The sequence below is a fragment of the Schistocerca americana genome, chromosome 1 (genome assembly GCF_021461395.2).
Source record: "Schistocerca americana isolate TAMUIC-IGC-003095 chromosome 1, iqSchAmer2.1, whole genome shotgun sequence".
NCBI lineage: Eukaryota > Metazoa > Arthropoda > Insecta > Orthoptera > Acrididae > Schistocerca > Schistocerca americana.
In genome coordinates, this window is record NC_060119.1 from 1024664295 (window position 1) to 1024736383 (window position 72089).

The following is a 72089-nucleotide window of genomic DNA, read 5'->3' on the forward strand; positions in this document are numbered from 1 at the left end:
AAAGTGACGTGAAATGATGAAGAGAGAGAAGATTTTCCGCAGAGCCAGGAAAGGAACATATGGATATTGCTGGCAAAAAGAATGGACAGGATGAGTAAACATCTGTTAAGACTTCAGACTGCAAGTGCATTTACACTCTAACTTCAAGACAACGTGCGGTCTTATTGCCATTAATACAACCACTAATTTTCACTAACAGAATTTAATGCAGTTAATCTTTAAATTGTAAGACTTTTTAGGGGCAAATGTGGACTCTAATCACAATCTGTTGATTATGAACTGTAGATTAAAACTGAAGAAACTGCAAAAAGGTGGGAATTTAAGGAGATGGACCTGGATAAACTGAAAGAACCAGAGGACGTCGAGAGTTTCAGGGAGAGCATTAGGGAACGACTGACAAGAATGGGAGAAAGAAATACAGTAGAGGAAGAATGGGTAGCTTTGAGAGATGAAATAGTGAAGGAAGCAGAGGATCAAGTAGGTAAAAAGACGAGGGCTAATACAAATCCTTGGGTAACAGAAGAGATACTGAATTTAATTGATGAAAGGAGAAAATACAAACACGCAGTAAATGAAGCAGGCAACAAGGAACACAAACGTCTCAAAAATGAGATCGACAGAGAGTTCAAAATGGCTAAGCAGGGATGGCTAGAGGACAGATGTAAGGATACATCTCTAGGGGTAAGATAGATATTGCCTACAGGAAAATTAAAGAGACCTTTGGAGAAAAGAGAATCGCTTGCAAGAATATCAAGAGCTCACATGGATACCCAGTTCTAACTAAAGATGGGAAGGCATAAAGGTGGAAGGAGTATATAGAGGGTCTATACAAGGGTGATGTACTTGCGGACAATATTATGTAAATGTAAGAAGATGTAGATGAAGAGGAAATAGGAGATATGATATTGCGTGGAGAGTTTGACAGAGCACTGAAAGACCTAAGTCGAAACAAGGCTCTGGGAGTAAACAACATTCCGTTAGAGCCACTGACAGCCTTGGGATAGCCAGACCTTACAAAACTCTACCATCTAGTGAGCAAGATGTATGAGACAGGCGAAATACCCTCAGACTTCAAGAAGAATATAATAATTACAATCCCAAAGAAAGCAGGTGTTGACAGATGTGAAAATTACCGAACTATCAGTTTAAAAAGCCACGGCTACAAAGTACTAACACCAATTCTTTACAGACGAAGAAAAACCGGTAGAATCCGACCTCGGGGAAGATCAGTTTGGGTTCAGTAGAAATATGGGAACACGTGAGGCAATACTGACCTTACGAATTATCTTAGAATGTAGATTAAGGAAAGGAAAACCTACGTTTCTAGCATTTGCAGACTTAGAGAAAGCTTTTGACAATGTTGACGGGAATACTCTCTTTCAAATTCGGAAGGTGGCAGGGATACAATACAGGGAGCGAAAGGCTATTTACAATTTGTACAGGAACCAGATGGCAGTTATAAGAGTCGAGGGGCATGAAAGGGAAGTAGTGGTTGGTAACGGAGTGAGAAAGGGTTGTAGCCTATCCGCGATGTTATTCAATCAGTATATTGAGCAAGCAATAAACGAAACAAAAGAAAAATTCGGAGTAGGAATTAAAATCCATGGAGAAGAAATAGAAACTCCGAGGTTCGCCGATGACATTTTAATTTTGTCAGAGACAGTAAATGACCTGGAAGAGCAGTTGAACGGAATGGACAGTGTTTTGAAAAGAGGATATAAGATGAACATCAACAAAAGCAAAACAAGGATAATGGAATGTATCTGAATTAAATCGGGTGATGCTGCGGAAATTAGATTAGGGAATGAGACGCGTAAAGTAGTAAATAAGTTTTGCTATTTGAGGAGCAAAATCACTGATGATCGTCGAAGTAGAGAGGATATAAAATGTAGACTGGCAATGGCAAGGATAGCGTTTCTGAAGAAGAGAAATTTGTTAACATCGAGTATAGACTTTAAGTGTCAGGAAGTTGTTTCTGAAAGTATTTGTTTGGAGTGTAGCCATGTATGGAAGTGAAACGTGAACGCTAAGTAGTTTAGACAAGAAGAGAATAGAAACTTCCGAAATGTGGTGCTACAGAAGAATGCTGAAGGTTAGATGGGTAGAACACACAACTAATGAGAAGGTAATGAATAGAAGTGGAGAGAAGAGAAATTTGTGGCACGACTTGACTAGAAGAAGGGATCGGTTGGTAGAGCATATTCTGAGGCATCAAGGGATCACCAGTTTAGTATTGTAGGACAGCGTGGCGGGTAATAATCGTGGAGGGAGACCAAAAGATAAATATTTTTTTTTAAAATTTGAACTGTTCTCTGGTATCCGACCGGGTAGCGTCGTAATTTCTCAACAATATTTCGGCAGACGTACAAGCTGCCATCTTCACGTGGTTCCTGATGAATGCTGTGCTGTTCCTCCCGGTGCCCTATATATAATAGCCGTTACCCCCTCCACCGTTTACTCTCCTGGTGTTTTCGGTGCGACTGGCGCGGCGGCTACTGGAGGTGATGGGGGAAGCGGCGGTCCTCAATCCCTGGGCCCTCATCTTTCTCTCCAGGCTGAGTGAAGGGTTCCAAGCCTGACTAAGTTGGAGGCCGCTGCATTTATTCGTCCTGTAGTCGGCTTTCGACTTTAGTAACGCAGTCCCAGCAGTAGGAGGATTGACAGAGTATTTTTGTTTTTTCATAGTCCATAGTACGGCCAGTCTTTATGCAATGGTCAGCCACGGCTGATTTAGTGGCCCGGCATAATTCGGTAGGGCGCTTGTGTTCGCGGCACCTCTCTCACATATGAATGATTTTCAGCACTGACAGGGAATTTGATAAACGCCTGGTTTTCGAAGGCCTAGGTCATCTTTCACTGAACCCAGTAAAGTTTTTGCAGGGGGTCGGAATACACATTTCACGTTGTGTTCCCCCGGGGTTCTACCGATTTTTCTTGAGGTGTTTCTGACAAACGGAATGCACGCCAATGACTTGTGTTCTTCTGTTTCTTTTTCTTGTTTTCTTGGCGCAGTCTGTCCGAGTGCGTGTCTTATTTGCTTCTGGTTGTACCCATATTTCCGAAATGTTGTCTCGAGGTGCTGCAGTTCTGCTGGAAGGCTCTCCTGATCGCAGATCGATCGTGCCCTGTGGACAAGTGTGCGCAAAACGCCTTCACGCTGGGCAACTGAAGTCATTTAGGTACAATTCGGTGTGTGTAGGTTTTCTGTATACACTGTGTCCCAGCTTGCCGTCAGGTGTGTCAAGCTGGGACACAGTGCCATGGACACTCCCCAACTGTGATCTGTGGTTGTATCCAATAGCATCCCACACCGTAAGGCCATGAGTTGGCACTGCATGTCTTGTACGAATGCAGTCACTATGATGACGCTTATCCCGCAGCGAACCAAAATGCGGCCATCATTTTCAAAGAAACGGAACCTGGTTTCGTACGAAAACACTATCTGAAGCCACTCCTGTCCACAATAGCGTTCATGTATACGGCATCGCCATCCGCACATTCGTCAAAGGTTGACGGAGAAGTGGGTGACTCGCAAGTAACCCATGTCGTAATAAATGGCGACGGACTGTCACTCGTGATAGTGTACGATGTGTTACACTGTTGCGACGCGGGGTAGCCGTGCGGTCTAGGGCGCCATGCCACAGTTCGCGCGGCTGCCTCCGTCGGAGGTTCGAGTCCTCCCCTCGGGCAAGAATGTGTGTGCTGTCCTTAGCATAAGTTAGGTTAAATTAGATTAAGCAGTAGTGTGTAAGCCTAGGGAATGATAACCTCAGCAGTTTGGTCTCATAAAACTTACCACAAATTTCACAATTTGTTACACTGGTCCACCGTTGCGCCACAACTGAGGAGGACGCAGACCTGTCCTGAAACGCCATTTGGATGAGGTGTCGATATGCTAAGGGGGTGGGGAGGGGTTGGTGGGGAGGGGGTGGGGTGAGGAAGGAGCGGTAAGACCTGACCCATCTCGTCACGTTCTACGGCCTTCCGCGAACCATTCGGCACACACCCGTGGCACTGCCGAAACACGTACCACACGAGCAGCAATTTCCCGGAGTGATACGTCACATTCTGTCATGCCAATAATGTGCCCCCTTTCAAGCTCACTGATTTGACGGTACGGTTCGTGCATACTTCTGTGAGGCATCCTGTACTCTGCTCAAGTCACGGTTATCTCTTACCTTCGATTTATAGTGACAACGACAGCCGCAGGCACACTTTACCGGTAGGTGACATCGATGTTGACATTGAACCAGCGAGACGACATCGTTCATATCCTAATACCTTCTGCAGCACATTCTAACGTACATGCCCGGTGAATATAAACGTCCTTCCCTAGCCGTTCAAGGTGTTCAGCTTTTTTCTGAACATGAGTGTATTATCAGTACTATCACGATCAGAGGAGAAAACAAAGTTAAAAATAAAATATTCTGTGATAAAAGAGTCATGGTAGTTGTAGAAAGCTTTAGCAGCAATGATATTTTACTATTTTTGTAGTTGTTGCTGTACTGAAGTACCCCCATGAGCCATGGACCTTGCCGTTGGTGGGGAGGCTTGCGTGCCTCAGCGATACAGATGACAGTACCGTAGGTGCAACCACAAGGGAGGGGTATCTGTTGAGAGGCCAGACAAACGTGTGGTTCCTAAAGAGGGGCAGCAGCCTTTTTCAGTAGTTGCAGGGGCAACAGTCTCGATGATTGACTGATCTGGCCTTGCAACACTAACCAAAACGGCCTTGCTGTGCTGGTACTGCGAACGGCTGAAAGCAAGGGGAAACTACAGCCGTAATTTTTCCCGAGGGCATGCAGCTTTACTGTATGGTTAAATGATGATGGCGTCCTCTTGGGTCAATTTATTCCGGAGGTAAAATAGTCCTCCATTCGGATCTCCGGGCGGGGACTACTCAAGAGGACGTCGTTATCAGGAGAAAGAAAACGGGCGTTCTACGGATCGGAGCGCGGAATGTCAGATCCCTTAATCCGGCAGATAGGTTAGAAAATTTAAAAAGGGAAATGGATAGGTTGAAGTTAGATATAGTGGGAATTAGTGAAGTTCGGTGGCAGGAGGAACAAGATTGTTGGTCAGGTGAATACAGGGTTATAAATACAAAATCAAATAGGGGTAAGCCAGAAGTAGGTTTAATAATGAATAAAAAAATGGGAGTGCGGGCAAGCTACTACCAACAACATAGTGAACGCATTATTGTGGCCACGATAGACACGAAGCCAATGCCTACTACAGCAGTACAAGTTTATATGCCAACTAGCTCTGCAGATGATGAAGAAATTGAAGAAATGTATGATGAGATAAAGGAAATTATTCAGGTAGTGAAGGGAGACGAAAGTTTAATAGTCATGGGTGACTGGAATTCGAGTGTAGGAAAAGGGAGAGAAGGAAACATAGTGGGTGAATATGGATTGGGGTAGAGAAATGAAAGAGGAAGCCGTCTGGTAGAATTTTGCACAGAGCATAATTTAATCGTAGCTAACACTTGGTTCAAGAATCATAAAAGAAGATTGTATACATGGAAGAATCCTGGAGATACTGGAAGGTATCAGATACATTATATAATGGTAAGACAGAGATTTAGGAACCAGGTTTTAAATTGTAAGACATTTCCAGGGGCAGATGTGGACTCTGACCACAATCTATTGGTTATGATCTGTAGATTAAAACTGAAAAAATTGCAAAAAGGAGGGAATTTAAGGAGATGGGACCTGGATAAACTGACTAAACCAGAGGCTGTACAGAGTTTCAGGGAGAGCATAAGGGAACAGTTGACAGGAATGGGGGAAATAAATACAGTAGAAGAAGAAAGGGTAGCTCTGAGGGATGAAGTAGTGAAGGCAGCAGAGGATCAAGTAGGTAAAAAGACGAGGGATCGTAGATATCCTTGGGTAACAGAAGAAATATTGAATTTAATTGATGAAAAGAGAAAATACAAAAATGAAGTAAATGAAGCAGGAAAAAAGGAATACAAACGTCTCAAAAATGAGATCGACAGGAAGTGCAAAATAGCTAAGCAGGGATGGCTAGAGGACAAATGTAAGGATGTAGAGGCTTATCTCACTAGGGGTAAGATAGATACTGCATACAGGTAAATTAGAGATACCCAGTTCTAAGCAAAGAAGAGAAAGCATAAAGGTGGAAGGAGTATATAGAGGGTCTATACAAGGGCGATGTACTTGAGGACAATATTTTGGAAATGGAAGAGGATGTAGATGAAGATGAAATGGGAGATACGATACTGCGTGAAGAGTTTGACAGAGCACTGAAAGACCTAAGTCGAAATAAGTCCCCAGGAGTAGACAACATACCATTAGAACTACTGACGGCCTTGGGAGAGCCAGTTTTGACAAAACTCTACTATCTGGTGAGCAAGATGTATGAGACAGGCGAAATACTCTCAGACTTTCAGAAGAATATAATAATTACAATCCCAAAGAAAGCAGGTGTTGACAGATGTGAAAATTACCGAACTATCAGTTTAATAAGTCACAGCTGCAAAATACTAACGCGAATTCTTTACAGACGAATGGAAAAACTGGTAGAAGCCGACCTCGGCGAGGATCAGTTTGGATTCCGCAGAACAGATATGATGGAACACGTGAGGCAATACTGACCCTACGACTTATCTTAGAAAATAGATTAAGGAAAGGCAAACCTACATTTCTAGCATTTGTAGACTTAGAGAAAGCTTTTGACAGTGCTGACTGGAATACTCTCTTTCAAATTCTAAAGGTGGCAGGGGTAAAATACAGGGAGCGAAAGGTGATTTACAATTTGTGCAGAAACCAAATGGCAGTTATAAGAGTCGAGGGGTATGAAAGGTAAGCAGTGGTTGGGAAGGGAGCGAGACAGGGTTGTAGCCTATCCGCGATGTTATTCAATCTGTATATTGAGCAAGCAGTAAAGGAAACAAAAGAAAAATTCGGAGTAGGTATTAAAGTTCATGGAGAAGGAATAAAAACATTGAGGTTCGCCAATGACATTGTAATTCTGTCAGAGACAGCAAAGGACTTGGAAGAGCTGTTGAACGGAATGGACAGTGTCTTGAAAGGAGGATATAAGACGAACATCATCAAAAGCAAAACGAGAATAATGGAATGTAGTCGAATTAAGTCGGATGATGCTGAGGGAATTAGATTAGGAAATGAGACACTTAAAGTAGTAAAGGAGTTTTGCTATTTGGGGAGCAAAATAACTGATGATGGTCGAAGTAGAGAGGATATAAAATGTAGACTGTCAATGGCAAGGACAGCGTTTCTGAAGAAGAGAAATTTGTTGACATCGAGTATAGATTTAAGTGTCAGGAAGACGTTTCTGAAAGTATTTGTATGGAGTGTAGCCATGTATGAAAGTGAAACATGGACGATAAATAGTATGGACAAGAAGAGAATAGAAGCTTTTGAAATGTGGTGCTACAGAAGAATGCTGAAGATTAGATGGGTAGATCACATAACTAATGAAGAAGTATTGAACAGGATTGGGGAGAAGAGAAGTTTGTGGCACAAGTTGACTAGAAGAAGGGATCGGTTGGTAGGACATGTCCTGAGGCATCAAGGGATCACAAATTTAGCGTTGGAGGGCAGCGTGGAAGGTAAAAATCGTAGAGGGAGATTAAGAGATGAATACACTAAGTAGATTCAGAAGGATGTAGGCCGCAGTAAGGACTGGGAGATGAAGAAGCTTGCACAGGATAGAGTAGCATGGAGAGCTGCATCAAACCAATCTCAGGACTGAAGACAACAACAGCTGTACTGAAATTGAGGTGCCTGGCTGTGGTGATAGTACTGGTAATGAATCCGAGTAATGTTACTTATGGAAACTGTTTTAACAGTGTAAATAAATATTTCGTTAGATGGGGAGAGAGCTTTACGGAGATGCTAAACAAACTCCACTGGCAGACGTTACAAGAGAGGCGTTGTGCATCACGGAGGGAATTAGTATTGAAATTTCGGGACAGCACTTTTCAGGAGGATCTGGTCAACGTATTACTTGCCCCACACACATTCGCGTGTTGACCAAAAGGAGAAAATTCGAGAAATTCGAGCCAATACAGAGAATTACCGACAATCGTTCTGCCCACGCACTATTCGCGGGTGGAACGGGGTTGGAGGCATCGGATAGTGGTACCGAAAGTACCCTCCCCCACACACCATTTGCTGGCTTGCGCAGAATGATCTAGATGTAGGCGAATACAACAAAACCCAATAAAAGTCAGAATAAATCTAACATATTGAAATTCGATTCATTTCTTTCCGTGAGAGAAGGTTTCACTTGACGACGATCATAAAAATGATTCTTGGGAAACTTGTCCATATGTAAAGTGATTTATTGGTCTCCCCTCTGCAGGTAATTGGGTTTTCCACTGGAGTAATGTTCCTGTCACGTGGAATATGAAGACAAGGACTGGCAGTTCGTCGCTGCATTATAGCTGAATCTTAGGGCAGGTAGTTCTTTGCCTAATTGGTACGCCTTTTCACTACGCGGAAATTTACTATAAGGCAATTTTGGGATAATTTGACACCCTGGAAGGGAAACTAAAATTATAGGACCACTGATCAAAAAATTGTACAATACACAATTTTCAGGTATTTGTTAGGCTTTTAACTTATTTATTTTGATACAACAGCAATATTTACTTAGCACAGGTCGTTTAATGTTTCAATTGTTAGAGTATGACGCAAAATGTCAGCTTCTTCCCAAAGTTTTGGAGGTATTGGCAGATGATTGTAGGTGACAGACAAAATCGGAAACATAAATAAACAAATAACGACGAAACTTAAGAAAATGACAAGAAATTGTTGTCACATAGTTAACTTATAATATCTGTGTAAATCATACAAAGTGATTATGTGCATGTAAAATTGGGTTCATCACTGTTTTCACCACACGTCTCTTGGAACCATCTGTTGCACTGACCAACATACTTGACCCACTTTTGTCCAGCAGTATCATCATAATAAAAACAATTGCATTCATCCCAGCACTTATTTTTATCCTCGAGATTCACAGACGATCATGCCACATTTTTTCTTGAACATCGTTTTGACTGCTGTATGGAGTTTTCTCCTGAAGTTATCTTCGGAAAATTTTGGATGTGAGAACGACAGATTGTTGTTTTCTAGACACCTTTCTTCGAGAAACCTTACTTCGTGCAACCGGCACTTGTGATACTTCCTCAACTGACGACTGAATAGATTATGACTAACGGATTCATTATTAACAGCCATGTCAACTGCTACTTAGCAGTATCCTGTGGTGTGGTGACCAATTTGTATTCAAAGACATCATCAGCCAATACATTTGTATTATATGTGTAGATCCCACATTTTCTACGCCCCCTCTTTAGATTGGCTGTGGTTGTTGACTTGTCCCAACCTTGTCTGAATATGTCGCCTTTATGTTGCACTTCCCTTGGTGATGGCGGACGGAGTTTCGACACGCCTTGTTGTAAAAGTGTTTCAGGATTTTGATATATGATAGAGTTTGAAACATGGTATGGCAACAAGCTGACATTTATGTGTCCTGTGCGGAAGGAGACTCAGCGTCTCAATCCCTAAATGTGATGCTTTCTCCAGCATGCTGAAGTCTTTGCGATGGAAATCGTGAACACCCAAAAAGAGAAAAATTTCCCTTAAGTTTTATATTTGCTCAGATGGTTCAGGAAGGAACAAAATACCTCGCTGACCATGTATCAAGATTCTGAATCAACGATCCATGTGGCAACCCTTTTGAGTATGACGATTTATGTCTAATGCTTTTTATGATTACAAAAGCTGGAATCGGGTTCCCTGTCTGTCTGCTTCAAACAATTATGGTCATAGTAGAACCCTTTTCTCCTGTAGTAGTACCCATCTTTCCTCTCGGAGAAATGATCTTTCCTGTTCTGGAAATGAGCTGAAGTCCTCTTCCATCCGGTGATCTTCCCATCATCCAAGCCTATCGTACATTGTTCTGAAATTCGTAAAATATTTCTCCACTTCTTTTATATTGAGTTCCCATGAGCGAGCTTAAGATAATCCCTAAGCTTTCCTCGCTTAAATCTGGAAATCTTTCTAGAAAAGAATAAACTCAGTCATACCCTTCCATTTGTTTCGAACGATTAAATTTACCACTAATGTTGCCTCTTTCTCCGTCGGAGGTTCGAGTCCTCCCTCGAGCATGGGTATGTGTGTTGTTCTTAGCATAAGTTAGTGTAAGTAGTGTGTAAATCTAGGGACCGATGGCCGCATCAGTTTGGCCCCTTAGAAATTCACGTACATTTGAACATTTTGTCTCTTTCTGCATATTTTAAAGCTAGTTCTCTAACATCAGTCAAATGTAACTCAAATCTTTGCCATCCACCAATAACAAATGCCTTACGAGTTCGACGTCTATAGCAACAGTTAGGGTGGCGCCTTTCCCAGTCTGACGAATAGGCGCGTTGCCGTTCGGAACTCGTGAACGCAACGTGTTCCTCCGCACCGAGAATCGTTCGGAGGCAGTTGTAAGGGGAATTTCGCTGTCTCTCACTCCTTGAATAGCGGCTGCCATATCCTTCGACCTCCAATGACAAGGCTTTTCGTTGTTGTTACACTTGCGAAGAATTGTAGACACCTGCAAAATAAATAAATAATTTTACACGTTACTTAAAAAGAGTAAATCCTAAACCCAGCGAGAAGTCGACACGTCGGTATCACCACACACGAGAGCGTCGAAATATTATCGAGTTATTCAATTGAATGAGAGAGGACACTGTAGTGAGCCAATGAGTCACAGAACTTTCCCCTCCCAAGACAACAAAGGTAAAACAGCATGCTGCTTTCAACACCACAACGGTTAGGAAATATTCATTATCACATATATCTAAAAAAATAACAGGCAGTTTCATTTGAAATTTTATAAACGGGGTGTTGTGGCATACAATGCACCCAACGGATTACTTCTCCCGGGTTCTTGTGGTTGTTTACACTCATAATGAAAACCAACACAATAGGCACATGTTAAAACAAGATTTCCCACTACTCACGAACGTACCTCTAGTCTGTTCCGCTAGAGTGCACTGCCTGCCAGATCAGCGTTGTTTTAAGAGCGTAATAATCCCCCAAGTATCGAAATATCGCTAAAGTACCTTTACGTAATCAAATAGACGTACGTTTCTCCCTTGCATATTACTCTTCGCTTTTAGATTAAAACAACTATATTTCCATAATTTAAAATTATTCCTTAGTAGCATCAAGGCGTAAGTAGTACCCTAAAATATAACAATGTTTGCAGTGGTGTTTCTACTTTTTAATTTTCCATTTTTAAGTTTCCAGTGGTGCAACTAATCTTGCTGATGTAGTTTGTGCCATTTTGGATCGTATTTGTGCCCAAGTTCTCAATATTTAAGTTTTTGTGTACCGTGTACCGTTATTTTAGTTTTGTCTTGTTCTTGGACAGGAACGAATAAGTTCGTATAGGATGTTGCTGTAATTTATAAATTAAGCTGGTAACAGTACCATCATGAACCTGTCAATTAAACGCTTAACTTCGAAGTAAGGTTGTCGTTTCAACGAATAAGCTATCCAACCGTTAGAAACGACATTGGCGTATTATGTACCGCAGTGACGCGACTACATTCACGAATTGTCGGTGTTTACACATAAATTCGGCATTGAGATATGACGTAGGAAAAATAATGCATTACCTAATACCAGTTGCAGTGATATCAAACATACGCTGGATCGATTTCTGAGAGTAAACTTGACAACTCTTTTAGATTTCATGAATATATCCAAAGTCATAATGTGGTTTCGTCAACGACCATAGAGCAACACTGACGTTTTGCAATCAGTTTTCCGATTCAGGCAACCTGAGGCATGCCTCATTTACATCGGCCAGTGTTTAAGAGGAGGAATGGCATAGTCACGTTGGATATAGTTTGACTTTGAAGGCTGCCATTGACATTAAACGCATGACGTTATGCTCCTGACCCTCTACACCTCCGTTTCCTCTCCGTTGCCCCTTCTGCGAACAGCCAGTAACAATGTAGTATTTAACTGGCCGTATAAATGAAAAAGCGAATCACCACGCAGCTGTCAAATACTTAATCTTTTCTTGAAGTGGGTAACAGTAGTCTCATTTGCCAGAGCTACAGTATTTACATATCAGAAAATACCTAACCTTCACTTGAAATGGCATCATGTTTACATTTTCGTAATGTTCTCTTGAGTAGTGTAAAATGGCGCCATGTCCAAACATACGAGTATTTACCAATCCCACAGTAATTACAATCAAGTGACGTAAGTTTCACATAATTTGCGTAAATGGGTAGTTTTCATCACTCACTCACACATACACACACACACACATCTACACATTTGTATTTCATCTCTCTGTCTGTCTGTCTGTCTCTCTCTCTCTCTCTTTCTCTATGTCTCTCTCTCTCTGGCTATCTCACTCTCTGTAGCTCACTCTCTTTCCCTCTGGTTGTGTGAAATAACTGTGCTGCCTCACTGTTCAATTTTATCCCATAGGTTAGAGAAAGTACGTTCAGTATTTCCACATCTGATTTATCAACAACATCATAATGAGTTAATCTGCGACAACACAAAAAATGTTTATGTCAAATACTCTACAGCATCAGTACTTTGCCGCCGCCCCTCTCTCTCTCTCTCTCCCTATCCCTCCCTCCCTCCCTCTCTTTCTCTCTCTCTCTCTCTCTCTCTCTCTCTCTCTCTCTCTCTCTCTCTCTCCCCTCTCTGTCTATCCTTCTGTATTTGTTGCTTTAATTAACCTTCAAGATTTCAATTCGTTACTTAGATCTAAACAAAACAGCTATAGATATAAATTTAATATAAATTCTTTACATACTTATACACTGAATCTGATTTTCATATGTATCTTAAAATTGCAATTAACTTTGTCTTGCAGCACAAATCGTCTGAAATATTACGCTGTCGTACAGTGCAAAAATATAAATTTAAACACCTACAACACTTTCTAGAAAATCATCTATTGTAAACAGTAGGTTGTTACAATTTGAGCGAACATTTGAGATATCTCCATCAGCTAAACAAGTTTTAATGTGTGTATATCTCTGTATCTGTCATAGTAAAACCGAAATGTTGAATTGCATTTCATGGTCAAACTGCATACAATAAAAGTAATATTTCCTTAATGTAGAATCAACATTTTTTTTTTATATTGAAACAGAAACAGTTCAGTGCAACAAATATGTTCATTTCCATCATACACATCAAAGTAATGGGGTTGAGAATTTGAAAAGCAGTACTTCTTGAGCGACGGTGTTCTTTTCATTCACTGTAAAAAAACATTTAGATTGTACTAAAAAATAATGACTATGTATTTGACGCCTAAACACTCCGTTGAATTAAACACACAGTCATAACAATTTTCTTTTAAGAAGTGACCATTACAATCTCTTGTAGTTCTCCTTAGTGATACGTTTTGAATGAACAGACATTTTTTATGTACAGAGTTTTGCACGAGACACATGCGGAAAAAAGTTGCTCTAGTTCTTATGCCTATTTTACAAATCAGCTGCCTCCATCTTGTACACCCTATAACGATATATCATCACGATGCCACTGTTGGGAAAGTCAAGTTCACCATCACTGATAGCCGAGAATCCGAACTTCACATATATTTTGCAGTCCTTCAGACAAACTCGCACTGCCACGTTAGAAAGTAGATGGAACGTCACATTCAGGATTTTGAATACGTTACGCAATTTCATTTACGGACAGTTACAACAGGCACATGATAGGAATCACACAGCCGACTGGTTGGCTATGTGATTCCCATGCTGAAACTTATATACAGTTGCTGAGAGACAGCCATATTTAAACTTTGAGTTAAGAGAGGTTTTGTATTAGTCCGATTCTTGTGATTTTTTTCGATATTTTATCAGGAAACGAGTCTAAAACGTATCTGTACAACGTACGCATTATAGGACATTTAGTATGTCGTGTAGCGTGAAAAAGGTTACATGAGTTTTTAATGTTACGAGCAACCGGGTCGGAGATCATGTATTAACTTTCGGTATAAAAACTGAAGTGTTGTAAAATTGTAGAACATTAATTATAGTTGGTGATGTGCCTCCTATGAACAAAGCAAGGGTTTCGGGTGATAAAGCCGTTTCGAAGAAGGACGTGAAGAGGTTGAAGATGACGAACGCCCTGAACGCCCCATCGCATCATGAAACGGTGAAATCGAGTAAAAATGGTTGTGGACGGTCGCCGAATCACAGTAAGACATGTCGCTAATGATGTTGGCATACCAAATCGCTTATGAATTTTTTTCAAATTTTTGCGTATAAAACGTGTTGAAAAATTGTTGGGGTATGCAGGTTCCCCAGGAGTCGCTATATGAAGTCAGCAGTGAAGCAGAACTACTGAAAGTTGTCGTAACATGTGCTGAAATATGAGTTCACGTAAAAAGCAGGACTCAGTTGTCGCTGTGGAAGCATTCTGGAATGCCAAGTCCCAAAAAATATGAAGATTATTCTCACAGCGTTCTTCCATTTGTAGCCTCATATCGCACTGTGAGTTGCCATAAGCTGGAACGAACAATAAGAAGAGTAACTTCGTATAAGTCCAACACCACTCCCATGAAGATAAAAAAAAGAAGGATTCGTGGCGAAACAGGTAATGCTTGTTTGTGAGTTTTTTGCCGAAAACAATTCTGTACTGTTGGCGCAGCTTTCATATTCACCAGACAGGGCCCGGTGTGACGCTTTTCTCCACCACGAAATTAAAAAGCGTGAATGAGTCAAAGAATCACTGAGAGAAGTAAAAGCTATCCCGAAGGTCAAGCTATCGAAATGTTTCGGGGATTACAAAAAGCGATAGTATATATGTATAATATCTACTGGTGGCAGTTATAAAGATGATAAAGCTTTTGTAGACGAACAAATAAATTCTTTCCAATAAATAAAATTTTCCAGTATTTTCTTAACACACCGCGTACCAGATTCATTACTCATCTCGGAACTAATCGTAATAACTACATGCGAGTACTTGCTTTCCGTGACGAATCTATTTTCGCTACTTAACTAACCTACGAGGTCGTGGTAAGTAAATCCAGAGCGGAGCGCGTGTGAAGTATACCCAACAAAGAGCCAGGTTTAATTCCCAGAGGCACTCTGTCCGCTTGGAGCGTTAACTAGCTGACTCGGTTAGATTATCCTTTTAACGAATTCCTGGCGATGATTTACGCTGCAAATACTGCGGTATTCTACTGGCACGCAGTTAATCCGTGAGCTAAGTTACGTATCCGGTCACCTCCAGTTTCTTTCTACCTTTCGTTTCGGAGCAGTTTTCTTCTCTCGCCTCTATTTCCTTTTCTTCTCATCCTTTCCTCTTCAGAGAAAATTGTGTGTTGGGGGCCAACCAAACGGCAACCTGCGCCCAGTGGCCGCCCGGGCTGCGAGGCGTGTAATCTGCTGAGAGCTGTGTGTGTGTGTGTGTGTGTGTGTGTGTGTGTGTGTGTAGGCGGGTAGATGGAGCTATGGAGGGCCACAAGCCGGCGGCCACTGCCTCAGCGCCGCCGTCTGCCGACTGAGCGCCTCTGGCTACGCTCTCGAAGCTCTGGCATTTAGAGGCGGTCAAGTCGTAAAACGGACGGGAGAGCTGTCCGCTGCAGTTAAGTCAAGCACCGTGACACCGCTTTAGAGATTTTGAGATTTACGATGTGTCGAAACAGAGCGTCAGCTGGGTTGTAAACGGTACCTAGCACTTCATCGTTACAGACGCTATTTACTCGCACTATTGGTACAGACGCACAGGAGCCATACTTATGGATATCCCAGGCCGAGGCGTCTGTTTATTTTGGTCCCAGTTTCCCACAGAGCCACTAAACTCTGTCAAAAAGCGCGGGTTGTATAGCAAACCACGGAGTAATACAGGCTGATTATAAATTAAGTTAAACTTTCAAATCGCTGTAGGAATAACACCACTGGTCAGCATGACGTCGAATTTCAACGCAATTTTATCGGAGAAGTGGGAAAACTATGGCAGAAGAAATAGTTATAACATGTAGCAATAGATGGCGCTGTAAGCATCACAATTTAATAGTGGTCGACTAAAAATAACAAATGAATCATACAACAATACCTAAGGTGTACGTTTAACGTTAAACAAACTGTACTACTCACAAGGGAACCTCTCCATCGCACCCCCCTCAGATTTAGTTATAAGTTGGCACAGTGGATAGGCCTTGAAAAACTGAACACAGATCAATCGAGAAAACAGGGAGAAGTTGTGTGAAACTATGAAAAAAATAAGCAAAATATACAAACTGAGTAGACCATGCACAAGATAGGCAACATCAATGACAATATGATCTCAGGGGCGTCGTAGTCCCGTGGTTAGCGTGAGCAGCTGCCGTTCGAGAGGTCCTTGGTTCAAGTTTTCCCTCGAGTGAAAGGTTTAACATTTTATATAATCAATTTCGCTCTCCAAAATTCCAGGATGTATTCAGGTTTCCTTGGACATATGCAGGATTTGACGGTCTACACACGTAAAAATTTGAAAACGTTAAAAACAATTGTTTTGACAGAGCACAGGGAAAACTGTGCGACTGTGAAACTGTTGCTTTCATTTGTTGCAGTTTATGTGACAAACTCTTATGTTTTCATCACTTTTCTGGGAGTGATTCTCACATCCACAAGAAAACCTAAATCGGGCAAGGTAAAAGAATCTTTTTACCCATTCGCCAAGTATACAAGTTAGGTGGGTCGACAATATATTCCTGTCATGTGACGCACATGCCGTCACCAGTGTCGTATAGAATATATCAGACGTGTTTTCCTGTGGAGGAATCGGTTGACCTATGACCTTGTGATAAAAAGTTTTCGGTTCCCATTGGAGAGGCACGTCCTTTCGTCTACTAATCGCACGGTTTTGCGGTGCGGTCGCAAAACACAGACACTAAACTTATTACAGTGAACAGAGACGTCAATGAACGTACGGAAAGATCATAACTTTGCGAAAATAAAGAAAATAAACTTTTCACCCGAGGGAAGACTTGAACCAAGGAACTCTCGTTTCGCAGTTGCTCACGCTAACCACAGGACCACGGCGCTCCAGAACTCAGAATGCCATTGATGTTGCCTATCTTGTGCATGGACTACTCAGTTTGTATATTTTGCTTATTTTTTCATAGTTCCACACAACTTCTTCCTGTTTTCCCGAGTGATCTGTGTTCAGTTTTTCAAGGCCTAGCCACTGTGCCAACTTATAACTAAATCTGAGGGGGATGCGATGGGGAGGTTCCCTTGTCAGTGTGCATGGGTGTACAGGTGTGATACTATTAGTTGCCATCCGTCACGGCAATATAATATCACATCGATGGAAAAAATCGGTTCTTAATTGTTCGAGGCCAATAACCGCATAGAAAGTACGACTCACATCGGTTTTTAATTGTCCTGAGGCCAAAAACCGCATAAAAAGCATGAATCTCATCAGTTTTTAATTGTCTTGAGGCTAAAAACAGCATAAAATGCATCAATACAAATCAAATCGGATTATTAATTTCCATGTGACTGGCACAAAACATGTTCAAAATGCTGCCCACCGTTTTATGCAACAAAAATCGAGAAACAACATGGTCCACAACTGATCGAAGTGTTTCCAGGGTCACGTTCAGAATGTGTTGCGCAGTGCGTCTCTTCAATGCAGCTAATTCAGCAATCGGAACACTGAACACAACATCTTTCAGCTAGCCCCACAGTCAGAAGGCACATGGACTAAGATCGGGTGATCGGGACGGCCAGCCTGTAGGGAAATCGCTGCTGATAATTCTAGCATTTCCGAAATGGCGCTTCAGCAGCTGCTTAACTGGATGCGCAATGTGCGGGGTTGCGCCATCTTGCATAAGAATGATCCCATCCACACATTCACGCTGTTGGAGAGCTGGAATGACGTAGTTGCGCAAAAGACACTCATAGTGCTTACCGTTGACGGTATAGGTAACAGGACTGGAAGAACCTGTCTCTTCGAAAACATTTTGCCCTATAATAAAAGATCCTGAAAACCCGCACCATACTGTGACCTTTTGAGGATGAAGTCGTACTGGTTGATTTGCGTGTCGATTTCCCGTTGCCCATATTCGACAATTCTGTGTACTGACATGTCCCGTCAGATGGATGTGCCAATCATTGTCCACTTCCATGTAAGCAAGAAATTCTAAAGCAAAGGTCTCTCTTGCTGGCAGGTCAACTGGAAGCAATGTGTGCACGTGGGTAATTTTGAATGGATAGCAAAGACGGATGTTTCGTAGGATCTTACGCAACTTGCTCACGGGTGTGTCCAATGTCGGACATTTCTCCGTGCGCAACACGTTTGCACACAACCACTCGCCTCCGCCTGCATTGCTGTGGCCGCTGCTTCCACTGACGTCGAATCAATTCGTTTCCTCCCTCTACCTGGTCGCATACCCAAAGAACCCATCTTTTCGAAATTCCGGATCATTTTCTCCAGACTCACGGCAGTCGTCGGACCAACGCCTTTTTTAAAATCCTACGGTGTCCGGAGCGACGTGTGCACAATCATCATTCAGATTTACAAGCAGAGCGCGATCCTGCATTGAGACAGTCATGGCGAACGTCGCAGACGCGAAAGGAGGGAAAGCCGAGTATCCGGCGTGTTTTTACTAACTTCAATGGGTCGGGCGCATGACAGGTTTTTCCAGTTACGTATTCTGACACATACAGCGCTAGCTATTGATCAATTTTCACACAATTATTTTTCTTCCTCCATACGTTTTTCTCCTTCTCCGATAACATGCTGTTGCAATTTGACGTCATTCTGACGAGAGGTGTTATTTCCACAGCGTTTTGAAAGTTTAATTTTAATTATAATCATTCTGTTCATAACACTAGTTTTAGATTATCTTCAATTATCGGCTTTTCCGTTGGTTTGTTGCCATACTCCACTGATTCTACCTTCAAAAACTCGCTTACATTAATGTATTACACTATTTCACCGTCCTGCGATCCCGGGATCTATAGAAATTACATAGCGTGTTATTTCTTAAATGCTATTGTCGTATTGTGGATAACATATCTAGCTCAAAAAAATGGTTCAAATGGCTCTGAACACTATGGGACTTAACTTCTGAGGTCATCAGTCCACTAGAACTTAGAACTACTTAATCCTAACTAACCTAAGGACATCACACACATCCATTCCCAAGGCAGGATTCGCACCTGCGACCGTAGCGGTCGCGCGGTTCCAGACTGAAGCTGCCCGTATTATCATGGAGGTTATTCCCTGATGTCGCAACAGATACCTAGACATCCTCTCCATTCGTCTCGTCAGTGATTTCCAAAATGCCTTCCTCCCCGATTCTGTGAAGAACCTCCACATTCCTTCTTAATCCACCTAGTTTTCAACATTCTTCTCTAGCAATACATCTCAATGGCTTCGATTCTCCTCTGATCCGGTTTATCCAGTCACTACCGCACAATGCTGTGCTCCGAACACACATTCCCAAAAATTTCTTCTTCAAATTCCGATTATGATTGATAGAAGTTAACTTCTCTTGCCCAGTAATCCTCTCCTCGCCTGTTCTAGTCTGCTGCTTAAATTCTCTTTGCTCCTCACACCAAATGTGCTCCTTTCCAGATACCAAGTGATCAGTATACAATGTGTGGTTGAAATCGATCCACTACTTTAGGAGGAAATCAGACATATATACATTTGTATATACATACATGCTTACATATATACCTTTTTACAAGATATAGTGAAGAGAGATAACTTTCGTGTATTTTACTACCAGTTTCTTCTTTTTTCTTTTTAAACAGGGTTTCTTATGATTACTTCCCAATAAGTCAAAGCCAGCTGTGATACCTTTCTGTGTGATGTTAGACGGTAAAACATAATTAGAAAACAACCTTCCACAATGACCTTTACTCTTGACGTTATGACGGAAAGAGCAAATGTAATTATAGGAACGGGATTCTTACATATGATATATCCGTCAGACTTCTCTAATTAAGAAAGAAACTTCCCCTGATGAAAAAGTTATGGGGACATGACTCATGAGGCTAAAGGTAACGTACTGAGCCAAAAGTCTTATAGCCCACAACACGGGAATTCCCGAATTGAAAGAATTTATGAAAAATTATATTACGAAATAATAAAATATTAACTTTGACGTAACAGCTGTGGGAAATGACCACGACCATTAATTATAGTTTTACAGTAAAAAATTGACTCAGTAAGGAAAATTTTTCATTTTCGATTGACGAAGTCTGTATTATCTAGGTTAATTATGCAGTGCGTCATTTAGCATTTTACTAATATATGCTTCATTACTTACTTACAACTGACGATAATTTTTTAATTGAATGCTGGTTGACGTGTAAAGTGTATCACCGATTGAAACTGATTGTAATACCGTGAAAACAATCAGAAAAATATTACTTTGATGTTTATTATATTATTATGAAATATAACTAAGAAAGGACTTGAGGCTGTAATTATAATTTATATTACACATGAAAAAATTAAGGAAAATTTTCCAAAACACATTTACTTATGTCGAGGATATGAGTAGTTCCCTTGTTTCCTGACATAGGTTGAGAAATAAGCGCTCTATGACTGTCAAAAGTTATTGTATTCTTTTGACTCATGCTTTAATAGTCAAGATCGCCAAAAAGCATAATTTATAAGAATCTAAAACCTTTAAGATAAGTTTTCGTTAAACATAACAACCGAGTAAATTTCAAGGCTGCCTCTCTATTATATATTCTGTCACGATTCTGCTCAATATCATTTCATAGTATATCTTTTTAAATGTCTCACTAGAATAGTGTACACATACCGATCTACAGTTGTTAGAATATAGTTTGGGCCAGGTATTAAAATATCGTTACTTCTCTTAGACTACCGCACGACAGTATGCACGTTCATCTTGTTAAACCAGACATACCGCTTACTCCGTGAATGATCGATATATTCTCGCTATTTATTTCTTTCATAACTAACGATTCCGTTTATCTTCGTAAAGCGACAGGATTTCGGTCATTTATCTGTGACGTAATAGGCGATCTTCTTCTGAAGCAAGGCACTGAAGGATCCTTTGTACATCAAGCGTTTTTACGGATTTAATTTCAGATAACTTTAAATTCTGTAGTTGGGATTAAGATATAATGCCGAACAAACGAGAGTGGAAGAAAGAGCCCACGACCACGGAGACATTACAGCAGTATTGACCATCAACGGTTTACGGAAACAACTGAAATTCTGAATGAGATTTTCACTCTGCAGCGGAGTGTGCGCTGATATGAAACTTCCTGGCAGATTAAAACTTTGTGCCGGACCGACACTCGAACTCGGGACCGAGTTCGAGTCTCGGTCCGGCACACATTTTTAGTCTGCCAGGAAGTTTCAACTGAAATTCTGTATTCTAATGCTCGGACAGTAAATTTAAAAACCCCCTTCGCAAGTACTAGTCCATTTTCTTTTCCGCTACTCAGCTCCGCTCGGCAATATTCAATGCTCCCATTTTTATTGTGTGAAACATTCCAACGCTATAACGAGTGCATCTAAGCGTTTTAACAAAGAATCTCAAGACAGATTAAGATATTGTAGATCGAGGACTATTACTGTTGATATTGCTACAGGTTGAAACATCCTCCGCTGATGCATCAAGTCAGGTATAGCTACAATACGATTTCATTCTCTTCCTCTGATACCACGCTACGCATTTTCTATCTTTCTTCCCTCAGGAGAATAGCTTTGTCTATCAGAAACAGCCTCCTGGTTTTATATTTGCCAGTGACCTAAAGTCGTGGAACCCATATTCCATCAAAATATTAACGTTTGCATGCACTGACATCGCATACAAATCGGATACAAATGTGTAAGAATGTAATCCATTCACGAGAAGCTTTCAGGTAACCGTTTTTACACAGAACGCTCCCATTAAAACGTTTCTTTTAACTATGGTGGGACAGAACATCGTTAGAATTTCAGCTACCTAACCGTGATTCCCAATGACCAATATAAAGTCATATGTCTTCATAAGATTTAAACACAGCGAAGATCGAACCAGTAAGGCCGAAAATCAATATGTATTTCGTGAGCTTTTTGCCTGGAATTCACGATTTTATTTTTATTTATTTTCATTTAAAGGATTTGTCTCTAAACACCGGATGTCAACCTATTTAAATTCGGTAATTATTCTGAGGAACCAAACTGCGCATAGCGGAAGTTATGAAAAGGAAATATATTTGGAAATGCAACAAGTGGTGAACAAACTGTTTTGGGTTGCCTTATTTATTGGTTATAGTTTTCTCGTGTCGCTCTCTATGACTTATGGTTTCAAAAAATGTAGTGGTTACTTGAGTCGTACGTTAGCATTGCTCGTTAGGCAGTTCAACTTTCATACGTGCTGGCTACAGCAAATATCCTCGTCTGAATTGAGAAAGGGGCAAATACATGGATCATCTGAAACACATCAACGTCAGAAATATATTTACGAACTAAATAATATACTGTAAAATACTTGCCTGTACGAGAATACGAATTCATATAACAACCTACTTGTTATGAAATGGAGGATGATTACGAAGTAAATAATAAATGTAAAGAAATAATAAGATGAGTTGAAAATCTTCCAAACCTTGTCCGTGAATAAGTAGAAGATTTGGAATACGGTAATCCAGTAGAACAGGAATATAAGAACAAAAGAGATGATGCTGGTTACCGACGAAAAGAAGAACAAAAAAACGCCAGAGTGGCTTGAAAAGTACGTTGTATGATCACCGACGACTAAAAATGCAGTTATTTAGAACCCGTGTAGAATCAGTTCGAAAAAATCAGGGGAATATGTAAACGTATTGTAATGAACTCCATCATAAGAAAACAGAGATGCTTATCGAAAGATTGGTCATAATACCGCAGAAAGGAAAATAAACATAAGTCTTTTTCTGTTTTGGAAAGACAATACTGATGACAGTAGCACACACGTCTTTACCACGATTATGAGCTGACCTTAGCGTGATACGTTTCTGTGAGAGAGAAAAACAAGATGAACATAAATAATATCAGAGTATGCAGTGAATCAAAGACGCCGATGCCATAGTTCGTAGTTGAGAGTTGTGTCATTCGTACCTTACCAAAGTGGAGGTTTCGCCAGATAATACTTCTGCAGAATAAGGTAGCATAAAATGCTTATTATTCACATAAGAATGGCGGTAGAGCACTAAAAAAGGCCAATGGTTTGCAAGATACCAAGAGAGAGAGAGAGAGAGACAGAGAGAGAGAGAGAGAGAGAGAGAGAGAGAGAGAGAGAGAGAGAGAGAACAATTTGAAATGCAAAATGAAGTAAATTCAGAAAGTTGCATTTTGATGCCCTTATCGAGGGGCACACTACGTAAGAAATAGAATAACTCAATGTAATCAACAATGATTAGGATATAACTAGAGGTCTGAACAGCTGTAGCATCGGCGAGCATATTCTCGAATACCCGCAGTAACGTTGACAATGCGGATAATGACCTGCACTGTCTGCGAACAACGGCAGTAATAATTAATTCGTGGTTAATAACTGAAGTACATTGTAAGTACTACGATTGCCCCTTATTTTCTTCATTATAAGTCGTCATTAAAAGTGATTGTTAACGTTTGTCATTACCATTGCTCGTCCGATGTGTAATACCGTTACATGGGCTCTAATGCACAGCAACCTGGATACCGTAGAAACATTGATGACATGGCAACAACCTTGATTTTCGGCACAATTACAAGCATATCCACCTTCTATCGTACCAGCAGCTTTCTTAGGCCTGAGTCATTCCTATTTAGTTTACGTCAACCAAGATCACTTACTTAATTACCAAAGGATGCCACAAAGTGAAATGTAGGGTGTTCTAGTATATTACATCCACTGGTAGCTTTGATTCATGATGGAGCTAATGTTTTTTATCATATACGGTATAAATAATGTAGTTATGCTATCCAGGTTTCTCTACAAAGTATTTGGAAGTGTAGAATTCACGCTCATTACCCTGAGAAGCGTAGGACTAAAAATTATTTAACACAATGATGAGTCAAAATTCATGTCGTAAAGGAGCTACGTGACTTATTTACCGCTCATCTGGATATGACGACAAACTGTAATACGACTTTATTTGACTTCACAGTGTGGAGAAAATGTTCTACAGAAAATCCATTCGAGCAATTGCGGCTGGCGGTTGTAACTCAAAGATATGAAGAATATGTTCTATTAAAATCTAGTCGCGACCAGCCACTGTATTCATAATCAATGGCGTGTGAATTAGGAGCTATAATATCAGTAGAAAATAATTCAGATTAGGCTCAAGCCTACCACCAGAACTTTATGGTACCCACAGTTTAAAGCGGTTTAAAATACTTTAACATTCTCGGATATGGATGGGAATAATAGACGTACGAGTGCTAATGCTGATGAGGGCCTTGCAGATGACGAAAGCCTTTTTTTCATCCGTGATACCTAATGGTTGCATTGTTCATGAGATTGTGTAATGTGTGAGTCACAGAAATAATTAAGTGTAAGAACGTTCCAGAACAATGATAGATGTACAAGCAGAATAGATACAATTACGTACGTGCACTAAGCTACACAGCACTTTTGGTACAGTGCGTCAAATACCAATTTGGAAATGTTGAAAAACTTGATCATGGTACTTAGGAGGGAGGTTAGAAATTAAAGAAACCTGCATTTAGACATGCAAGAGTAGCTAGTTGGCAGATTAACACAGATGGACCTGCTCCACACCAACGGTACCTACGAATGTAAGATCCGAATAAGATCTTAGAAGATCGAAACTGGTCATCTAAATATAAAAATGAACAACTTAAATGCTACCATACCTATGGGTACTGAAATAATTTTAGTGATACAAAAGCCAAAGATGAAGGTGGGGAATAGTAACGGAACACACAACAGTAACTTCAGTATACATCAAAATTGGAGGATAGACGGTAGTCGAAGAACTAAGGAAAATATGCCGTGTACAAAACAGATGGCTAATAGTGTTATGTACTGGTGCAAAAAGGAGAAATTAAGTTTGACGTCGATGTCTATAACCTATATTGTTTAAAAATCAATCGTTGATGCAGATTGTTGTTGATGTTGTGGTCTTCAGTCCGAAGACTAATTTGATGGAGCTCTCCACCCTACTCTGTCCTGTGCGAGCCTCATGATCTCTGAATGTCTACTGCAACCTACATCGCTCTGAATCTGTTTACTGTGTTCATATTTTGGTCTCCCTCTGCGATTTTTACACTTCATGCTTCCCTCCAATTCTAATTTGGTGGTCCCTTGATGCCTCAGAACGTGTCCTACCAACGGATCCCTTCTTTCGATCAAGTTGTCCCACAAATTTCTTGTCTCTCCAATTTCATTCTGTACCTCCATCTACCCATCTAATCTTCGGCATTCTTCTGTAGCACCAAATTTCGAAAACTTCTGTTCTCTTTTTGTCTAAACTGCTTACCGTTCATGTTGCACTCCTACAGTCCAGAAAAGACTTGATGATATTTAAATCTATATTCGACGTTAGCAAATTTCAATTTTCAGAAACTCTTTTCTTGCCATTTCCAGTCTACATTTTACGTCCTCTCTACTTCTGTCATCATCAGTTACTTTGTTGCCCAAACAGCACAACTCATCTACTGCTCTCAGCGTCTCGTTTCCTAATCTAATTCTCTTGCATCACCTGACTTAATTCGACTACATTCCATTATTCTTGATTTTCTTTTGTTGCTGTTAATCTTATATCCTTCTTTGACGACAAAGTCCATTCCGTTCAAATGCTCTTCCAAGTCCTTCGCTGTCTCTGAGAGAATTACAGTGTCATCGGCGTACCTAAAATTTTTATTTCTTTTCTCTGAATTTTAATTTCTACTCCAAATATTTCCTTGGTTCCCTTTACTGCTTTTTCCGTGTACAGATTGAATAACATCGGGGATTGGCGACAACCCTGCCTCACTCCCTTCTGAACCGCTGCTTCCCTTTCATACCCCTCGACTCCTATAACAGACGTCTGGCTTCTGTAAAAGTTGTAAATACCCTTTCGCTCTCTGTATTTTACCCCTCCTAGCTTCAGAATTTCAAAGCGGGTATTCCAGTCTAAGTTTTCAAAAGCTCTCTCTGTGTCTACAAACGTAGCTTTGCCTTTCCTTCACCTATCTTCTAAGATAAGTCGTAGGGTCAGAATTGCTTCGCGTGAGCGTGTAAAGAGAGAAGTTTATGCAAGTCTCCTCGCTAGACGAGGAGTAACTAATAGACAATGGAAGAAGCTATTGTACTGGGGTAGTATACTTAAGTAAGGGATATCAGGAGAAAACATTCGTGAAGTTGAAAATTTTTGTGCAAGGGTAGAGGTAAGTGTCATGAATCTGACCTGCGGGAGGTGAGCCTGGGATCAGTTTTAGGGGGCGGGGGTGGCGATTAAAAGTCGCTTTTTAGGTTTTTCTTGGCTATCTCGAAAACTGGTGCTCACAGAAAACTACCCAGTATGAAATTAAACTGCATTAAATTTTCTACAAATAAGTACCTATTAATTTTTTTCTCTTTGTCATGTAGTTTCAACGTTGAAGGGGATGAAATAGACCCCTACTGTTGAAAACAGTATTTTATTAATGTTTATTGTCAAATAGCAAAAGGTTAACGACAAATATTAAATGTTTATTTCTCGTGTAAGTGCAGTAGAACCGTATTAATGGATTAACTGCGTTGTTGGAGTGTAACGCTGTGCAGAGATGGGAGCGGAGTATAGAAGTGTGAGGGAACGTAAGTCGCCCTATTGTTATCATGAAACTCCCCCCGTCAAGGGTCAGCCTTTTTCTAAAGCGCACTGCGTCACAAAAAGGAACTTCATGATGTCTCACAAAGTTATACCGACCTTTTCAAAGCTCATCTATCATTAACGGTGCAATGTACAGAAACGGCAGGCGATGTTTATTTTCTGCAAACTGCGCTAATAGTACATGGAATACGAGCTTGAATTACTAATAATACTAACGCAAGAAGCGTATATGGACAGAATTTAAGTAAATCTCAGGACACTGTTCTCAAATGCTACAGAGCAGTTGTAGCGTTCTTCCGAGAAAGGCAACTTTCCCCCAAAAAGGGCTGCTCACCTTCCAGTTTACAGACAGACTACACGCCCCCACCATTTCCTGTCCAGTTCTCTCATGTGAGATATCTTCACTGAGCCCGTGTTTACACAGTTGAATTTTTTTCAGTTTATTAAGTGAGTATTTATTTGCAGCTGTGAGGAAAATACAGGTGATACCTGAAGCAAAGCCACAGATTGACGACGGAAAAAGGAACGAAGCTCCATGTAACTGAGTTATATAAACTGTAAAATGACATGATCTCAGATACGATCGATATAAATTTCTGTATAATTCCTGCTCTGTGTTGCTTTCATGGATTATATGTCAGTTACCGGGTCCAAGACATTCATTTCCACAAACCGAACTGTATGTTGGAAGCACAAAGATTTGTCCTATGAAGATAGTCATCATAGCTTAACAGGATCGCGACACGTTCCTCTTTGCTCAAGAGTTCGTGTTGTTTAACTAAGGCAAAGAAATGTTTAAATTTGGGCACCAAAATATTTTACTTGTTTAAAATAATTTAAATAAAAACATAATAATCGTACGTATTACATAATTAAATATGCTCAGCCGTGTACCGATTCTTAAACCAAAAGAGAATGTAGTGAAACAATAACTAAATCCAATAAAAAAAAATACAGTTTGCAACTTATAGAATTGTAAAACTACCTTAATGACCCGATAAACAGCTTCTTTACATGCATAATCATAAAAACGAAGCACAATGAGCAGTACACAATGATGACAATAATATTTACGCTTTGACATGCATATAATTTCCTTTCAGACCTACCAGTCAAAAATATACTCTAACACAAACAAAAAAAAGGGCCGCACCACAAAGCAATTATACCAATAGTACGTAAATCAGTAGTACATATACAGACAAACAAACTATTAAAATTTCAGGAAAAATTGCATCATTAATTTAAGAAAAAGAGCTTCACAAATTGAGCATGTCAATAACGCCTTGATTCATCTCTGGCCCTTATGGAAGCAGCTATTCGCCTTTGAATTGATTGATGGAATCTTTTTAGCTGTCAACCTGAGGAATAACGTGCCACATTTTCTCCAGTTGGTAGACCGCCAGAATCCCGAGCTGGTTGGTTGGCCCTGCCCATAATGCTCCATACGTTCTCAACTGGAGAGAGATCTGGAAATGTAGGTGGCAAATTTAGGGTTTGGCAAACATGAACCCAGGATGGATTTCCATAAAGGCAAAAAAATGGGGCATAGAATACTGTCGAAGTACCACTGTGCTGTAAGGAATTCGCAGATGACAACCATAGAGGTCCTGCTATGAAATGAAATGGCACTGACCAGCATTCCCTGTTGTTGGGTCGTACGACGGGCAACAGTCAGGTTGATGTACTATGGCTGTCCGGGGCGTCTCCAGAACCGTCTTCGGTTGTCATCGGGGCTCAGTTCGAAGCGGCACTAATCACTGAAGACAATTCTACTCCTTTCAATGAAATTCCCAGTCGAATGTGCCAAACACCAATGCAAACGGGCTTGTTGGTGTGCAGAGACTAATGATAATCGGCGCAAGGGCGCCGTTTGCTAGATCTTCTTTCTGTGAGCCGCCTGTTAATGGTTCATGTGGTCACTGAAGGACCAGTTGCACGTCGGATCAATGATGATGAAGAATTCGGGGTTCTGGCTGCCTCTCTGACGATTGTTCGGTCGTTCCATTCTGTTGTGTCTTCAGATCGAAAAAAAAAATGGTTCGAATGGCTCGGAGCAGTATGGGACTTAACATCTGAGGTCATCAGTCCCCTAGAACTTGGAACTACTTAAACCTAACTAACCTAAGGACATAACGCACATCCATGCGCGAGGCAGGATTCGAACCGGCAACCGCAGCGGTCACGCGATTCCAGACTGTAGCGCCTAGAACCGCTCGGCCACCCCGTCCGGCTTTTAGATCGACCTCTTTCGTCTTGACACTGTGATCGGCTGTGGTACACCCATTCCCGCCAACATCGCTGAGTAGTGGCATCGCTCATGTTTAAATATCGAGTGATTCGCTGATTACTCCAACGGGGTTCTTAGAGTCCAACTACACGTCGTCTCTCAAATGCTACGTATACTATTCAGGGTATGTCTGTGGGGCATAGTGTCCAAATGAGAACACAGAATGCAAATCCCAAAGACTTTATGCCTTGGTACCGACATGTCTCCTGTTTACTGTCTTTGCCTACTTCGCGGTGAAATTGTGACTGCAGCGTCACAGACTCATAAATCGGCCGCGAAACGTTTCAATTTTGCATTTTTCATTGAAGCTCTTATGAGGATCAGTTTCTGGCGAATTTGCATAAATTCATGGTTATGTGTCTTTTTTTGTTCTCTTTTCTTACAGTGTATAAGAAAACGTTTCAACAAATTAAGCAGACGTCTCCTTTATACTTCGGTTTGCGGATTTAGTTCTCAGTAATCAAATGTTTGCTTTTATATCTGACTTTTAACAGTATATTTTTAATCCCATGTGTCCTTTCCTTTGCGACGGTGATTTTAAGCATGGCTTGTTACTCTCAGAAAAACTACCACAGAAGCAGTCACATACAACGTTCTTTGACGTTTCTTACAGTGCTACCGAACCCAGGTAGTTTTCCTTTGGCGGTTCCTGGCAGATAAAAACTGTGTGGCGGACCGTGACTCGAAACCAGAACCTTTGCACTCCGCTACCAAATGCTCTACCGACTCATGATCTCCCTTCACAGCTTCACTTCTGCCATTCTCCAATTCCCATTCTCCCAACTTCACAGGAATTGTTCTGCATTTCTTGATGGGCAGAGACTGCTGCAGAAATAATACTGTGTGGACGTGCCGCAAGCAGTGAGACGACAGCTCCGTCGGTAGAGCATTTGACTGCGAAGAGGAAGCACTGTGGGCTTGAGTTTCGGTCAGACACATAGTTATAAGTTGCCGTGAAGTTTCGAGCCAGCATCCCTAGAACTTAAATAAAAGCAAGTCACGCTAGCATAAGATAGTGATACGCCAGATAAAATATGATCTTCAGGCTACTACATTGTACTTTACTTTTTCAAAGAGCCTGCTTGGTATTCGATGACAATATGTAGACTTAGTAACACTACAGCAACAGCTAATCAGTATATGAAATTTGAACGCTGCACTCGCAGACAAGCACTTGGAGTTGTATCTCTGCCAATAGTAAATCCGATACCTCTTCATTTAGTACCTTATTCATCTATTTCGCGCCCGACGCTCAAATGTTACCAATTTCTACTTCCCCGTTCTCTCCGTTCTCCTTAACATTAAGGCGACAAAATCGTATTGGGAAGAAAACTGTTTGCAATTCCAGTCTCACCATTCTGATATAAGATTTCTACTGTGTATCTAGTTGATGTGGAATTATTCTGCCGTGGTTCCTTGTAGATCGAGTTCTTACTATAGTTCTCGCCTGTTTCGTTCTGTCTCCTCAGATTACCAGATCTCACTTCTTGTTCTGCATGCGGTAAATATAAATATCGGCAAAGACATATACATTCAGACAAATTAAAAACTACTAAATCTATGTTAAAGGGCTTTTCATCGCTCTGTCAACACTTACTTTGAAAAAAAAAAAATACTTTACTGAACAAATAACGTTACTCTCCATTGAAGACGTGAAACGTACTGACTTAAAAACGGTACCTTTTGGCTGCTTGGATACCTTGCCAGTCCATTAGATTATAACTGGAAGGACGAAGGGTGTTTTTCGTTTAAAGGAATTCCGGAAACTACATTCCGGGTGGACGGTTTGGCGGGATTGGGGTGGGAGGAGGAGCAGAGAGGAGGTCGGTGTGCAGGAATTCGCTTGAATGAATAAAAGTGTAATGGAAACCGTATTTCAAGCTCTAGCTAGGATTAATGGCTCAGAACCTTTAAGAGAAGAGAGAGGTTTGGGGAATTTTTTTTAAAGGCTGCAGTGCGGTAGCTTCCCAAACGCATCGTACGAATGACGTTACAGGCTTATTAGTCTTTAATTTTTATCTTTTTTTTATTTACGCATCTAGTACCGTAGGACCAAACCGAGGAGCAAATCTCCAAGCTCATGGTACGTATCAATACATGGAATTGCAACATAAAAGTAATAATGGATAAAATAAAATGTTTTTGAATCCAAAAACCGTTGCCAGAATTCAGATTATTTTGATTAAAATATGTCAGATTCGAGGATAATTTACTTGGTGAAATTGTAATTACTAATCCGTTTAACAGGAAAAAGCATACTGGTGGGTGTATCAGTTCTCTTTCAAGATAACTACAATCTACATCTCGCCACCTTGAGTTATCATCACTGCTACAGGATTTCAGGGTTAACTATATATTTTAATCTGCTAAAACCATTGGTTGTCATACTTCGTCCTAGCACTCTAGTGTGTAATAATTAGTATGAGGAAGAAAGCACCCATATAATTTAAACTCTCGATAACTGCTTTGTTAAGCCCTATCTTATTTTAAAGCGTCATCTACAAGTATGAGATTGTAACTACATCAAGTTTTTGTGGTTTTAATACAGAAGATAGCTCTCTATTGCTGAGTACCTAGTGCCGCAAAAAAAAATCTATTTATTCCAACCGTCTATTAGTCTCCTCTTCCGCTCTCTCTCTCCCCACCTCCTCCTCCCACCTCTCTCAGTCCACCTCTACTTTCATTCTCTGTCCATTTCCTCCTATCTGTCTCTTTATCCATTTGTTCCTCCATCTCTCTGTATACCTGCTCCACCCCTCTCTGCCCATTTCCTCTTTCATCTCTTTCTGTCGATCTCCTTTTCATCGCTCTCCTTGTCCATTTCCATTTTCTTCACTTTCTCTATCCTTCCTCTCCCTCCCCCCCCCCCTCCCCTCCGTCTCTGACCATTTCCTCCTCCTCTCCCAGTCCATCTTCTACTCCACCCTCTCTTGTGTATTTCCTCTTCCATTCCATTTCACAATTCCTCTTCCACCCTCTCTGTCTATTTCCTCCTCCTCCTCCCATGTTCCTCCAAACTCTCTCTGACCATCTCCTCCTCTTTACCTTCTCAGTACACCTTCTCCTCTTTCCTTTCTTAGTCCCTCTCCACTTGTTTCCTTTCTCAATCCCTCTCCTCCTCTTTCCTTTCTCAGTCATCACCTCCTCTCCTCCCTCTCTGTCCCACACCTCCTTTCCCCTTTCTGTTCATCTTCCTCCCCCACCGCTTTCCACCTATTTCTCCCCCTGTATCTGTCCATTGCTGCCTTCAATCTCTCTGTCAGTCCTCCTCGTCCCCCATCACCTTCTCTCTCTCTCTCTCCACGTTATCACCTCCATCCCAATATGAGGTTGTTAGCTCATACTCTCACAGTATTTCTATCCAGAGTACGTAATAGTTGTAACAAAACTGGCTGAAATAGGTGGGGTTTAGAAGGAGCTTTCGACCCATGGCTTTTCCTGTGTACACATGTAACATATATTTCATATATGTTTAACATATTTCTCACATATTCGTACGCATATTTCATGTGTACGACCAGCGAGTTTCAACATGCCGTTTTGTTTTCAAACAGCTCAACTTCTTTGACGTCGTGTCACCTTAAGTATGATTTGTACAATGATATATTTGCAAGTGCATTCCGTGTGGCATACGTGAATACTGTCTGCAAATTGTCTTGCTAAAAGAATCATTAAATAAGTAATAAACTGAAATCTAATGCCGCAAATTTATTGCAAAGACAGCGAAAATGTACTAACTGAGAAATACTTTTTCTTTCATAATTTTGTAGGAGGTGTCGGTGACAAAAATTCTCTCAAAGGTTTGGAATTATGAATCAAGTTTCCTCCAAGTCTCTAAGTGATGCCATTCACGAATAATGGATACATTTGATCGGTCTATTAGTACTTCGGGAGCTACCCTCCTTTTTCAACCACGCCCCCACCCCTCTGAAAGGCAGATAATTCGTACCAACACAGTGGTTTTCTTTAGACGCTAAGTGACACGTACACCATGTTTGGCTGAAATCGATCTTGCGGTTTACGGGGAGTTGAACACACAGACAGGCATATATATAGGGTGATCGACCGACATCTCTACGAATGCTGAAAGACAACATCCGACTCCAATGCCTCACCATAACTTCGGAAATGCTTTATAGTGCTGTTCACAACATTATTCCTCGACTACAGCTATTGTTGAGGAATGATGTGGACATACTGAGCATTTCCTGAAAGAACATCATCTTTGTTTTGTCTAACTTTGTTACGTTAATTATTGTTATTCTGATCAGATGAAGCGCCATCTGTCCGACATTTTTTGAACGTTTGTATTTTTTTGGTTCTAATAAAACCCCATGTCATTCCAAGCATGTGTGTCAATTTGTACCTCTCTATCTACATTATTCCGTGATTTATTCAGTTTTCAAATCTATACCGACTTTTTGGTCACCCGGTACATCCATGTTTATAATATCTATGGATATTAACAGTGGCTGCGCAGTATATAGTCGTTTCGAGACCCATTGCTGCAAATCATTGGAGTGTTATGGATTGAGTGGTGAATATAATTTACATCTCATGGTAAGAACGGAGTAATATCATTCCTGAATCCTATATTCTCGGTAGCACTGCTTTGTTGATGTTCGATCTATCGTTGGCACAATTTTAACAACAAAGTGTGTGTGGCTTCTATTTGAAGGGGGTATTTCTCTCTGGATGCCGATTCCAGGAACTTTCAAAGCAGTTTCTAATGGTAAGTAGGGCACATATTTATCGGTTTATAGGGCGGATACTGCAGACGCTAAAAGTTTGGCCTTTCCTATAGCAACATGCACACTTCGTACTCCAACAGGTACAAATGTGACGTACATAATTTAGTAAACAACGGGACAGGAGAGCCATCTAGACGAATTGTTCCAAAGATAAAATGACGGAAGCAATGTGGAACTGTGTATCACTCGTTATTTGTTTTTTATTTTTTTTATCCCCGAAAATTTGGGTCGTGTCAAACCCTCACTTTTAAACATAGTGACTTGGAAATTCGCTTTTTCTTATTCTAAGAGACTTGCGCACATGCGTCGGGATTAGCTTTTACTCGATACATTGTTCAACTTAATGTTCATTGATGACTTCACAGATTTGTATTTAAACTTCCTTAGTGAATACGCCACTCCTTTTTTCTGCCTCACTAGACAGACTATCGTAAGAACTTTTCCGCTTCATAGCAGGGTTGGTATAGCAACCGGTATGTATTATACGAAGATACAACTAGACTTGGTTGCAATGTTACAATTTTTTTTATTATTTCCCAGTGACTTGTTTCGCCTTTGTTTAGGAATCTTCGTACTGGGTTACGAAGAAAATGTTAAATAACTTACTGATATTTGGTAGCGATGTATACATGGGATAAAGCGCATAAAATATCTCAGAAGGTAAATTTTTACTGTCAAAGCTTTAAAACACTATGCGGTGTCCTATAAAATACAATAAATTGCAGACTACGAAATATAAGAAGCAGTAAATGACCGAAAAGTCTTTTGAAAAAACATGTAACCTGCTTTGTCTTATGTTGACGACCCACACTGGAAATAAGAAGGAAGCAACAGACTACGTTATTACGATATGTAGTGCAGGCCAGTGCAAAGGAAACGGGATGAGGCCCAGGGCAAAGCATTACAAAAATATGCTGGAGGTATGATGCATATCCTGATGCCACACATCACACTGGATATGAAAATCACATAACACACTTAAAACTGATGCACACAGCTCTCGGCAGATGAGCCTACAGGCTGTGAGCTACGATAGTGTTGACCTTCTAAATCTTGTCATAACAACAAATAATGACAGCTGCTGTACAATGTCTTTTGTTCTAAGACTTGCTGATAAAATGCTTGCATTAGTAACCAGAATACTGAGGCTGAATAAAATTAAAAACCACCCACATCTCCCTTAAACCTGAATTTACGTCCCTCCCCCCCATCCTCCCCCACATTCGAACGTCTATCCGCCAGAAGAGCCTAGCCAGATCGACGAAAAGTTTTCTAAAAAGGCAAGAGTACTTAATTACTTAATTAATGTCTGCATCAGTCGGGATATTGGGACACACATTTTTGCTTCATAGAGTTTGTTTACAATGGAAGGGCTGTAAACACACCTTATAGCAATGTATCTGAGGTTTTTAAGTTCTGTGCCGATGGCTGAGTTACTAAGAGGGAACTCGAGAACCTGGGCAATCATTGCCTTAAAAACACTGAGCTTATACTGGCGGGGGTGGCTCGATTATGCGTGAATAACAGCGTCGCTCGTGGTTGGTTTTCTGAAAATGCCAATATGCTCTTTATTATCTACTAAATGAAGCTGCAGATAAAGATAATTTAGGACTCCAGCTTGGTCCATATTCTCCTGGATGAACACTATTTTTGGATGGAGCGCACTGAATTCATTGGTCAGCCTAACAGGCCCAGAAGCACCACCAATAAAGATAATACTATCATCGACGTAGCGCAGATAAAATGGGATATTATGACATGCCTGTGACATATTATCGAAAAATTTACATTCGTGGAGATTTGCAAAAACGTCTGCTAGAAAACCAGCCAGGCAGTTACCCATAGTCAGTCCATTGCATTGTTTATAAATATGATTATTACATGACAAGTAATTGTGTGACGTGAGCACCCGAGGAAGAGAAATAATCTCAATAATTTCTTCCATTATTATGAGCTCATTAATAACTAATTATTTTGCATGATGAGGATGGTCTCCTCCAGGGGGACGTCCGGCTGTAAATTTTTGATGTCCAATATCAAGCAACGAACACCCTTTTGGAAATGCAGAGTAACAAGTTCTTCCCGACTGGCAATCTTAAAACTGTTTAAAACCAATATCTTTTCCAGAAACTGCAACAACATCTCTTGGTCAGGCTCTCCAGGATTCCCCTTAACATTAATTAGAGGGTGAATTGGGAAGCCATCTTTATGTATCTTAATCTGACCCCTAAGTGCCAGCAGTTTTGGGTTCCTAACACGTAATTTCCCCCCCCCCCCCCCCCCCCCCCCCATGAACCATGGACCTTGCCGTTGGTGGGGAGACTTGCGTTCCTCAGCGATACAGATAGCCTTACCGTAGGTGCAACCACAACGGAGGGGTATTTGTTGAGAGGCCAGACAAACGTGTGGTTCCTGAAGAGGGGCAGCAGCCTCTCCAGTAGCTGCAGGTGCAACAGACTAACCAAAACAGCCTTGCTGTGCTGGTACTGCGAACGGCTGAAAGCAACGGGAAACTATATTTGTAATTTTTCCCGAGGGCATGCAGCTTTACTGTATGGTTAAATGATGATGGCGTCCTCTTGGATAAAATATTCCGGAGGTAAAATAGTCCCCCATTCGGATCTCCGGGCGGGGACTACTCAGGAGGACGTTGTTATCAGGAGAAAGAAAACTGGCGTTCTACGGTTCGGAGCGCGGAATGTCAGATCCCTTAATCGGGCAGGTAGGTTAGAACATTTACAAATGGAAATGGATAGGTTGAAGTTAGATATAGTGGGAATTAGTGAAGTTCGGTGGCAGGAGGAACAAGATTATTGGTCAGGTGAATACAGGGTTATAAATACAAAATCTAATAGGGGAAATGGAGGGGTAGGTTTAATAATGAATAGGAAAATAGGAATGCAGGTAAGCTACTACAAACAGCATAGTGAACGTATTATTGTGGCCAAGATAGATACGAATCCCATACCTACCACAGTAGTACAGTTTATATGCCAACTAGCTCCGCAGACACGAAGAGATTGATGAAATATATGATGGGATAAAAGAAATTATTCAGATAGTGAAGGGAGACGAAAATTTAATAGTCATGGGTGACTGGAATTCGATACTAAAATTTTGCACAGAGCATAACTTAAATATTGCTAACACTTCGTTTAAGAATCATAAAAGAGGGTTGTATACATGGAAGAAGCCTGGAGACACTGGAAGGTCTCAGATAGATTATATAATGCAAAGACAGAGATTTAGGAACCAGGTTATAAATTGTAAGACATTTCCAGGGCAGATGTGGACTCTGACCACAATCTATTGGTTATGAACTGTAGATTGAAACTGAAGAAACTGCAAAAATGTGGGAATTTGAGAAGATGGGACCTGGATAAACTGAAAGAACCATCGGTTGTAGAGAGCTTCAGGGAGAGCATTAGGGAAGGATTGACAAGTATGGGGGAAACAAATACTGTGTAAGACGACAGGGTAGCTTTGAGAGACGAAATAGTGAAGGTAGCGACGGATCAAGAAGGTAAAAAGACGAGGGCTAGTAGAAATCCTTGGATAACAGAACAGATATTGAATTTAATTGACGAAAGTAGAAAATGTAAAAATGCAATAATACAAACGTCTCAAAAATGAGATCGACAGGAAGTGCAAAATGGCTAAGCAGGGATGGATAGAGGACAAATGTAAGGATGTAGAGGCGCTTATCACAAGGTGTAAGAGAGATACTGCCTACAGGAAAATTAGAGACACCTTTGGAGAAAAGAGAACCACTTGCATGAATATCAAGTGCTCATGTGGAAACCCAGTTCTAAGCAAAGAACGGAAAGCAGAAAGGTGGAAGCAGTATATTGAGGGTCTAAACAAGGGCGATGTACTTGAGGATAATTTTATAGAAATGGAAGAGGATGTAGATGAAGATGAAATGGGAGAAATGATACTGCGTGAAGAGTTTAAGACAGCACTGAAAGACCTAAGTCGAAACAAGGCCCCGGGAGTAGACAACATTCCATTAGAACTACTGACAGCCTTGGAAGAGCCAGACCAAACAAAACTCTACCATCTGGTGAGCAAGACTTCAATAAGAATATAATAATTCCAATCCCAAAGAAAGGAGGTGTTGACAGATATGAAAATTATCGAAATATGAGTATAATAAGTCACAGCTGCAAAATACTAACGCGAATTCTTTACAGACGAATGGAAAAACTGGTAGAGGTCGACCTCGGGGAAGATCAGTTTGGATTCCGTAGAAATGTCGGAACACGTGAGGCAATACTAACCTTACTCCTTATGTTAGAAGAAAGATTAAGGAAAGGCAAACGTACGTTTCTAGGCTTAGAGAAAGCTTCAAATTCTAAAGGTGGCAGGGGTAAAATACAGGGAGCGAAAGGCTATTTACAATTTGTACAGACACCAGATGGCGGTCATAAGAGTCGAGAGGCATGAAAGGGTAGCAGTGGTTGGGAAGGGAGTGAGGCAGGCTTGTAGCCTATCCCCGATGTTATTCAATCTGTATATTGAGCAAGCAATAAAAGAAACAAAAGAAAAATTCGGAGTAGGAATTAAAATCGATGGAGAAGAATTAAAAACGTTGTGGTTCGCCGATGACATTGTAATTCTGTCAGAGACAGCAAAGGACCTGGAAGAGCAGCTTAACGAAACGGATAGTGTTTTGAAAACAGGATATAAGATGAACATCAACAAAAGCAAAACTTGGATAATGGAATGAAGTCGAATTAAATCGGGTGATGCTCCGGAATTAGATTAGAAAATGAGACACTTAAAGTAATAAATGAGTTTTGCTATTTGGGGAGCAAAATAACTGATGATGGTGGAAGTAGAGAGGATATAAAGTGTCGACTGGCAATGGCAAGGAATGCGTTTCTGAAGAAGAGAAACGTGTTAACATCGATTGTCAGGAAGTCGTTTCTGAAAGTATTTGTGTTGAGTGTAGCCATGTGTGGAAGTGAAACGTGGACGATAAATAGTTTAGACAAGCAGAGAATAGATGCTTTCGAAATGTGGTTCTACAGAAGAATTCTGAAGATTAGATGGGTAGATCACATAACTAATGAGGAGGTATTGAATAGAATTGGAGAGAAGAGAAATTTGTGGCACAACTGGACTAGAAGAAGGGATCGGTTGGTAGGTCATATTCTGAATCATCAAGGGATCACTAATATAGTATTGGAGGGTAGCGTGGAGGGTAAAAATCGTAGTGGGAGACCAAGAGATGAATACACTAAACAGATTCACAAGGATGCACGTTGCATTAGGTACTGGGAGATGAAGAACCTTGCACAGGATAGAGCAGCATTGTGAGCTGCATCAAACCAGTCTCAGGACTGAAGATCACAAAAACACCAACTACACGTAATTTCTCAAACTGGCTGGGACGGATGCTATACAAAACATCGGTCTAAGCAATACCTCAGCTCTCGCGTGTAGGCGGCTGAGGAATGTGATCCAGTTTATTCTGTATGTTAATCTCCTCAAAAAACGGTAGTTCTAGGTCAATGTAGTCATTTAGGTACCAGACAACGGCTGCAATTCCTTTGTCGGCTCACGCCATTCTGGCGTCTTCTTCAATTTTTTATTTATGTGTTTCAGCGCTATAGAATCGTTACTATGTGACTGCACCCGAATAGTTTTAACTATAACTTCACTCGCTTTTCACTCAATCTTTAGAGTTTCCTCTATGAGAGCCAAATTTGTCGGTTGCCGTGTAAGTCAGATGCGACGTTCGGTCTAATATCATATTATAGCCCTTTCTCAAGTACTTTTACTTGTTTATCGTACAACGAGATTTCAGTAAGGCTGACCACCCTTCTCACAAATGAAAAAGTGCCTTCACGAGAAAGTGGGGGGGGGGGGCGGCACCCTTTTGGGCCGATGGTAGTGTGGTACTGTTGTCTAAGTCTTTTTAGTTCACGTAACGACACTGTTCGATCAGCTGCAGCTGACCTTCCTACCCAACAATTACGTTAATAATTTGCATTAATACATCAAAAGTGGTGGCATTAAGTAACGAAGCCGCTGATAGATATGCACTGTAAGCTAGAGCATTTAAACCATCTCTACATGTCATTGTTGATTTCCTTGGCAGTTACAGTCTAAACACATTTAAACAAATGTGACTTGGGAATTGGTTCTTTTTTATTCTAATACACTTGTACACATACTCCGAAATACCTTTTCCTCCATATATTGTTCGTTGATGCTCTCATAGTTTTGTATGTGAAGTTTGATAGTGATTACGCTGCCTCTTCCTCTGCTTCTCTAGACAGACTATCGAAAAACTTTCAGCATTTCATAACGGGGTTAGTACTACAACCAGTATGTATGATATGAAGGAACGTGCTTTCTTGGTTGCAGTATTAAAATTTCTTATTTTCCAATGACGCATTTCATCTTTATTTAGGTATCTTCGGGTTTTCCTATGGAAGAAACACAAAATTTCATAATAAACGCGTGATGCTGGGTTACCATGTAAATATTAAACAACTTACTGATATTTAGTAGCTATTGGTACATGAGATAATATGAATTAAGTATCCCAGCTGGTAAATGCCCCTTGCCAAAGCTTTAGAAACGCTATGTGATGTGATACAAGACAGAATACATCGGAGATGACCGAGAGGCATTATTACAAAAATGTGCACCCTGCTTTCTCCATAAATCGACAACCTAGACTGGAAATAAGGAGGAAACAGTCCATTATTTTATCATGGCATGTGGCGCTGTCCAGTGCCTACCAAACGGGATCAGCCCAGAGCAAAGCTTTACATCAAAACAAGCTGGAGGTGTAGTGCATATTCTGGCTGCACACATCACACGGGACACGAAACCAAACAAGGCCCCTACGATAAGAGCATACAGCTCTTGGAAAATGGCACCTGCAGGCTATGAGCTTTGACAGTGTTCAATTGATAAATCTTGTCACAATAACAAATCATGACAGCTATTATAGAAGATTGTCGTTCTAAAAATTGCTGGTAAAATACCTACAATAGTAGCAAGGATGAATAAAATTTAAAAGCTACAGCATATAAAAATGCATTGCATAATTGGAAAGGATAAAAGTACGAAGGGGAGCTCCAAATACCAATTTTGAGTGTCCCTAGTAGTATTATAGCCAGCAATAATATGCATACTTGAACCTCCCTCAAACCAAAATCTATTCTCCTGCTCCTCCCCCCCCCCCCCCCCCCCCCCCACAATTTCATCAGGCCGCGTCTACCTTTGTACCGACCTACTACAGTATCAGTGCTATGTCCATATGCCAGACAAGTTCAGCATCTAAGTCGTAAAAAACATTACACTGGGGTGCTGATAAATGCAAATACAAATGTAAAATATACAATCGCATCTACAATAGAAACCGCTAGTGTTAGCCGGCCGGTATGAGCGAGCGGTTCGAGGCGCTTCAGTCTGGAACTGCGCGGCCGCTACGATCGCTGGTTCGAATCCTGCCTCGGGCGTGGATGTGTGTGATGTCCTTAGGTTAATTAAGTTTAAGTAGTTCTGTGTTCTAGGGTTCAAAAAATGGTTCAAATGGCTCTGAGCACTATGGGACTCAACATCTGTGGTCATAAGTCCCCTAGAACTTAGAACTACTTAAACCTAACTAACCTAAGGACATCACACACACCCATGCCCGAGGCAGGATTCGAACCTGCGACCGTAGCAGTCGCGCTGTTCCAGACTGAAGCGCCTAGAACCGCTCGGCCACAACGGACGGCAATGTTCTAGGGGACTGATGATCCCAGATGTTAAGCCCCATAGTGCTCAGAGCCATTTGAACCATTTTTTTGCTAGTGTTAACAGTATGGCACCCTACATCACACGCTGAGGTCACACAGTGTAAAAGCTGATAGCTAGAATCAAACTTAAAAATTCGACTGCCATACGATAATGAACCTTCTTGTTAAAAACAGAGCTAGATCAGCACAAGAGTGCCAGTGGCAGCTATATGTGACAGTGTTCATAATATAGAGTGTAAAAACTAAAAATAAAAATCAGTTAACTATAAAAGTAGGAAATTTAAAAGTAACATTTCGAAAAATGTACAAGCTGATCTGCCCTCCTGCATTACCCAAATAGAACATGAAAATGTCAAATATCGATTTAGGATTAAATTTTAATCAAAATAAATGTTACCCAAGAACAATCATGAACACAAGTGAAAGGGCAAAATTACGTTCTAGCCCGGGAGCCAACAATTTTAAATTCACAAATTATTACAATGTGTTTCATGAAATAAATAGCTGTACCAGAAAACATAGTTAATTACAGAGGTGGTTACAAAAGTGCACAACACGACCATCGGCCCCACAGTACGCCAACGGCGGCCTCCTATCGTATCAAGAGCACTCTGAGGGAAACGTAAATGAGCGTTTGGCGTTATTAAGCGGGGGTCCCTTGCGGGGCAGGTCCGGCCGCCTTGGTGCAGGTGTTGTTGCATTCGACGCCACATTGGGCGACCTGCGCCCCGGATGGGGATGAAATGATGATGGAGACAGCTCAACACCCAGTCCCTGAGCGGAGAAAATCCCCGATCCAGCCGGGAATCGAACCGGGGCCCGTAGGGCGGCAATCCGTCACGCTGACCACTCAACTTCGGGGGCGGACTAGCACTCTTATTACAGGCTCGTACAGCAAACTTCTAAAACAGGAAACTGGCATACATGCAACAACAAATGTAATGATCTGAGAAACCGACAATTCGCTCCGAGCTCTGGATTGTACAACACAATGAAATTAACTACGATTAATAAAAAATTTTCATAAATAAGAAAACTTTAAAACCCAGCTTTAAGTCAGATGCACAGGGCCTAAGTTACTGGTGCTGCTAAATTACTCATCAGTTACTTTACTTGAAAGGCAACATTCACTTTAGCAACAGCTGTCCAATAACGTGATTACTGAACAGTCGCTATGATAGTGTAATGGGCAAATGATTCAAATTTAAGGTTATTAAACAAGAGTGTGTTTCAATAATGCGGTCCACTTATGGTACTCAATAAAATGGATATCACACAAAGCCTTTAAAAGAAACTTTAACACACATATGTAAATAAAACGCCATTTTTTTAAAAGCGACCAGCACATTGACATACTAAGTTCATGTAAGGCTAATGAAGCTCTGCGCTGTTAGGAGTATGGCAAAGTACACTAAACAACAGAAGTTATTTGCAATGAACAAAGATGTACTGACTTGCAGACGCTCACTCGTATCATGCCGATGCGCAGCTCAGTTCTATTCAGCCACATAGAATAACTTTCCACCAGTACACAACGCCTTCCCAATGTGACTGCAACTAAAGGCGCTTAGCACTGACCGTATTCCGCTTAAGCGAGCCACCAAAAAGCCACCGTTCAGTACGGTTACAACGGCCAACTCAGCTCGCTGCAACGAGAAATTTCTTTCGAGCCGAGCGCCGTCTCTCCATGTAATCCCTTACCCGACGGTTTAATAACGCGTCGCAACGTTGCTCGGGTTCCACCGCTGTATACCACAAGTTTTAAAGGATACTTCGGCACCACACCACCTCATACCTGCCGCAAACTCAGCTTCGACGAAACTCTGCAATCAGCTGGCCGGTAAACCGCAATGTTCGCTTGAGCATCCACAGCCATCCTCACCGGTCTCGAGCGATTTATCGAGGGCCGATAACAAGACTTGCTGAAATCGACTGCGGACGGTTGCAAAGTCATCAGGCCATCGTCGTCATCGCATGGTCCTGGTAGTGTACTCCTTCCCGTTCTGGAACGAAATTTCACTAACCATGTTTCCAGCTAAGAATAAAGGAAAACCCAGTTCAAAAAGATGAAACTTCAAATATGGCGCAACAGTGTCCCAACCTCACTGCTTTTGGCTAGTGCCATCCAATTTCTGTCAGTTATTCCCAACGACCTCTCACAAAACGTGCTCTCTCTAATGTGACTCAAAGCTCATGAATTCTAGAACAAAACTCTGAAAAATTCGAAAGCATTCAACAAAAAGCTTTTTTCTAAAGTGTCGTTCTAAGGTTTTCTTCCTCATCAAGTCCACAATCACTAGTCTAAATACACACAACTACTGCCAAGTTCTTTACTTTGGAACCCGAGCGAAACATACGCCTTTGTCGCCTCTGTCCCCCACACTGTTACCTTTGCACACAACTCGCTGACTATCGTTGCTGTGGTCACATGTTTTAATCCCAAAATGAAACTGCAGGATATCACGCAGTAGAACCCACGCCATCCTGCAGATATAAACTGCCACGTGAATTTGTCAACTTTCATTCAGAATCCTCAATCACAATCGATCACCTCGTCAAACACAAAATCACCATCTACTGCAGCGAATGGGTGTACAGCTATCCAATGTGAAATTTCAAATTATATGTCGATGGTGCTGGGACAGCAACCAGCCACAAATTTACTTTCAGTTTCTTTATTCAAGGGGTACCGTTAACGTTTTCGAATCGTTATGATTCATCTTCAGACGGTTTCCATGCTTTCCTTACAACATGTGATGCGTTTTTTTCAGATTAATGGTCCTAAAATACAGATAATGTATAATTATAGGCACGCCACACAGATGGTAGCGTTACAGACTATCATTGGATGTTACTTACGTGAAATGTCGGTTTCGAGTGTTCGTTTCCATAACATTCATCCAACAGATGTGAATACATTCCCACTGCCTTTTTATAGTTGCACACGTAAATTTTTTCTCACTGAACACTTTAGATTTGTCACAGAAAAGATTTCTACCACGCACCACATGTTTTGATACATACAAAGTGCTTACAAACATATGAGTGTCAAAGATGCTATGATATGTCGTAACATTTGAAGATGTCCCATGTTTGGAAAAAAATCTTGTATTCACTTATTTAACTGAAACGCCTTTTACACTAGTGCAGAGAGATTGATTTTATGAGGTTTAGAGCGAATACTGTGTAAAAGAACGCAGCACATGTTGTAAGCAAAGATAGAAACCGTCCCAAGATGAATCATAACGATTCCAAACCGGTAACGGTACCGTTTGAGTAAAGGAACTGAAAGTAATTTGTGGCTGGTTGCTGTCCCAACACCATCAACATTTGTATTCAAATAACAGCTACGGTCTCCAGCCATGTCATCATATGACAAAATTGCATTCTCGTTATATAATGATTCTGATGCGAGTGACCCTGCAAAGTAAGAATGGAGTCCATTCCTCTACTGCTAAACCAAGCCTCTTTTAAAAATCCAAATGCGCTGTCCCGGCTCAGCACATTGTTTTGCCTGTTATCCTAAAAAACTCACTTCCAACGTCTAGAGATATTATCTCTTGTTGTTGTTGTTGTGATTTTCAGTTAGAAGATGGTTTGATGCAGTTCTTTACGCTATCTTGTACAAGCCTCTTGATCTCTCTATACTTAATGCAACTTACTTATATACCGTGTCGTACATTCCATAGATTCTCGATTCGGTTTAAATCCGGGGAGTATGGTAAACTCATCCAGCTGCTCTTCGCAACACGCATGCACACTGCGAGTTGTGTGTTACGTTGCACCGTGCTGCTGGTACACCACTGGCCATTAAAATTGCTACACCACGAAGATGACGTGCTACAGACGCGAAATTTAACCGACAGGACACAAGGTTGGCGCCGGTGGCGACACCTACAACGTGCTGATATAAGGAAAGTTTCCAACCGATTTCTCATACACAAACAGCAGTTGTCCGTTGTTGCCTGGTGAAACGTTGTGATGTCTCGTGTAAGGAGGAGAAACGCGTACCATAACGTTTCCGACTTTGATAAAGGTCGGATTGTAGCCTATTGCGATTTCGGTGTATGGTATCGAGACATTGCTGATCGCGTTGGTCGAGATCCAATGACTGTTAGCAGAATATGCAATCGGTGGGTTAAGGAGGCTAATATGGAACGCCATGCTGGATTCCGACGGCCTCGTATTACTTGCAGTCGAGATAACAGGCATCTTATCCGTATGACTGTAACGGATCGTGCAGCCACGTCTCGATCCCTGCGTCAACAGATGGGGACGTTTGCAAGACAACAATCATCTGCACAAACAGTTCGACGACGTTTGCAGCAGCATGGACTATCAGCTCGGAGACCATGGATGCGGTTACCCTCGACGCTGCATCACAGACAGGAGCGCCTGCGATGGTGTACTCAACGACAAACCTGGGTGCACGATCGGATGAATCCAGGTTCTGTTTACAGCATCATGATGGTCGCATCCGTGTTTGGCGACATCGCGGTGAACGCACATTGAAAGCATGTATTCGTCATCGCCATACTGGCGTATCACCCGGCTTGTTGGTATGGAGTGCCATTGGTTACACGTCTCGGTCACCTCTTGTCCACATTGACGGCACTTTGAACAGTGGAAGTTACATTTGAGATGTGTTACGACCCGTGGCTCTACCATTCATTCGATCCCTGCGAAACCCTACATTTCAGCAAGATGCAGGTCCTGTACGGGCCTTTCTGGATACAGAAAATGTTCGACTGCTGCCCTGGCCAGCACATTCTCCAGATCTCTCACCAACTGAAAATGTCTGGTCAATGGTGGCCGAGCAACTGGCTCGTCACAATACGCCAGTCACTACTCTTGATGAACTGTGGTATCGTGTTGAAGCTGCGTACCTGTACACGCCATCCAAGCTCTGTTTGACTCAATGCCCAGGCGCATGAAGGCCGTTATTACGGCCAGAAGTGGTTGTTCTTGGTAATGATTTCCGAGGATCCATGCAACCAAATTGCGTGAAAATGCAGTCACATGTCAGTTCTAGTATAACACGTTTGTCTAATGAATACCCGTTTATCGTCTGCATTTCTTCTTCGTGTAGCAATTTTAATGACCAGTAGTGTAGATGCCACTGTGCCGCGGAAAAACGATCTACTTTAGAGGCGGACATGGTCCCCAAGAGCAGATACACACTTCTACTAATCCATTTTTCCTTCCAGAATGACGAGCTCACCCAGAGAACGCCAAGAACAATTTCCCTGACCCTAACGCTCCCTCTTGGTTCCTAGGTGTTTGCTTTCAGATGTTTCACATCGTACACACCAACGGCCATCTGATGAAACATAAAACGTGATCCATCGGAAAAGGCCAAATGTTGACGCCCACTCAGTGGACGTCAGGTTATGGTATTGGCGTGGAGATACCAGCCTTCGTCGCCGCTGGACAGCAGTCAGAAATGGTCCACGAATTAGACGCCTGCTGCGGAGGCCCATGTCCAGCAACGTTCGCTGAACGGTCGTTGAGGAGGCACTGTTGTTATCCCCTTGGTTCGTCTTGACGGTCAGTTGCTCAGCGGTGGCCCGTCTATTCGCCTGTACAAATCTCCGCATACATCGCTCACCCTACCGTCTACGGCCCATGGTGCATCGCAGTTGCCTTGGTGCCTGTTTTGGATAGCACCATTTTGCCCGCTATACTTTACCACGGCGGCATACGAACAATTTACGAACTTTGCCGTCTTGAAATGCTTCCATCCTATGCCCAGAAGATAGTCCTCATGCCCTTTTGGAAGTCAGAGAAATCGCTCTGTTTCCACATTTAAACACTCACAGCACGTATTCCGCGTGCCCCTACACGCTTTATACGATGTGTGACAATAAAGTAATGAGACTGATGTGAAAAAAATGTTGTTTACCGTTTTAGTCAAGTTTAGTGTTGTCTCCTTCAAAGTAGTTCCCTTCTGATTGCACACAATTTTTCCAGCGCTTCAGCCATTGACGGTAACATTTCTGGAACTCATCTTCTGTAATATCCTCCAAGACCCTCGTCACAGCGTTTTGGACATCTTGTGATGTTTGAAAATGGTGTCCCTAGACCGCCCTTTGACTCTTGGAAATAGAAAAAAATTCGCACGGAGCGATATCTGGTGAATAAGGTGGTTGTTGCAGTACTGAAATTTGTTTTGAGGTTAAAAATTGCTGTACTGACAGAGCAGTGTGGGATGGAGCATTATCGTGATACAGAATCCAATTATCAGCAATGTTGCCACGCACAGGAAGAACTCTTTTACGAAGTGTTTCTGAAATTTCTTTGTATTAATATAGGCTAACTGTTTGTCCAGGAGGCACCCACTCACCCTGGCCAAGTTGACACCCGTCTGTGAGGTTGATGGTCGTCCACTGTGTTCTTCATCTTCAACATTCGTCCTGCCTTCACCAAACATTTTACGCCAACGAAAAACTTGAACTCTTGACATAATCTCCTCTCCAATAGCCTTTTGAAGCTTACTGTAAGTTGTCGTCGCGTTTTCACCCAATTTAACGCGAAAAGGAATGGCATACCATTGAGCAATATTATGCGGTTCCATTTCCGTGACCATAGACACAAACACGTGTTAACGTATTACAGTATAACTCACGACTGAGCAGTTGCATCGATGTGCCGCCTGGACTACAAGCAGCTTATAGACCAAGGTCAAAGAAATTGTTCCTACGCAAGCCAGCAGGGTTCCCACATCTTGCAAAGAAAATCAGTCTCATTAATTCATTGTCGCACCTCGTATACCCTCCACGGATGGCGCTGCCATCTACTGTCTATGAGTGGGTAGTGCAAGTTGACGTCGAACATAGGTGGTGGTCACATTAATGTGACCGGACTTGTATGTGGTTCCCTGTTCGTACCACACTTTCCCACCACATCTTAGATACCATAAAACAGGAAGCGGGATGGAATCATGGTTCGTAATCACAATATATAATTAAGACAGTTTACTGAAATTATGCCTTTTAAGGAATTTGTCAATTACAAATTGTGGAGGAGCCACTAGATAAAGCTTTGCAAATACAGTTAGAAACCAAACGTACTCAGTACTCAAATAAACAGTCCCTTCAATGAAAGCTATAAAAACCTTAATATGCCAGCCATTTATAGAAACCTTAAGCACAGAAATTATCAATTACTTCACACAGCCAATTCATCAAACTCCTTAAAACCAGTTATTACATTCAGATGGCCACACTTAACATTCTTCACTAAAATACCCTCATAAACTTACTATTTCAATCCGTTAAAGAAACACTTGTTAAAGGGTCAGTTACAAATTTAACGTTGCCGGGCCCTAATACCCCTTGCTTTATTTTAAATTATTAAGGTAACAGAACTACTGACAAACTTCAGAAATTCAAACTCCCATATACGATTTCCCTCAAAATACGTACAATGAAAACAGTTACCAATGAAGGATGGCTTAATGACACTTAAGCACTAGTGCCAGGATAAGATCCAATTACTTAACATGATAGAACCACTCACATAAAAGACTACAGCAGAAACACTGATCTTTAAAAAAAGAAATCTCACGTGCTCAAGCGTGTTAATAAAAGACTACTAGAAAGAGCTGTGCAAGGAACTCAGCCAGTTGCCAGTCGCTATCATTTAAGAAAACAGTTTCGTATAAGAACAGGTTACATACAATATATATTTACACGTCTACCAGCTTAACCGGCCTTGGCGGAAGGATGATAAATACTAAACTTTGGAAGGCGGTATGTGAACAACTCCCAGTAGTGGCCAGGTTCTTAAACACTGCCAGGCCTAGACCTCGGATGACTTTTCACTCCCCGCCAAGGCGCTGGCGCAATCAATGGTTTTTGCGCGAATCACAAAGACATTCCAATAACTCTGAAACATAGAAACACTCAGCAGAATCTTTGATTCGATATATGGGTAAGCGTGTAAAGAAACACGTTACACTAGAGACAAATTCGCAACTTCGATCTTAAGCATTTTAGACATGGACAACTGTATTAATAGCCGGCTGGTATGACCGAGCGGTTCTACGCGCTTCAGTCCGGAACCGCGCAGCTGCTACGTTTGCAGGTTCGAATCCTGCCTTGGGCATGGATGTGTGTGATGTATACATACGTACATACATTAATCCTTGTTCCATAGAACATGAATACGACATTTCGTAACGATGTGCAACGTGTCACTTTAACATAAGTTTTCTTTACACAAAAAATTAATTAAATAATTAATTTTTTACAGTTACTACTTCATAGCTAAGAATTCATCTATTTAGTAGAAGGCGTTGTCATTCAGAAATTATTTTAATTAGCTTTTACGTATTGGTTGGCTATCTGTCAGATTTCTAATACGATATGACAATTGACCACACATCTTTGTGGCAGCATTATTCACCCCTTTCTGTGCCAAAGTGAGATTTAATCCAGCATAGTGAATATCATCCTTTCTTCTAGTGTTGTAGCTATGCACTTCACTGTTATTTTTGAATTGGGATGGGTTATTAATGCCAAATTCCATAAGTGAATATATGCATTGCGAAGGTACTGTGAATATCCCGAGTTCCTTAAATAAATGTCTGCAAGGTGATCTTGGGTGGGCTCCAGCTATTATTATGATTACACGCTTTTTTGCAATGTATACTTTCTCTCTTAATGATGAATTGGCCCAAAATATGATGCCATATGAAAGTAGTGAATGAAAATAGGTGTAGTAGACTAATTTTACTGATACGTTTATCACCAAAGTTTACAATAACCCTAACAGCATGAGTAGCTGTACCTAACCGCTTCAGCAGATGATCGATGTGTTTCTTCCAATTCAATTTTTCATCAATGCACACATCCAGAAACTTTGAGTATTCTACCTTAGGAACAGACTTCCCGTTCATAGTCTATATTTATCAATGAGTTATGACATTTACTGTACAGAATTGTATAAACTGTGTTTTCTCAAAATTTAGTGAGAGTCCATTTGCAGAGAACCACTAAATAATTTTCTGACAGACATTATTTGCAATTTCCTCAGCTGCTTCTTGATTCTTGGGAGTGATTACAATACTTGTATCATCAGCACAAAGAACTAACTTTGCATGTCTTTAGATTAGTTAGGTTTGAGTAGTTCTAAGCCTAGGGGGCTGATTATCTCAGATGTTAAGTCCCATAATGCTTTGAGCCATTTGAACCATTTGAACCTCCTGTATTAATAGAGTGCAGGCTTTGAAAACGCCAACATAAAATCACTTGATTACAAGAAACACAGAGCACGAGTAAAACTTCTGAGATAACGTTCAAATAACGGCCACCATTTAACTAGGCCAACTGAACTCCTCCACACCATCTTAAAGTTGGACTATGAAATTCTCACCATAATAATAAAATTTAAATGCCTCTTAGTGCGCCGGCCGAAGTGGCCGTGCGGTTAAAGGCGCTGCAGTCTGGAACCGCAAGACCGCTACGGCGCAGGTTCGAATCCTGCCTCGGGCATGGATGTTTGTGTTGTCCTTAGGTTAGTTAGGTTTAACTAGTTCTAAGTTCTAGGGGACTAATGACCTCAGCAGTTGAGTCCCATAGTGCTCAGAGCCATTTGAACCAATGCCTCTTAGTGCGTCGGTCAACAAGCACAATTACGACTACTTGCTTCATACCACGTACACAATACGAAGGAACTGGTTCCACAGCTTCACTGCTTCACTTCAAATTTTGTTCCCAGCGAAGTTACAGAGGCTGCCCATATCGCCAAAACGGCCGACCAATTCCACACCGCAACACATAACGGTCATCACGCACGTTCGGCAGCCAGTGAATGTCAGGAGATCTCGAGGGTTACCCGTCGAAAGCTGACAACCCAATCCCTTCGCCCACCAATCCGGAAATAAGACACGCGAAAAGCAAAGATAGCATAGCTCAACCACAATCGATCTGAACGACACATGAACAAAATAACACTGGCGCCAGCTCGCCACGGCTCACGGACCATGTGTATGAAATGCACATTTAAGGATCTGCAGTGATTGCAACTGGCGGTGGCTTTTGTCGCCAACATACAGCCGTTAGTGTTCCAAGTCTTCGAAACTCCTGCTTATGGCCTGTTCATTGATTTTTCTGGTATTTAGGTTCCTACAGGGACAGCCGGTTAGTTTTGGTATTTACCTGTGAAATACGAGATTGTTCTCAATAAGGCTGAAATGCTCATGAATAAATTAGTGAGGGAACATGAACTGACCGTGCAGTAACTCCCAACAACACCGGCCCATGCAGGGGTTACCTGCAGCGGGTTACAACGGAAGTACTTTAAAGTAGTTCATAGGTGCCTCATACTGATAAGGTACACCATTAATCATGAATGCTAACGAATCAGCTGTGAGGTTTTTATTCATGTTATCTGAGCTACAAGTGGGCTTTGAATCGATGGACGCTGTAGATGAGGAATTAGACGGGATGCTCGAATTAGACGGGATGAATTAATAACGAAGCGCCTCGTCACCAGAGACTAAATGGAATTACTATTTTCTCTCTTATGCTGTGTATGCACAGAAAGTCAACGAGACATACAAAACTTTATACAAATGAAGGTCATAACAGCGAATTCTTTCGGATGTACAAAACAAAAAGCATTCCATGAGTTTTGCCGTTATATCATTCAAATTTCCATAGAAGAAAATAGCATTACTACGGCAGAGCACATACTATGGATTGAGAGTAAGCAGACGCAAGATGAACGTAATAACGTGTGGGTGAAATGAGATTAGCAATAAACGTAACGTCGTAATTGGTGATCATGAAACAGACGGAGTGACTGAATTCTGCTACACTTTAAGCAAAGGAACACAAGACCGACGAAGCAAGGAGGACATAAGAAATAGGGTCTGGCACGGGCGAAATGGGCAGTTCTGGGTAAAAGAAATCTAAAATCTACTTGAAAATAAGAAATTCTGAGAGAGCGCGTTTGGAGCACATCATTGCATCTAAGTGAATCATGGACACTGGTAAAACTGGAAAAGAAAGGAAAATTAGGTACACTGATAAAGTGTGAAATGAGGTTCCGCACAGAATCAGCGAGGGGAGGAAACCATGGAAAACTTGTAAACAAACGGGACAGGATGATAAGGCATGTGTTCCGACATCAAAGAGTAACTGTCGCGGTATTTGGGAGAGCTAAAGAGGGTAAAAAATTGTATGGGAAGACGGAGATCGTAAAGAACCCAAAAACATTGAGAACACAGTGAGCAAATGCTACTCTGAGATGAGGAGATTGGCACAGGAGAAGAATTTGTGGCTAGCCACGTCGAGCTAGTAAGAAGAAGGATAGGGTAGAGGGGTGCCACTTGAATAGACGGCCTATGTAAATATATATACGGTATTACGCATGTCACGTGATATCAACAGTGATGAATGGCCGTTTGTTAGTGTCTGTGGTAGTCAGAAGTCTTGTCTTTCAAGTGAACAAGTCTTGTGAGTTCAGAACTTTAGTCAACATTGCTGAAAATGTGGAATGTAAGTCATTCACAATTGATCATTGTACGGCGTATAAAAGTTACTTAGTATTTGATACGGATTTCCTGCGGTTCGTGTGAAATGAAAGACGTGAAGTAAGTTGAGAATGAGACTGGGTGCTTCCTACGGCCAACTGGTGACTGCTTATTCCATGTGTTAGTGTGCTGGGGAGCTGCGTCACGATAGCGTTTTTAAATTTGTAGGGTGGTTGTAAGTAATGTTTCGCTACTTGGGAGGGCTCCGTGAAAAATGACAGATCGTAGAGCAATGAAATTTTGTGTAAATATTTGTAAAGACATGCGGAAGAGAAAGAACGAATAAACCGTCCTAAGAAACACATTTTCATATCCACATGAGAAGATACCGTTTGTTAACTGGGTACCAGTTTCACACTCCAGATGACAAATGTTACGAAGACCTCAAGCTCTGTTCCATGCGTATATAAGATAACCTGTAACGGGCATGAGGTTGCAGTTTCAGCTTGAAGTAATTCAAAGAAAGTACGGCAGATTGCTCGTGGTGGTTGGACGAAGATTAGAGCTGCACAGATGCCTTTCACAGATCTAGCGTCGTATTACTGTGTCGTGTCCTCAGACAATGCCAATTACCGTTCTAAGAGAAGCCGTCATATAATGATGTACAACAATATGGTAGTGCCACGGGAATTCTGCGCAGTTTTCTAATTTCGAAACCAATCAATGACCTACATAAGAACTTAAGTTTGGCTCCCGTGTGGTACAAACGTTCTACGAAGCATACAATGATCAGCCAGAGCATTATGTCTACCTATCAAATAGCCGGAATGCCCACCTTTTTCATGGATAACAGCGGCGACGCATCGTGACTCGTAAGCAATGAGGCGTTTGTAGGTCATTGGAAGGAATTGTCATCGTATCTGTACAAATAAGTCACCTAATTCCCATTAATTCCGCGGAGGGGGCGATGAGGTCCGACACCAAGTTCAATTAAATCACAGACGTGTTCAGTCGAGTTCAGATCTGGCGAGTTGGGAGCCAACAAATTAGTGGGAATTCGCCTCTGTGTTTATCGAAGCACTCCATCGCACTCCCGACCTTGAGATATGGCTCATTATCCTGCTGAAAAATGCCACTGCACTCGGTAAACATGATTGTCAACAGGGATGTACGAGATCTGCAACCAGTGTACGACACTCCTTGGCCGCCTGGTGCCTTGTACGAGCTACACTGGTCCCATGGATGCAATGTGAAAGTTCCCCAGAGCATAATGGAGGCCCCACCAGTTTGTCTCTGTCCCGCAGTAGAGGTCTGCCCATGGAAGACGACAGATTCGCGCCCTCCCAGTGGCATGATGTAGAAGGTATCGGGATTCTTCAGCCACTGCACCAACTTCCAGTGTCGATGGTCACATGTCCATTGCAACCGTAGTTGCCGATGCATTGGTATTAGCATTGGCACGTGTATAGGCCGACGCCTGCCGAGGCCCATTTTTAGGTGCATTCGCTGCAGTATGCATTCAGACACACTTGTACTCTGTCCAGCATTAATGTCTGGTGTTATTTCCGCCACAGTGGGCCCCTGTTCTGTTTCAGGTTGCGCAGCTACGAATCTGCCGAAAATAACGTGGTGGCAGTTATTTTCACATTTCATACTCAACCATGGATAGTCATTTACACTGAGACGGAATTAAACTGGTGGTCACAGTTACGTGCACGAAACTCTCCTCTCAGAATTCAATTCACTCGCTTTTGTACTGCTATGATTTCCGGGGCGCCTCTGGCATGAAGCTGCAACTGAAAGGCAGGTGCTCTCAATGCGTGTGTTTTCGTCGCCAACACTTCACGTCCGAGCGACTGAGTACTCTTCTCTCTGTCCTGTAGTACCGCCCATCAGCAGCGTCCACCCGACAGCAGTTGCCGGAATCCGTGTGTGGAACTCGTACTGCGCCGTCCCCATTCCCCACATGAATAAGGCTCACTCTTCAAAACTGCCCACCGCTTGTGTCGCGCTAAAACACTTTCATGCCTCTGCTTACTCTGAAAGTCAACGGCAAGGACTAGGTTAATGAACCCAAAAGTATTCATTTAAAAATGACTGGATGTACTATTTTGTGCCCAGAAGCGGCGACTATTATTAAGAACGACAGATTTCCGTTTTCTAACAGTAGTAAGTGTGTACGTTGTGTGCAGTTGCAGATAATTTAATGAAGTTTTTAATTTTCTTATAAACAGTTATTTCTTATAAACAGCTAGGCTGCACACACAAGTCACTTACTTCCTAAAATTTTTTATAAACCGCTGCAAGCCAATTAAAAATTTACAACTAAAATTCTATGCTCTGAATCATAAGTCAAATTCTTTTTACCATACATCACCACATACATAAGTGTATCTTTCGGAATTTTATCATTAAAATATGCACACAGCTTCATTGTAGTTTTCTGTGTAGCTAACGCATTCATTTTTCTAGACATATTTATAACATAGACAGGATAATTTTCAATAATGTAATATGTATATTCTGTAATTTGACATGATCGAATAAGGAACTGATTATTTTTAAAAATTCTGCAGCTACACAACAAATTCTAGATCATGAAATTCGTTATCATTACTTTTAGTTCTCTTCGTTCCTTTATATGTCAAATTGAAATTCATCACATACATTAGTCATATTTATAAAGATTAAAATTTAAAAGATTATTAAAATTTTATTCTATATAAATGGACACTTTACCGAAGAAGCTCAATACTGCAAGCAATTATAATTTGTTTAAAGAGATTAGTGAGCTTGATGTAAATGAGCGGTATTACATTACTGACTGTGAACATTTAAAAACTAGATATGGCGATAAAATTTGTCTTGAGGTCGATAATAATTTTAAATTTATTTTGCCAGAAAGGTTTAATAAAATAATAACTAACTGCGACTTCCAATTTTTTAAAGATGGTGAACTTAAACTAAAATATAAAGGAACGAAGAGAACTAAAAGTAATGATAACGAATTTCATGATCTAGAGTTTGTTGTGTAGCTGCAGAATTTTTAAAAATAATCAGTTCCTTATTCGATCATGTCAAATTACAGAATAAAAATATTACTTTATTGAAAATTATCCTGTCTATGTTATAAATATGTCTAGAAGAATGAATGCTTTAGCTACACAGAAAACTACAATGAAGCTGTGTGCATATTTTAATGATAAAATTCCGAAAGATACACTTAAGTATGTGGTGATGTATGGTGATAAGAATTTAACTTATGATTCAGAGCATAGATTTTTAGTTGTAAATTTTTAATTGGCTTGCAGCGGTTTATAAAAAATTTTAGTGAGTATGTGACTTGTGTGTGCAGCCTAGCTGTTTATAAGAAATAACTGTTTATAAGAAAATGAAAAACATCATTAAATTATCTGCAACTGCACTCAACGAACCCACTTACTACTTCTGACCTACAGAATCTTAGACATGTGATTAAAACAGTATATCTGATGTCTGAGAAAATCAAAGTGATAGTATACCTCAAACGTTTGTAATATTCCAAGTAAATGTGACAAAAGATACGTGACACAATCAATTCGATAAGTTTCCAACGTTATACCGAACACACGTCGTATCTGTCACTGGAGTCTAGAAAAATCAGCTGTAGCCGAATACACCCTAACTAATAAGTACAACATTTTGTTTGAGAAGAGATTGATTCCATATAACATTTCAATCCATTCAGTCATCAAAAAAGTTGGAAAAATTTGAGTGTGTGTCAAAAACTTTAATAGAGATACTCTCGCTGAGCAGTGCTTGGAAGTGAGCGCTTAACGCCCAGTAACTGTATAGTTTCTTTGTTTTATTGTCAAAAAATCCAGAAATACTTATCAATAACTAAATACGTATAGGAACCAGATATATGCCCCACTATCTTTCTTCCCTCTCTTTCTGTTAATCTCGTCCTCCCCATCTCTTTGTCCACTTCCTCATCCTATCCTCTCACTGTACATCTCCTCCTCTTCTCTCTACCCCACCCTATCCATCTCCTCCTCCCACTCTCACTGTCCATCTCCTCCTTCCCCCTCTATATGTCTATTTCCCCCTTCCCCCCGTTTATCAGCCCATCTATGTCCCACCCTCCTCCCCTCTCTGATTCTACAATCTTGTTTATTGTTACTGCAAACTGCTTCACTAGTTGTATTCTAATCGTAAGCTGATAACCGATAAATAAATCGTTCTTGTTTTCTGTGAAAACCGACAGCGAGGAAGAAAACACAATATTTAGTTGCTATGTATATGATTCCTGTTTAAAAATATAAATAATGAGGAAACGTATGTGCGAGAGAAACTATCGTAGCCAAAATTGACTACGAGAAGATAAATAAAACCACAAATATTCACAGTAGACCAGACACCAACATTCTTATTTCTCGTAGTCGGTTATAACCGAAAACCTATACATCACTGTTCGAAAAACTTTGTCATCGAACTTCATGTCCATATTAATTCCAGTGTCCTGTGAAGATTTGAAGAAAACTGGTCAAGCATTAATCGATAATTTGCGTGATATAGTTTCACAAACTTGGTTACTTATATATTAAAATTTGTTCTACGCGGATGTTCATTGAATTATGTAAAATTGAGAAAAGAATCGGTGATGTACTTTTCGAGATTTTTGGTGACAAAGTTTTCCGCATACATTTATGTAAATAATTACATATTACTTACATTAAAACACAGACTGTGTCCGTCCGAATGTTCATTATTCAGCAAAAATTTGAACTAAATCGGTCAAGTATAAGACTTTTTGCCGCTATATTGTTGCATGGCTATGTCAGTCTTACTTTTGCACAGTTTGTTTACGGAACGTTGGGGATAGTTCTTAGCTTATTTTCGTAATCGAAGGTTCAGTGCAGGGATTGTTAAAGACAGATGAACATACAGTGTCTTCGTGTATCATTTTAAAACACTGATATTTATCCGTAGAATAGTAAGAATATACGAGTCTGGATCAGAATACCGGCAACAATTGAGTCTTACGTCATCAAAACGGACCGCCTACTGTTTGAATTCGCCCTGCTGGCACACTGACTGGCGCGTACACACATTACGTTGGTCCAGTAAACGTTCAATTCACAGTATTTGGCATTATTCACTGGACGAAGCCAAGACTCCTTTTGAGGTGCAGAAGGCAATAAAAACCGTTACATTAAAGACACATAACGTATATCCATAGGACATGTGGCCTGTAATAGAAAAGTGTCCTGAGGATCTCTCTATTGGCGAAATATTTCGGAATAGTCCCCCATCCGGATCTCCGGGAGGAGTCTGCCAATGGGGAGGTGACCATGAGAAAAAAATTGAACAAAGAACGAAACAATAACGTTCTACGAGTCGGGGCATGGAGAGTCAGAAATTTAAGTGTGGTAGGGAAGCTAGAAAGTCTTGGAATGGAGATGCAAAGGCTAAATCTAGATGTAGTGGGCGTCTTTGAAGTGATATGGAAAAAATACAAGGACTTCTGGTCAGATGAGTATACGGCAAATCAACTGCAATCAACCGCAATCAACTGCAAGAAATTTCAGCTACGAATACAGAATACTCCGTTCAAAAGTCACAAGAGGAGGAAGTATACTGGGAAGAGGCCGAGAGATACGGAAAGACTCCCGTTACATTACATCATGGTCAGGCAGAGATTCCGAAATCCCATAACCGACTGTAAAACGTACACAGGAGCCGATATGGACTCAGATCACAATTTAGTAGTGATGAAGAGTAGGCAAAAAAGTGGGATACGGAATTAATAAGGAATGAAGAACTTCGATTGAGGTTCTCTGAGGCTATAGTTACTGGGATAAGGAATAGCTCAGTAGGCGGTTCAATTGAAGAGGAACGGAAGTCTCTGAAACGGGCAGTCCCAGAAGTTGAAATCGTTGGCACGAAGAACGTATCTCCGAAGACACCATGGGTGACAGGAGGACTTCAGTTGATCGATGAAAGAAGGAACTACAAAAATGTTCAGACAAATTCAGGAATACGGAAACACAAGTCACATAGGAATGAAATAAATAGGAAGTACAGGAAAGCTAAGGTGGAAAGGCTACATGAAAAAACGTGAAGAAATCGAAAAAGAAATGATTGCCGGAGGGACGGAATCAGCACATAGAAAAGTCAAAACACCCTACGGTGAAATTGAAAGCAAGAGTGGTAACATTAAGGATGCAATGGAAAATCCACTGTTAAATGCAGGAGAGAGAGCAAATATGCGGAAAGAGTACACTGAAGGTCACTGTGAAGAGGAAGACTTACATGTTAGTTTGATAGAAGAAGGAACGGTAGTCAGTACAGAAGAGATAGGGGATACAGTATTAGAATTTAAAAGAGCTCTGGACGACTTAAGATTGAATAAGGCAGAAGGGAGAGATCAGATCCCATCGGAATTTCTGTAACCGTTGGGGATGTGGGAACAAAACTAATGTTCACGTTGGTGTGTGTGCAAATTTCGCGATGTACCATCTAACTTTCGGAAAAACATCACACACAAAATTATGAAGGTTACAGGAACCGAAAAATGAGAGAATTATCGCATAATCAGGGTAACAGTTAACGCATCATAGCTGCTGACAAGAGTAAGATACAGAAGAATGGAAAAGATTATTTGAGGATCTGGTAGAGTACACGCAGTTTGGCATTAGAAAATATAAGGGCACCAGAGAGGCATTTCTAGCGTTGCGGTTAATAATGGAAACAACATTAAAGAAAAATCGAGACTCGTTCATAGGATACTTTGACCTGGAAAAAGCTTTCGACAATATCAAACTGTGCAAGATGTTCGAAATTCTGAGAAAAATAGGGGTAAGATTTAGGGAAAGACGGGTAATGTACAATATGTACCAAAGCTAAGAGGGAACAATAAGAGTTGAAGACCAAGAACGAAGTGCTCGAGTCAAAAAAGGTGTAAGACAGGGACGCGGCCTTTTGTTCTTACTCCTCAATCTATACGCCGAAGAAGCAATGACGGAAATACAAGAAATTAAATTCCAAGTGGATGAATCTGAATGATGAGATTCCCTGATGACGCTGCTATCCTCAGTGATAGCGAAGAAGATTTACAGGATGTGTTGAATGGAATGAACAGTCTATTGAGTACCGAATATGGGTAGAGTGTAAATCGAAAAAGGACGAAACTAAAGTAGCAGAAATGAGAACAGGGAGAATCTTGACATGAGGTTGGTGATTATGAAACAGATTAAGTTAAGTAACTCTGTTACCTAGACAGGAAAATAACCTATGACGGACGTAAGAAGGAGGACGTATAAGGCATACTAGCACTGGTAAAAAGGCCATTCCTGACCAGGAGAAGTCTGCTAGTGCCAAACATAGGCCTTGATTTAAGAAAGAAGTTTCTGAGAATGCGTTTGGAGCACAGGATTTTATGGTAGTGAAACATGAACTATGGGGAAACCAGAAAAGAGGAGAATGGAAACATTTGGGATGTGGTGCTACAGACGAATGTTGAAAATTTGGCGGACTCATAAGGTCAGGAATGAGGGGCATCTCCGCAGAATCGACGAGGGAGGGAATGTATGGAGAACATTGACAGGAAGTAGGGACAGGATGGTAGGACATCTATTAAGACATCACGGAATAACTTCCATAGTACTAGAGGGAGCTACAGAGGGTGAAAACTGTAGAGGGAAAAAGAAACTGGAATGCATCCAGCAAGTAATTGAGGACGTAGGTTGTAGGTTGCGATGAAGAGGTTTGCACAGGACAGGAATTCGTAGCGGGCTGCAGCAAACCAGTCACAACACTGATGAGTTCAAAAACAATGCCTGGTAGAAGATCTCCATAGAGGTTAACATGTGTACTAAAGGAAGATACCTTCATGTCATTACAAAATCACACTCTATTAATTACATTTCGCCCACTGTACTTGGTTCTACATTTTTGTCATTTATGTGGTGGGAAACTTGCTAGGATTTGTTCCGTACAAATGGAATATTTTCGAGAAAAAAAGAAAAAATAAGGTTGTAAATTAATAATACTTGGAGTTTTCTGACCTGAGCTTCGGACTAGAGTATTCTTATTTACTTTATTGGTTGACATAGTTAATAAACCTAGATTAGTATAAGCGTTTGTTAGGTCATTACGTAATCATTCAGACCTCTGAGGCTGCTAGTATTCATATTTTAGCTAACATAGGTAACCTTATGTGCTCTACATGGGACAGTATCTGTTTATTACATACTTATTTCATAAAAATAATTATATACCTGTTTCCAAGCCCGTTAGTTAAATCCCATTCCTTATGGAAGATCGATCTATTCGCCCATTCCCAATATTCCGTGCTCTTCACCAACGTGGATCTAAACGCTTATTTGGGCCCTGTCATTTGACTCTGGTTCCCAATTGAAAACAGTGGTCGCATACCTAGTGTGTACTTACTGAGTAACATCAACAAGCCACCAATGTATTCTAGTTACTTACAAAATAGTATTAAAATTCAGTTAATTGGACATAGGTAAAGAATAAGAGGCAACCTTGAACATTATTCACTTCTTAAGAGCGGGACAATACCTGTTCACTTTTATTTTGAATTACTTCAGCCACATTTTGAATGAACATAGTGGTGATTAACTGAACAATAAATAAATATGATGTCAGATAAAGAATTGTAATTTCTGAGCCCGTTGTTCACCTTCAACTTCTGTACTAAATGAAAGTATTTCTTAAGGTCTCGTTGTGAATCGGGTCCTTTCACCTTTTTATTTCGCAATGGGATATGCCAACAAATAACTGATTTACTTTTAAAATGCCCGCACCTGTTATGGTGGTTGGTTGTTTGTATAATGTGTCGTTGTTGTTGTTGTGGTCTTCAGTCCAGAGACTGGCTTGATGCAGCTCTCCATGTTACTCTATCCTATGCAAGCTTCTTCATCTCCCAGTACCTACAGCAACCTAAATCCTTTTGAATCTGTTTAGTTTATTCATCTCTTGGATTCCCTCTACGATTTTTACCCTCCACGCTGCCCTCCAATGCTAATTTGGTGATCCTTGATAGCTCAGAATATTCCTACCAATCGATCCCTTCTTCTAGTCAAGTTGTATCACAAATTTCTCTTCTCCTCAATTCTATTCAGTACCTCCTCATTAGTTATATGATCCACCCATCCAATCTTCAGCATCCTTCTGTAGCGCCACATTTCGAAAGCTTTTTGTCCAAACTATTTATCGTCCACGTTTCACTTCCATACATGGCTACACTCCATACAAATACTTTCAGAAAAGAATTCCTGACACTTAAATCTATACTCGATGTTAACAAATTTTCTTCTTCAGAAACGCTTTCCTTGCAATTGCCAATCTACATTTTATATCCTCTCTACTAGCATGTCTAATATGTCATGTTCAGTGTATTGCGTCATAATCGGGAGAACGGTAACCAATTCGATTTCCGTCAAGCTTCCTTTATTGATACAAGACGGGCAGCGCCGTGCTTGTGGAGTGTATCGCAGTAGCTGCCCCATGGCTCGCTCCAGCAAAACAAGTTCACCGTCTTGTGACGTAGCGTGCCAACGAAGTTTTACTAACAACTGCGAGAACTAACTCGCATCACAACTGTTTTGTAGTTTTTATGATTGTCGACGTTGCTGATCGTCATAAAGGTGAACATTTGAAGCTGTTTGTATTTGAGGAGACTTATGTCTGGCAGAGTAATAGAAAGGGTTAGCTCTGCGCCCACACTCTTAGTTGTATGGTTCTGTGGCGGCAGGCTACAACAATGCATTTCATCAACATAACTATTATCATTGGGTGCTGGACTATGATAAACATCACAGGTCTCAGCTACCTGAACCACGCGGGATGTCATTCCTAACCTGTCTCTTTACTGCGTTTAATTATTTTTCTATGTTACCCACCTGATCATTAAAGTGAGGTTGGATCCTCTGTTGCCATTTAGGCAAATTTTATGTCGAGGCTTTCTGTATCTGTCCTAACTGATCTCTAACAGCTTGTGATGAAATACTCCGTTTGGTACACACTTTGGTAATAGTTTACTGTGTGGCTGTCTGTAATTCCGATTGTAATCTTTCTGTAATTTGTTCGTCCTTTTCCTATAAAAATTCATTTAATCTGCTGTTAGTGACCGCTGAAGAGATCTGTCGAAGAGTGGGTGGATTTCCAAGTTTCTTGCTATAGTTGCGAAGTAATAACGTTTTCAGTCAGTTTCTCTTGATATTCATGAATACCACTAATATTGTTTTTCAAGCCGGTAATCTCGTTCATTGTAGCTTGTAGATCAGCTCGCGACTGATTGATCACGTGACGATCAACATAGGTATTTAATTGCTCAGTCTGATTTTTGGCATGACTAGACAAATGTTGCTTCATAGGCCTACTTTCATGTCTCTGATTCGTAGTAACTATTTCATTTTATAGTTCCAGGAGTAGTTGCATAAAGGGATCTAACAGGCTTAGTAATATTCTCGTCTGTAGTCGGCGAAGTAATTTCACTTCGCGCACCTATCGTATTATTTAAATTTTCAGTGATGAATCTGCCTTCTTCTATCTGATTAGATTCAGTTTCCTTATCTGAATAAGACATCATTCCAAACTGCTGACGGGTTACCACTGTACTTCTGTTCAATACAACTGGCAAATTTATTACATATCATAATGCAGCTGACACTTTACAGATAATTTGCGAGCAGCTCAGCGCTATAAAATACTTCTTTGAAAAAAAAAATCCTCATCGGTGCTACATGCTGCGTGCGCATGATTATGATCATGCGCCATCTTGTGGCCTTCTTTCCAATGTATGGAACAATTACGTAATGATTTCAAATTTTGCACGTGGCTAAAATTTTCAACCGACAAGCCTCAAAGAAATTAATTTTACTGCTACAAAATACGGCACTAACACTAGGGCTGAATGAGCAATGTACACTGAAGAGCCAAAACATTATGGCCCACCAGCTGAATAGCTTGCTTGTCCCTCTGTGGAACGAAATATATCCCTGATTCTGCGTGTCAGGGATCCAAAAGTTTCTTGGTAGTTTTATGGAAATGGTGCAAATGGGTCTGAGCACTAAGGGACTTAACAGCTGAGGTCATCAGTCCACTAGGACTTAGAACTATTTAAACCTAACTAACCTAAAGACATCACACACATCCATGTCCGAGGCAGGATTCGAACCTGCGACCATAGCGATCTCGCGGTGCCCGATTAAAGCGCCTAGAACCGCTCGGTCACCATGGCTGGCTGCCTATGAAAAGGTCATGTAATTACGTAAATGCATGGCAGGTGATTTGTGTACAGGGTGATGGCGCCCGAAAGCGACCCATATGAGTTCCTTAAGTCTTACATAAGACGAATTTGATCGCTGAGACATCGACCTGAGTTCACAGTAACGCTACTCACACCACCTTAGCAACGTTCTGGTTCCGAAACATTGACAATTGTATTGCTGTAAGATGACATCGCCGTTGGGGAAGACATCAAGCATGGAGGGATGCAGGTGGTTCGCAGCTGTTAGCGTCTCTTCGATTGCAACAGATCCCATGCAAGGTCAGGAGAATGTCTCCCACAGCGTAATACTACTCCCACCAGCCTGCGTACGTGGTACACCGCACGTTTCAAGCCGCCGTTCACCTCGATGACGGCGTTTTTGGGGACGACCATCTATCTAGTGTAGCAAAAATCTCATTCACCTGAAGAGTCGACACGTTTCTATTGGTCGACTGTCGAATCTCTATGGCCCCGTGCCCACTGCAGTCATAACTGACTTTGTCATAGGGTCAACATGTGAACACGCAAGGGTGGTCTGCTGCAGAGGTCCTTGTTCAACAATGTATGATAAGCGGTGTGCTCCGAAACACTTGTGCGTGAACCAGCATCGGGCTCTTTCTGCAGAGGTGCCACAGATCATTATCTATCCTATTTCTACAGAACAGAGAAGCCCCACAAACCTACGCTCTGTGAAGAGTCATGGACGTCCAACCATTAGCGCGTAAGGTACTTTCACTGTCCTCCTACCTCTTTCCATAGATGCTGGCGACAGTAATAGTTGAACATTTGACCAGCTTCACAGGCTCTGGGTAATAATGATCTGCCGCGTATGAGAATCGTTTATCTCAATGGATTTCCCAATTTGCGGCCCGTATCTTCGCTATGATGATCTCCCGCCTTTGTCTGCTCCGCTTAAATACTTTTGATACCGCGTCACTTCCCTGCAACGCCACCAGGCGGCATCCAACGTCGCAGTGGGCAGTGATTATAATGTTTTGGCTGTTGAATGTACGAGGGAGAGTTGGAAAATAAGTTTCTCCTGTCGACTGTGGGAAGAGTTGTGTGATATGGGCGAAAGACGACACGGCAGGTGAGCGCGCACGTGCAAGGCACCGATACACCATTGGTTTAGAGGTCGACCGCGATCAAGCAGATGGCGCTGCCGCAGTGCCTGCGCAAAGCGGAGGCCAGCCGCTCAGTTTTTTCCCACAGCTATGGAGAGAAAGCGCGTTTTGGAGTCGTGGTCAAAGGCGGAAATGAGAGCTGTTACCCGCTGTGAATGGGCACGTGGGGCATCAGGCACAGAAATTCATAACAGCCTTGTTGAGGTGTATGGGTCAGGTGTGATGTCGAGGCAAATGGTGCGGAGATGGTGACAGCAATTCAGGGACGGACGTCAGCAAGTGCAGGACATACCGACATCTGGACGGACGCGCACGGCCACTACAGATACAAATGTCAGGAAGGTGAATGACATGATTCAGGCGAACCGGCGTTTCACCATCGATGGAGTAGCGGCAGAACTTGGAGTCGGACATGAGCGAGCTCACAAGACCATCCTGTGTGTTTGGCATACATGAAAAGAGAAACAGATAATCACGGAACACACATGTTTTGAAGAAGAATCACATACAGCACATTAAAGATCTATTTTGCTAGTTATACCAGCCGTTGCCTGTTTAATAATTCTAGTGGAGAGTTAACGATGAACAGAAAATCTCAATCTGCTCCAAGTATTATATACTTCGGGAATAGCTGGCGTGGTTTCTTGTTCTGTCGACCTTGTCAGCTTCGAATACCTCAAGTGGGCTACTATTGTTCGCACTAGCAAATCGGACTTCATAAATTAACAATCACCAGAATTAGTAGCGATGTTAGTGAGACAGCCATAATGGTGATTAAACAGACACGCCGTTTATTCACCTTCACACAATCAGACTCACCCGCATTTGCACTGTGAAACTTTTCGGTAACATACCACGGGTAATTATTACTAAAATGAAAATAATACTACAAAAGGTTTGATAAGAAATGAGTGATCATAGTGCATGCGTCTTAACAGATCGCAGCAAGGAGGAGGAAAGGTGAAGGACTAACAGGTGAAGTATGTCAGACAAAAGACAGATATTTATTTACAACTCCACAGTAGCTGAATGTTTCGTATACATATGTTTTTTTTTTCATCACATATAACGCATTTATTGCCAGACTCTTACGTTTGCTCTAAAAATAGTTTTACTAAAACACACAAATGATAACTCTAATATGTCGTTTTATGGAAACTGTCCTTCGCGTACCAGTGATGGGTAACTAGTATTTGAAGAATCTGTTGGTATTCTAAAGACACATATACATAAGCTTCACTGGGCTTGATAATTCTTATTGTTTTTATTTAATGGTTGAATGAAATAATGTGGGACCGCCATCTCAACTATTTATATCTTGACTGACTAAATCAATTCATTCAACTTAAAACACTTTGGTGTTTTCTTCAAGAATTATTCAGAAGAACATAGCTTTTTATTATTTTTATTATTATTCTGACTTACTATAGTTCGTTTTTACTTAAAATATCGCATGTCAGTGGTTGGACAATTAACCTAAAGGACCGCAAGTTGTAGCTATTCTCGCAACGAATTTAGCAGCTGGGCATGAGAGCAGACTTGTACAGCACAACGCTTTGACTTTCTCGACGCAAAATTGTAGACGACCCGGCCAGCGCCTAATTTCGTGTTAGAATTTATTTAGTGAAAGTATTAGTGTAGGTAAATCGCAAGCCAAGCAGGAAATATATTTGAAATTCTATTTGACGGAATTCTCTGTACTTAATGAAAACATTTTCTCCCTATGCCCACCCCTTTGCCTCCATGCTCGCAAAGATTAATATCTAAACAGCAGATTAAGTCTTATGGTTGAGCCGTGGTAAAAATTGCTGTTTCGAAGAGCGCGCCGCAGCGCGTAGTGTGAAACAGTCGCCCTCGGTTTCTGGCGAGTGCGCCGCTGTGGCAATCGCAGCTTTGGTGCCTCCCTCTGGTGGGAAAGGGGAAAGATTGCCTGTTCACGTGCATTTAAGGGGCGCTATGTGCTCGCCAGTCGGTCAGTCTGGATCAGTCTCTCGTCCCCAGCTTGCTAGTCTGTCTTTCGTCCGCATTTGTTAGGCAGTTAGTTTCTGTCTGTCGTTCGCAGTGCTAGTATGTCTGTCGTTCGGATCAACCTTCAAAGCCGGCAAATGAGAGTCTTTCCACTCCGCCAGTAAAAGAACTCAGCGAGTGGTCGCCAGGTCGGGGCTTAGTTCCTGCATCTGAGTCTGCGCGTTAGGCCGCCAGTCTGCTCGAGTTTGCTCAGGCAATGGTCAGTGGCGGTTGGATCGATCGGTTGGGCGGTCGCGCACTGAGACACAAGATGAGTTGTCCGTCTTGAGCGTCGGCGCATGTGAGGTCGCTACGTGAGTCCAGTGGGCCGCGGTGTATAGCGAGGAGTAGTGACTTCGCGGTCGACACGAGAGCAACAGGAGTCAACCCACGACATCAGTCTGGCCGGTGAAAGCTGCGACGCCGTGAGACGGGAGATCGGCGCGCCTTCCTGCGTCCGTTGAAGCGGCTGGCAGCGGACGCTTCGGGAGAGCGATTTCGGGGTGGTGCGCCAGGTCTTCTCGAGAAATCGCAGTTTATTAGAAGTTAAGTGATTGGTGATATCTTGTTTGATTTACTCTTGTTAAATTCTACTTGTTTTCTTGGTGAGGTCACCAGCCATTTTGCTTTGTGGTCGTCCCACTATTCTTCTCCATTTGCCCACCCGCGGGAAGGTGGTTGTTTATAAATTGGGTGGTCCGTTTTTTCCTTGTAGAGTAGGGGCGGGTTAGAGCAACCTGCGGTTCGGGTTGTTCGGTAATCTCCCTATCAATCTACCGTGCGTTAGTAGCTGCCTCTGTCATGTTTGTCGGATTTGGTGTGTTAACGAATTTATTGCTTGGAATGTAACGGCCTAATAACTGAAATATGTTTTGATCTTTGGAAACTTTGATATTATTGCCTATGATATTGAGAGGCGGTATTTGTGTACTGTAGAGCATCTTAACTATTGCTTGGCCAAGCTTGTAGAATTTTATATAAGATTACATTTCATGGGCTTTTATTTAAATGATCGTTTTAGTATATAAAGTTGCCACCCTTGCACCGTAAGACTCTTCTTAGCAGTTAAAATCAAGTTGCACCTTCGGTGGAAAGGTTAATATTTTAATTGTTAGTGTTTTGTACCATTTCAATCCTTCCTACGGGGGGGTGCATAGTTGTGTGCTTGTGTAAATTGTTAAAACTCTTAGTTCAAAGTTATCTGATGTGTTGCAGATGTGCACCAGTGTAATCTTTCAGAGGCTGTTGTGAGCGGTCGTAACTACGGCCGTGTCAAAAGGGAGCGGCAAAGTTCTCAGCCCGAAAGCAATCCAAACTTGTTTCTTTCTGCCTCTGAATAAATTGTAACTTTGATATTTAGAGGGTGCTTTCTGATTATAATTTTCAATCTGTTTCTTTTTTTAAAAAAGGTTTTAGGCACTATTAAAGTGAATAAAATTCCCATTTGTTAAAAGGAATTTGGTTACGATTTCATCAGTTACTCCCTGGCAACTACTTCCATGCTTACATAGTGTGATTAAATGTGTTAATGTTCTTGATGAATCGCTAGTTAATAAAATAAATTCTTGAGAATATTCTTTGAAAATAAATCACGGTTCAATGGTGTTGAAATTCTGTGCTAAAAGTACACCGCCCTAGAGTTCGCGAAATGTTGAAAGTGTCAATTTGACGGAAGGATGGTAGAGTGGGGGTTTTATGTTCAGTTTTAGATACGACTTGATTAATACAGGCAACAGTACCCGCCTCTTCTATGGTTAATTTGTCAGACCGTGCACATTCACTTTAGCTCATACACAGGTAAAATTCTTTAATGGTCAGTACAGTCGATCAGTTTCTGTTGAAATTTCTTTTTGCTGAGCTTATATATGTCGACTGGTTAGTCTCTCCTTAGCACACCCCTGAAGGAAATAATCAGAGTTTGGTACACTTCTGCACCTAATTAACACATTTCACAGTTGCTAGGAGAAAGTTCTCAGTGATTTAAGTTAAACCTCTTGCAAGGTTTAAACCAACGAGCGTAATATTTTAATAATTTTCGGGTTTAACGCAACAGTACCACAGCTGCATAATAAAGAGACGAACGGAATTACTTTTTCACGTTCTCCACGCCGTCTGCACTTAGCTAGATACAATCAGGAATTATGGCGGGATCACCTCCGAAACTACCAACAGTCCAATTTCAAACCTGTTATCAAAATGGCTCATAATCTAGCTAAAATTTTTAATACAGTCACACAAATATTTCCTGACATGGTCACTCACAATCTCCTGTTTTAACAACAACATTTCCTCTGTTATTTTACATAGATAAAATATAGTCATAGCTGGGCCATCATATCACATTATACAGGGTGTCCCACGAGAAATGGTCGGTATTCAGGCTTATGACAGAGATGGTCATTCGAAGCAAAAAATGGTCTCGAAAATGCGTACCTTAAGACTTATGAACACTTCTTCATCTTCGGCGCTGTGAAACAAATGTGTTCTGCAGCAAGCTCATTGCGTTAGATATTTTGAAAAGAGGTAGTATGGACCAATCCAAGAAAAAGGAGTCTAGAAGAGAGGGCATCTAAAATACATGTCTTAAGAGCTACGACCCTGGTTCAGTTTTCACGATAGTGAATATGAACAACTGCTCACAGTTCTTAAGGTATGCATTTTAATGCCAACGTTCAATGAACACTTTTTTCTTTGTTTTATTGGTTCCATACTACCACCTCTCAGAATATGGAAATTACGGAGCCTGCTGTAGAAGCGATTTGTTACACAGTATCGAAGATAAGTACTCATAGCCCTTAAGGTATACATTTTAGAACCTGAAAATATCACTTGTGACAGCTTGCATACAGAACAATATTTTCAGATCATCTTACAAGTGCAGCTAGACAATATCGATACATCTGAAAAGAAAAATGAAACGCAACATGATTGTAGTTTGTCAGAAGAAATGGTTTACCAAAGTAAGGAAAAAAATTGCACATGGAGATTGAAGTCTGAACAAATGATTGAATGACTTTCTGGCTGCATACGCTTTCAATACGTACATGTTTGTGTTTAAAGTGTGTGTTTAGCCTCTATGGTACTTAACTGTAACCATAGAGAACACATATGGGACGCCGTTGTGGGAAATATAATCTGGACCCAGCGCTAATGTTTCAGTATGGCTCTCCAAGGCGTTTTTCGTGGAGCTGAGACCAAGTTGAATTGTCGCCATTTTCGACGCAACACCGGGTGTTTATAGCTATTTGGTGGAGGTATGTAATACAGCCGCTTGTGTCAGTACACGACATCTGAACTGGACATCTGGCATGGCACTAATGTCGAAAGAATAGAGCGAGTGCCACTTAAACAATAATGAAAGTAAACTCTAGGATAAATTTACACGCTACCTCGAGGGTAGTTTGATAACCCACTTAAGATGAAGGAAGACACAGCATATCATCAAGGCACCCCTGCTTGACAGTCGTCACATTAGGAACTATTGGGTACAAAGTATACTAAAAAACAAACGATCCCACAAAACAGCTTCGAGTAACAGCGCTATCTAAACCTTCCAAACTGGGTGAAAACGTACAATGATTCAATTACATTCCTCTACAAAGTTAATAACTACTGAAGCAGAAGTGGGACAAGTGGAGGACTTGAAAGGAACCAAGTTCAGCAACTTCTTTTGTACAAACGATGTACTTTAAGGTGAAGTGGTTTCTTCTTTACATCTGAAGGAAAGAGTCGACAGAGACGAAAGGGAGCAAGGGTGGCGTCCGACCTGAGAACTTATTAAGAAGCACAAAGCGCCTCTTGTGTACAAACAGTGCTTTCTCTGTAAGGAAGAGGGAATTGCTGTCGAATACTCCGTTTTGTGTCTTTCTCTCGTGTTCTGTGCTTTCCTGCCGTCCCGAGAAAGGAAGGAACTGAGGCCATTGCTTCGTCTGACGTAGCAGTTTAAGACATCTCTGACAAGAGAGACTTACCAGAGGGACTGAATGTCGAAGCCATTTATGAACTTCGAAAGAACAGTGAATGTTTCTATTGTTGAGAAGAGATTATAATTAATAACTTATTGATGTTACTATTCTGTGTAACATGAGCTCCCGTTGTTTACAAAGATGTATTTTGTTGAGAAAGTAGACTTGCTTTCAACTAGAATTTGACAGAAAATACAGTATCAGGTTTGAGTCACAGTCTGGCACAATTTTCAAATGTCACTAATCGGTAGTGTATCCATACCGAAAACAGCTGATAACATGATATTCGCAAACAGCAAATTTATTTCGCACTGAAATCATAAATACGAGGGAACAGTTTTCAATGCGGGCAGTTATTTTTGAAGAAATTGACATTCATTTTCTAACTTTTATTCGTACGCTTTGCAATTAGGACAGTAGTAAGTTACGTGTGTTTTAAAACATGTTTATTAAATTTGTTACACAATACGCTTGTATTATTATCAATGCCTTCTGGACGGGTCTTACAGCGTAACTGTTCAGTAGATTTGTTGTTTTCACTGATGCTGACATATTTGCTGTACCTTCACGGTTTTCAAGGCAACTAACCATTCTCAGAGAGTCTTCTCTTCTTGGGAAATGCTTCTCTGATGCAATATGTT